Here is a 72,089-nt window from a genome sequence, read left to right as displayed (position 1 = left end):
TTTGTTGCCATCTATTATCGTTGTTACGGCCATGTTTCATCCAAATGAAGCCATCTTGCACTATTTGAATGGCCTTGAAATTTGATGTTGAATTTTGTTGCCATCTATTATCGTTGTTACGGCCATGTTTCATCAAATGAAGCCATCTTGCACTATTTGAATGGCCTTGAAATTTGATGTTGAGTTTTGTTGCCATCTATTATCGTTGTTACGGCCATGTTTCATCAAATGAAGCCATCTTGCACTATTTGAATGGCCTTGAAATTTGATGTTGAATTTTGTTGCCATCTATTATCGTTGTTAACGTACTTAACAACATGCCCGTCATGGGTTCAAGCCCCGAATAGACCGTGCTCCCATACGTAGGACTGACTATCCTGTTATGGTAACAATAAGTCACTGAAAGCCAAGCTCACTTCACTAGTGGGTACTTGGTAGGCCCTTGACCGACAGTGGTTGTTGTGCCAAAGAAAAAATTATCGTTGTTACGGCCATGTTACATCAAATAAAGGCATCTTGCACTAATTCATTGGCCTTGAAATTTGATGTGAATTTTGTTGCCATCTATTATCGTTGTTACGGCCATGTTTCATCCAAATGAAGCTATCTTGCACTATTTCAATGGCCTTGAAATTTGATGTTGAATTTTGTTGCCATCTATTATCGTTTTTACGGCCATGTTTCATCCAAATGAAGCCATCTTGCACTATTTGAATGGCCTTGAAATTTGATGTTGAGTTTTGTTGCCATCTATTATCGTTGTTACGGCCATGTTTCATCCAAATGAAGCCATCTTGCACTATTTGAATGGCCTTGAAATTTGATGTTGAATTTTGTTGCCATCTATTATCGTTGTTACGGCCATGTTTCATCCAAATGAAGCCATCTTGCACTATTTGAATGGCCTTGAAATTTGATGTTGAGTTTTGCCATCTATTATCGTTGTTACGGCCATGTTTCATCAAATGAAGCCATCTTGCACTATTTGAATGGCCTTGAAATTTGATGTTGAATTTTGTTGCCATCTATTATCGTTGTTAACGTACTTAACAACATGCCCGTCATGGGTTCAAGCCCCGAATAGACCGTGCTCCCATACGTAGGACTGACTATCCTGTTATGGTAACAATAAGTCACTGAAAGCCAGCTCACTTCACTAGTGGGTACTGGCAGGCCTTGACCGACAGTGGTTGTTGTGCCAAAGCAATTATCGTTGTTACGGCCATGTTTCATCCAAATAAAGGCATCTTGCACTATTTAATGGCCTTGAAATTTGATGTTGAATTTTGTTGCCATCTATTATCGTTGTTACGGCCATGTTTCATCAAATGAAGCCATCTTGCACTATTTGAATGGCCTTGAAATTTGATGTTAATTTTGTTGCTATCTATTATCGTTGTTACGGCCATGTTTTATCAAATGAAGCCATTTTGCACTATTTCAATGGCCTTGAAATTTGATGTTGAGTTTGTTGCCATCTATTATCGTTGTTACGGCCATGTTTCATCAAATGAAGCCATCTTGCACTATTTGAATGGCCTTGAAATTTGATGTTGAATTTTGTTGCCATCTATTATCGTTGTTAACGTAAACAACATGCCCGTCATGGGTTCAAGCCCCGAATAGACCGTGCTCCCATACGTAGGACTGACTATCCTGCTATGGTAACAATAAGTCACTGAAAGCCAAGCTCACTTCACTAGTGGGCCAGCGGCCCTTGACCGACAGTGGTTGTTGTGCCAAAGCAAAAAAATTATCGTTGTTACGGCCATGTTTCATCCAAATAAAGGCATCTTGCACTATTTGAATGGCCTTGAAATTTGATGTTGAATTTTGTTGCCATCTATAATCTTTGTTACGGCCATGTTTCATCAAAATAAAGGCATCTTGCACTAATTCAATGGCCTTGAAATTTGATGTTGAATTTTGTTGCCATCTATTATCGTTGTTACGGCCATGTTTCATCCAAATGAAGCCATCTTGCACTATTTGAATGGTCTTGAAATTTGATGTTGAATTTTGTTATCTATTATCGTTGTTACGGCCATGTTTCATCAAATGAAGCCATCTTGCATTATTTGAATGGCCTTGAAATTTGATGTTGAGTTTTGTTGCCATCTATTATCGTTGTTACGGCCATGTTTCATCAAATGAAGCCATCTTGCACTATTTGAATGGCCTTGAAATTTGATGTTGAGTTTTGTTGCCATCTATTATCGTTTTACGGCCATGTTTTATCAAATAAAGCCATCTTGCACTATTGGAATGGCCTTGAAATTTGATGTTGAATTTTGTTGCCATCTATTATCGTTGTTACGGCCATGTTTCATCAAATGAAGCCATTTTGCACTATTTCAATGGCCTTGAAATTTGATGTTGAGTTTTTTGCCATCTATTATCGTTGTTAACGTACTTAACAACATACCCGTCATGGGTTCAAGCCCCGAATAGACCGTGCTCCCATACGTTGGACTGACTATCCTGTTATGGTAACAATAAGTCACTGAAAGCCAAGCTCACTTCACTACTACTTGGTACTGGGTACTTGGTAGGCCCTTGACCGACAGTGGTTGTTGTGCCAGAAAAAATTATCGTTGTTACGGCCATGTTACATCCAAATAAAGGCATCTTGCACTAATTCAATGGCCTTGAAATTTGATGTTGAATTTTGTTGCCATCTATTATCGTTGTTACGGCCATGTTTCATCCAAATGAAGCCATCTTGCACTATTTGAATGGCCTTGAAATTTGATGTTGAATTTTGTTGCCATCTATTATCGTTGTTACGGCCATGTTTCATCAAATGAAGCCATCTTGCACTATTTGAATGGCCTTGAAATTTGATGTTGAGTTTTGTTGCCATCTATTATCGTTGTTACGGCCATGTTTCATCAAATGAAGCCATCTTGCACTATTTGAATGGCCTTGAAATTTGATGTTGAATTTTGTTGCCATCTATTATCGTTGTTAACGGCCTTAACAACATGCCCGTCATGGGTTCAAGCCCCGAATAGACCGTGCTGGTAGGACTGACTATCCTGTTATGGTAAAATAAGTCACTGAAAGCCAACTTCACTAGTGGGTACTGGTAGGCCCTTTGACCGACAGTGGTTGTTGTGCCAAAGAAAAAAATTATCGTTACGGCCATGTTTACATCCAAATAAAGGCATCTTGCACTAATTCATTGGCCTTGAAATTTGATGTTGAATTTTGTTGCCATCTATTATCGTTGTTACGGCCATGTTTCATCCAAATGAAGCCATCTTGCACTATTTCAATGGCCTTGAAATTTGATGTTGAATTTTGTTGCCATCTATTATCGTTTTACGGCCATGTTTCATCAAATGAAGCCATCTTGCACTATTTGAATGGCCTTGAAATTTGATGTTGAGTTTTGTTGCCATCTATTATCGTTGTTACGGCCATGTTTCATCAAATGAAGCCATCTTGCACTATTTGAATGGCCTTGAAATTTGATGTTGAATTTTGTTGCCATCTATTATCGATGTTACGGCCATGTTTTATCCAAATGAAGCCATCTTGCACTATTTGAATGGCCTTGAAATTTGATGTTGAGTTTTTTGCCATCTATTATCGTTGTTACGGCCATGTTTCATCAAATGAAGCCATCTTGCACTATTTGAATGGCCTTGAAATTTGATGTTGAATTTTGTTGCCATCTATTATCGTTGTTAACGTACTTCAACAACATGCCGTCATGGGTTCAATTTGAATAGACCGTGCTCCCATACGTAGGACTGACTATCTATTATGGTAACAATAAGTCACTGAAAGCCAAGCTCACTTCACTAGTGGGTGCTTGGCGGGCCCTTGACCGACAGTGGTTGTTGTGCCAAAGCAAAAAATTATCGTTGTTACGGCCATGTTTCATCAAATAAAGGCATCTTGCACTAATTCAATGGCCTTGAAATTTGATGTTGAATTTTGTTGCCATCTATTATCGTTGTTACGGCCATGTTTCATCCAAATGAAGCCATCTTGCACTATTTGAATGGCCTTGAAATTTGATGTTAATTTTGTTGCCATCTATTATCGTTGTTACGGCCATGTTTTATCCAAATGAAGCCATTTTGCACTATTTCAATGGCCTTGAAATTTGATGTTGAGTTTGTTGCCATCTATTATCGTTGTTACGGCCATGTTTTATCAAATGAAGCCATCTTGCACTATTTGAATGGCCTTGAAATTTGATGTTGAATTTTGTTGCCATCTATTATCGTTGTTAACGTGTTTAACAACATGCCCGTCATGGGTTCAAGCCCCGAATAGACCGTGCTCCCATACGTAGGACTGACTATCCTGCTATGGTAACAATAAGTCACTGAAAGCCAAGCTCTTCGCACTATGGGTACTTGGCAGGCCCTTGACCGACAGTGGTTGTTGTGCCAAAGCAATTATCGTTGTTACGGCCATGTTTCATCAAATAAAGGCATCTTGCACTAATTCAATGGCCTTGAAATTTGATGTTGAATTTTGTTGCCATCTATTATCGTTGTTACGGCCATGTTTCATCCAAATAAAGCATCTTGCACTAATTCAATGGCCTTGAAATTTGATGTTGAATTTTGTTGCCATCTATTATCGTTGTTACGGCCATGTTTCATCCAAATGAAGCCATCTTGCACTATTTGAATGGCCTTGAAATTTGATGTTAATTTTGTTGCCATCTATTATCGTTGTTACGGCCATGTTTCATCAAATGAAGCCATCTTGCACTATTTGAATGGCCTTGAAATTTGATGTTGAGTTTTGTTGCCATCTATTATCGTTGTTACGGCCATGTTTCATCAAATGAAGCCATCTTGCACTATTTGAATGGCCTTGAAATTTGATGTTTAATTTTGTTGCCATCTATTATCGTTGTTACGGCCATGTTTCATCAAATGAAGCCATCTTGCACTATTTGAATGGCCTTGAAATTTGATGTTGAGTTTTTGCCATCTATTATCGTTGTTACGGCCATGTTTCATCAAATGAAGCCATCTTGCACTATTTGAATGGCCTTGAAATTTGATGTTGAATTTTGTTGCCATCTATTATCGTTGTTAACGTACTTAACAACATGCCCGTCATGGTTCAAGCCCGAATAGACCGTGCTCCCATACGTAGGACTGACTATCCTGTTATGGTAACAATAAGTCACTGAAAGCCAAGCTCACTTCACTAGTGATTGGCGGGCCCTTGACCGACAGTGGTTGTTGTTGCCAAAAAAATTATCGTTGTTACGGCCATGTTTCATCAAATAAAGGCATCTTGCACTAATTCAATGGCCTTGAAATTTGATGTTGAATTTTGTTGCCATCTATTATCGTTGTTACGGCCATGTTTCATCAAATGAAGCCATCTTGCACTATTTGAATGGCCTTGAAATTTGATGTTAATTTTGTTGCTATCTATTATCGTTGTTACGGCCATGTTTCATCAAATGAAGCCATCTTGCACTATTTCAATGGCCTTGAAATTTGATGTTGAGTTTTGTTGCCATCTATTATCGTTGTTACGGCCATGTTTCATCAAATGAAGCCATCTTGCACTATTTGAATGGCCTTGAAATTTGATGTTGAGTTTTTTGCCATCTATTATCGTTGTTACGGCCATGTTTCATCAAATGAAGCCATCTTGCACTATTTGAATGGCCTTGAAATTTGATGTTGAATTTTGTTGCCATCTATTATCGTTGTTACGGCCATGTTTCATCAAATGAAGCCATCTTGCACTATTTGAATGGCCTTGAAATTTGATGTTGAGTTTTTTGCCATCTATTATCGTTGTTACGGCCATGTTTCATCCAAATGAAGCCATCTTGCACTATTTGAATGGCCTTGAAATTTGATGTTGAATTTTGTTGCCATCTATTATCGTTGTTAACGTACTTAACAACATGCCCGTCATGGGTTCAAGCCCTAAATAGACCGTGCTCATTTGTAGGACTGACTATCCTGTTATGGTAACAATAAGTCACTGAAAGCCAAGCTCACTTCACTAGTGGGTACTTGGCGGCCCTTGACCGACAGTGGTTGTTGTGCCAAGAAAAAATTATCGTTGTTACGGCCATGTTTCATCAAATAAAGGCATCTTGCACTAATTCATTGGCCTTGAAATTTGATGTTGAATTTTGTTGCCATCTATTATCGTTGTTACGGCCATGTTTCATCAAATGAAGCCATCTTGCACTATTTGAATGGCCTTGAAATTTGATGTTGAATTTTGTTGCCATCTATTATCGTTGTTACGGCCATGTTTCATCAAATGAAGCCATCTTGCACTATTTGAATGGCCTTGAAATTTGATGTTGAATTTTGTTGCCATCTATTATCGTTGTTAACGTACTTAACAACATGCCCGTCATGGGTTCAAGCCCCAAATAGACCGTGCTCCCATACGTAGGACTGACTATCCTGTTATGGTAACAATAAGTCACTGAAAGCCAAGCTCACTTCACTAGTGGGTACTTGGCGGGCCCTTGACCGACAGTGGTTGTTGTGCCAAAGCAATTATCGTTGTTACGGCCATGTTTCATCCAAATAAAGGCATCTTGCACTAATTCAATGGCCTTGAAATTTGATGTTGAGTTTTTTTGCCATCTATTATCGTTGTTACGGCCATGTTTCATCCAAATGAAGCCATCTTGCACTATTTGAATGGCCTTGAAATTTGATGTTGAGTTTTGTTGCCATCTAATATCGTTCTTACGGCCATGTTTCATCAAATGAAGCCATTTTGCACTATTTGAATGGATTTAAAATTTGATGTTGAGTTTTTTCGCCATCTATTATCGTTGTTACGGCCATGTTTTATCAAATAAAGGCATCTTGCACTATTTGAATGGCCTTGAAATTTGATGTTGAATTTTGTTGCCATCTATTATCGTTGTTACGGCCATGTTTCATCCAAATGAAGCCATCTTGCACTATTTCAATGGCCTTGAAATTTGATGTTGAGTGTTTTTGCCATCTATTATCGTTGTTTACGTACTTAACAACATGCCCGTCATGGGTTCAAGCCCCAAATAGACCGTGCTCCCATACGTAGGACTGACTATCCTGCTATGGTAACAATAAGTCACTGAAAGCCAAGCTCACTTCACTAGTGGGTACTTCGCAGGCCCTTGACCGACAGTGGTTGTTGTGCCAAAGAAAAAAATTATCGTTGTTACGGCCATGTTACATCAAATAAAGGCATCTTGCACTAATTCATTGGCCTTGAAATTTGATGTTGAATTTTGTTGCCATCTATTATCGTTGTTACGGCCATGTTTCATCAAATGAAGCCATCTTGCACTATTTGAATGGCCTTGAAATTTGATGTTGAATTTGTTGCCATCTATTATCGTTTTACGGCCATGTTTCATCCAAATGAAGCCATCTTGCACTATTTGAATGGCCTTGAAATTTGATGTTGAGTTTTGTTGCCATCTATTATCGTTGTTACGGCCATGTTTTATCCAAATGAAGCCATCTTGCACTATTTCAATGGCCTTGAAATTTGATGTTGAGTTTGTTGCCATCTGTCGCAACATTTCGAGAGGAGAATGAAAATAGTAATATTTTTAACATTCGTTATAAACAAAGTTCAAAATTTATTACTGCCTTTCTTGTAATCTTGCGACTGAATGCCGCTCGTTGTGCCTGTCCCTATGTATATATGTGTTAAGACAACCACGCCATGTAACGTGCCTGTCGTTGTGCCTGTCCCTATGTATATATGTGTTAAGACAAACTCACGCCATCTAACGTGAACTAACTGTAACGCTGCTGGATCGGGTTGGCTCATCATCACTAATAACGCAGTTTGCAGACAAATAATTTGACATTCTCCCCAGTTCAAATCTCGCATTTGTACTCCGTTTCAAACTGCTAGCCGCTGCACAAGCATTGCTCTTTTCCTACTACTATTTCCTATACTTTAAATGATGCATTTTAATTCTGCGCAGAACTTTTCACGTCTAACACCGCTATTTTGTTGCCGGTCTTCGTATCAAGCCTTGCGAATTTTGTACGGTCGCTTGTCTAACTTGCCCATCTTTTGCGGTAATAACTCTACAACGCGTCCCTTGGGCCAGAGTTTCTGGCCATGATCGAATCGACGATGATAACGATGCCACCTACAGCGTTAGGTTTAACCATGTGTATCATCTTCCCTCTTCGCGTTATCGCAGGCAGGTAGTCCGATATCCATTTCTTCCAAAGCATTTGGGCGAGTAGCTGGAGGTCTTCCATGTCATTTTCAGTGTCGGGGATCATCGCGAGATTCACCTATCGATAGTTCGGGGTCTATTGTTCCTAAAAGTGGTTGAGTGTTAGTGGCGGCTCTGATTCTCGGTCTGGGGAACATGTGAGCGGTCGAAAATTAGGATCATTTCAATCTCAGCAAAGATCGATAGAAGCACTTCGTCCGTAGGTAGACGTGAAAGCTTTATATCTCTTAACACCTTTTGCGTACGCTTGAGCTCCTGCATGATGCGCAGCATCTCCTCGCTGTCCTCGCTGAGCGTGTGGTCGTCGGCCGTGGGCCCACCGTCCCGCTCGCACTGCTCGATTCCATCCTCCTCGGTGCGTGGCTCACCCGCACCGGCCGACAGGTGCTGCTGGATCACTTTGCTTTGCCGCTCCAGCGGCATCGCTTTGGCCGATTGACGGGGTTCGGTTGTCTGTCGACTGGTGCTAACGCCCTCCTGCGAAGGAACGTTCGGTATGGCGTCTTTCGATGCATGGCTGGTCGAGCTGTTGATTACAATCACAGGCTGCCCGGGCAATTGCTGCTGCTGCTGACCTAGCAGCCGTTCCGTTTCTTCGTTCGCCGGTCCGCCTCCACCTGCTGCCGCGCATCCTCGAGCGATCGGGTCGGCTCCTCTACTTCGGTTTCTAAGCTCTCTATATTGCTACACAGCTGTTTGACGTGCTTCTTCTCCGCCTGGTACTCGAGCGCCAGCTTGTGCTTGTCCCGCGCCAGGTCTTGAATGCTCACCTCCCGCTGCTCGTAGATCTTCATCCGCGAGTCGTTCACCTCGCGCAGGGTCGCATTCTGTTTCGTTAAGTACTCTATCTCCTGCACGTGATCCTCGATAATGTTCTGATGGTGCTTCAGCGTCGCCTCCAGGTCTTTGTTGGGATTAAAGACAGGAAAATTAGGCAAATACCAATCTCTCTTACCTTGTGCGGAGATTTCGCCTGGCTGAAGTCGTCGGATGTAGCCTCTGTCCTCGTAATCTTGCATTTTTCGCAAATGGAGCCAGCAAGAATAGGATCTTTCCACATCTTGGTCCGTCGGTGACCATGACCATAGCCTTTTCATCATTTTTCGACAGCAGATTAGCGGGTGTCTTCAGCATGCCTAGGGATTCGGGTGAGAAAAGGTCTCTGTTCGGTGTGTCCAGAGCTGGTTCATTATTCATTTCATACATGCAGATGTGGTAATTATAGTGATTTCGAGGAACAGAAAAGTTAGCGCACGAGCCAAAACTACCCATCCTAGCTGGGTCTTTACAGCAGCCGGTTCGTGCGTTTTATCCTCCACGGATCGAAGTAGTTTCATCAGATGACAATTGTCGAGTCCGATGATCAAGCGGGGAGTTGCATTGGTGTACGAAGTAGTGCGAGATGACGAATCGAGTGTATCTTCGTGAGCATGAACGCCTTTCCATCATTTCCACTACCACTGATCTTCAACGCGAGCTGAACTGATTCCTTCTCGTTCTTCTCCGTCTCTCCAGTCCAGCGGATACACAACGGATGAGGATTTCCCTTCAACCCCAATTACGCAACTAGCTCTTCATCCACAAAGGTTCCTGACGATCCGCTATCAAAAATGCAACGGTTTCCACAGTGTTTCCATTACCGTGAATGACGATAGGGATGTACTGAAATAGTACACCATCATTCGCTGAGTTGTGCGCATTCAGCGACTCTGCCTGGGCTGTCAGTGGCGTAGTGTCTCTCAACGGTCTTTCGAGGTGTAGAAGATTATGGTGCGACAGTCCGCAACCATTTTTGCCACATAACCTTCGTTCAGGGCAAATGGTATCGTGGCTACGCAAACATTTCCGGCACAGCCTGTATTCCTTTACAATGTCCCAACGCTGGTCTAAGTTCATCATCGCAAAGTCGGAACAATGCGCCAAACTAGTACATGTCCTGGCAGACGGTGCAGTCGGCTCGTCTCGGGAATCGCACCTGTTGTGTTATCCTTCACTATCGTATGTAGCCTCGTGTAGGTGGTAGGATTACGCTTGCGATTTTCAGACGTCGTCACTTCGGTTCTGTATTCATCAAATGAAGGAACAGAGTTGTAGCTAGCTGCTTCTAATTCGGTTTCCATCCAGCGGCTAAAATCTTCGATCGTTGGGACACCCAACCGCAAGCGATGATGTGACCAGTCGCGACGTAGAATTGGGGAAGTTTTTCGACTATCTCTTGTAGTAGAGTCACGTTGTATGAGTATCCAAACAACCCTGACGATGTGATCATTGCCGCCATCTCCTGTACGGTGTTTCCAAAACTGATGAGGGTTTCGATTCGCTCTAACCTCGGTACCGGAAGCTGTCGAATCTTCCGGATGAGGCTCTGTACAATGATTTCTGGTCGCCCGAAGTGTCGCCGAAGCACATTCATAATCTGCGGAAGATTGTTAGCGGTTAATCTATGTCCCACCATTTCGCAGCCTTACCATGTAGAGCCTTCGACAAACGCTCTATATTCTCCTCGTCAGTGTACCCATACATAATCGTTGTACGTTCCAAATTAGACACGAAAGTTGACCCTCCTCGGTCTTCCAGAAAAGGGGAAGGTCCTTAAATTGCCTTGACGGGCGTAGAGTTGGCTTTGATTCAAAGCTGGGATGGTGTGACCGTCCGAAAAGTCGTACCGGCCGCTGAACACATTTCGTCTAGATGAGGTAGCGGTGAAACGGCTTGTACTGTGCATCGGTTCCGCTGGGTGATGGTACGGGGAGTGTGGTGGATGCAGCAGGGGTGGGCCCGTTGGGTGTCCCAAACGATCTGCCTAAACGCTCCGTCGCAGCCGTCCAACTTTGCAGTTTCTGGAAGTCACGTTCCACAGGATTTTCGGCCGTTTCTCTAAGAAATCTACACGCCTGCTTTGCTTGCAAACTAAGGCGCGTCTTTTCAAATCGAGCTTCTGTTGCTCGATCGCGAGTTCCGTCATTTTAAGTTCGATTTCCCTCAACCCAGTTTCATTAGAGCGCGATGGCGTTGCCTCATGGAATGAGCCTAAATTGAACAATGGCGGTGGGTTTCGCCAAAGTGGCGTCGGAACAGGATCTTCGGTTGCTGCCGGTCGAGACAAAATCACGTCACTCACCTTACCTCGTTCTAACGATGATGCTTCGCCTAGTGATAACAATCCTGATGAAGGCTCAATGTCGTTACCGTTGGGAGCCAGTTGCGATGAACCGTTCGCATGCGGTACACTTGACAAAGGGTATTGTCGTCCGATGACCACTGGTGACCTCGAGCCGGCTTCGTCTCCTCTTGTCGATGGTGGCAACACGCCTGTACCAGCAATCGGCGGCGCTGCCGATCAGGCCGCTGTTCCAGGTTTTGGGCCGCTGAATGCGGCGTTTCTCGATCACTCACGCTCGTGTTCATTCTCGCTTCCAATCACTGTTCACTTCGTCCCGTTAAAATGCTTTACAGGCGTATAGAGCTTACGCCACACTTACTACGGACGTTCCGACGGTCAATTCGCTACGAATCACTTTCTCGTTGTGCAGGGCGGCGTACCCCGTTAGGTTAGCACGTCGTTTCCTTGGATGCGTCTTTTTTGCACACCGAACTTCACTGATACGCACACTGTCTATTGTCCGTTTTCACGAGGCAACGTCCGTTATCGTAGTTTCGCACTGGCACAGTGAGCGAATGGTATGAGTTACACGTTTAATCGAGTGTGATAAAGAATTATTTTATTACGTGATGATCGTAATAAATTTTGAAAATGTCGCAAAATTTCGAGAGGAAAGTGAAATAGTAATTTTTAACATTGGTTGTAAACAAAGTTCAAAATTTATTACTGGCTTTTATGAATTCTTGCGACTGAATGCCGCTCATCTCGCCTGTCCCTATGTATATGTGTTAAGACAAGCTCACGCCATGTAACGTGCCTGTCGTTGTGCCTGTCCTTGTATCATATGTGTTTAGACCAACCCACGCCATCTAACGTGAACTATCTGTAACGCTGCTGGATCGGGTTGGCATGGATGAAAATAACGCAGTTTGCAGACAAATAATTTGACACCATCTATTATCGTTGTTACGGCCATGTTTCATCAAATGAAGCCATCTTGCACTATTTGAATGGCCTTGAAATTTGATGTTGAATTTTGTTGCCATCTATTATCGTTGTTAACGTACTTAACAACATGCCCGTCATGGGTTCAAGCCCCGAATAGACCGTGCTCCCATACGTAGGACTGACTATCCTGTTATGGTAACAATAAGTCACTGAAAGCCAAGCTCACTTCACTAGTGGGTACTTGGCAGGCCCTTGACCGACAGTGGTTGTTGTGCCAAAGCAAAAAAAATTATCGTTGTTACGGCCATGTTACATCAAATAAAGGCATCTTGCACTATTTCAATGGCCTTGAAATTTAATGTTGAATTTTATTGCCATCTATTATCGTTGTTACGGCCATGTTTCATCAAATGAAGCCATCTTGCAATATTTGAATGGCCTTGAAATTTGATGTTGAATTTTGTTGCCATCTATTATCGTTGTTACGGCCATGTTTTATCAAATGAAGCCATGTTGCACTATTTCAATGGCCTTGAAATTTGATGTTGAATTTTGTTGCCATCTATTATCGTTGTTACGGCCATGTTTCATCAAATGAAGCCATCTTGCACTATTTGAATGGCCTTGAAATTTGATGTTGAATTTTGTTGCCATCTATTATCGTTGTTACGGCCATGTTTCATCCAAATGAAGCCATTTTGCACTATTTCAATGGCCTTGAAATTTGATGTTGAGTTTGTTGCCATCTATTATCGTTATTACGGCCATGTTTCATCAAATGAAGCCATCTTGCACTATTTGAATGGCCTTGAAATTTGATGTTGAATTTTGTTGCCATCTATTATCGTTGTTACGGCCATGTTTCATCAAATGAAGCCATTTTGCACTATTTGAATGGCCTTGAAATTTGATGTTGAATTTTGTTGCCATCTATTATCGTTGTTACGGGCATGTTTCATCAAATGAAGCCATCTTGCACTATTTGAATGGCCTTGAAATTTGATGTTTAATTTTGTTGCCATCTATTATCGTTGTTAACGTACTTAACAACATGCCCGTCATGGGTTCAAGCCCTAAATAGACCGTGCTCCCATACGTAGGACTGACTATCCTGCTATGGTAACAATAAGTCACTGAAAGCCAAGCTCACTTCACTATGGGTACTTGGTAGGCCCTTGACCGACAGTGGTTGTTGTGCCAAAGAAAAAATTATCGTTGTTACGGCCATGTTACATCCAAATAAAGGCATCTTGCACTAATTCATTGGCCTTGAAATTTGATGTTGAATTTTGTTGCCATCTATTATCGTTGTTACGGCCATGTTTCATCCAAATGAAGCCATCTTGCACTATTTGAATGGCCTTGAAATTTGATGTTGAATTTTGTTGCCATCTATTATCGTTTTACGGCCATGTTACATCAAATGAAGCCATCTTGCACTATTTGAATGGCCTTGAAATTTAATGTTGATTTTTGTTGCCATCTATTATCGTTGTTACGGCCATGTTTATCCAAATAAAGGCATCTTGCACTATTTGAATGGCCTTGAAATTTGATGTTGAATTTTGTTGCCATCTATTATCGTTGTTACGGCCATGTTTTATCCAAATGAAGCCATTTTGCACTATTTCAATGGCCTTGAAATTTGATGTTGAGTTTGTTGCCATCTATTATCGTTGTTACGGCCATGTTTCATCCAAATGAAACCATCTTGCACTATTTGAATGGCCTTGAAATTTGATTTGAAACTATTTGAATGGCCTTGAAATTTGATGTTGAGTTTGTTGCCATCTATTATCGTTGTTACGGCCATGTTTCATCAAATGAAGCCATCTTGCACTATTTGAATGGCCTTGAAATTTGATGTTGAATTTTGTTGCCATCTATTATCGTTGTTAACGTACTTAACAACATGCCCGTCATGGGTTCAAGCCCCGAATAGACCGTGTTCCCATACGTAGGACTGACTATCCTGTTATGGTAACAATAAGTCACTGAAAGCCAAGCTCACTTCACTAGTGGGTACTTGGCAGGCCCTTGACCGACAGTGGTTGTTGTGCCAAAGCAAAAAAATATCGTTGTTACGGCCATGTTTCATCCAAATAAAGGCATCTTGCACTAATTCAATGGCCTTGAAATTTAATGTTGAATTTTGTTGCCATCTATTATCGTTGTTACGGCCATGTTTCATCAAATGAAGCCATCTTGCACTATTTGAATGGCCTTGAAATTTTATGTTGAATTTTGTTGCCATCTATTATCGTTGTTACGGCCATGTTTCATCCAAATGAAGAAATTTTGCACTATTTCAATGGCCTTGAAATTTGATGTTGAGTTTATTGCCATCTATTATCGTTGTTGTTGGCCGGTCTCGTAGTACAGTCGTCAACTCGTACGACTTAACAACATGCCCGTCATGGGTTCAATCCCCAAATAGACCGCGCCGCCATACGTAGGACTGACTATCCTGCTATGGGGAAATCAAATAGTCACTGAAAGCCAAGCCCGCAAGTGGGTACAGGCAGGCCTTGACCGACATCGGTTGTTGAGCCAAAAAGGAAGGAAGGATTATCGTTGTTACGGCCATGTTTCATCCAAATGAAGCCATCTTGCACTATTTGAATGGCCTTGAAATTTGATGTTGAGTTTTGTTGCCATCTATTATCGTTGTTACGGCCATGTTTTATCCAAATGAAGCCATCTTGCACTATTTGAATGGCCTTGAAATTTGATGTTGAATTTTGTTGCCATCTATTATCGTTGTTACGGCCATGTTTTATCCAAATGAAGCCATTTTGCACTATTTCAATGGCCTTGAAATTTGATGTTGAGTTTTTTTGCCATCTATTATCGTTGTTAACTTACTTAACAACATGCCCGTCATGGGTTCAAGCCCCGAATAGACCGTGCTCCCATACGTAGGACTGACTATCCTGCTATGGTAACAATAAGTCACTGAAAGCCAAGCTCACTTCACTAGTGGGTACTTGGCAGGCCTTGACCGACAGTGGTTGTTGTGCCAAAGCAAAAAATTATCGTTGTTACGGCCATGTTTCATCCAAATTAAGGCATCTTGAACTAATTCATTGGCCTTGAAATTTGATGTTGAATTTTGTTGCCATCTATTATCGTTGTTACGGCCATGTTTCATCAAATGAAGCCATCTTGCACTATTTGAATGGCCTTGAAATTTGATGTTGAATTTTGTTGCCATCTATTATCGTTGTTACGGCCATGTTTTATCCAAATGAAGCCATTTTGCACTATTTCAATGGCCTTGAAATTTGATGTTGAATTTTGTTGCCATCTATTATCGTTGTTACGGCCATGTTTCATCAAATGAAGCCATCTTGCACTATTTGAATGGCCTTGAAATTTGATGTTGAGTTTTGTTGCCATCTATTATCGTTGTTACGGCCATGTTTTATCCAAATGAAGCCATCTTGCACTATTTGAATGGCCTTGAAATTTGATGTTGAATTTTGTTGCCATCTATTATCGTTGTTACGGCCATGTTTCATCCAAATTTGGCCATATTGCACTATTTGAATGTCCTTGAAATTTGATGTTGAGTTTTGTTGCCATCTATTATCGTTGTTACGGCCATGTTTCATCAAATGAAGCCATCTTGCGCTATTTGAATGGCCTTGAAATTTGATGTTGAATTTTGTTGCCATCGTTTATCGCTGTTACGGCCATGTTTCATCAAATAAAGGCATCTTGCACTATTTGAATGGCCTTGAAATTTGATGTTGAATTTTGTTGCCATCTATTATCGTTGTTACGGCCATGTTTCATCAAATGAAGAAATTTTGCACTATTTCAATGGCCTTGAAATTTGATTTTGAGTTTGGTGCCATCTATTATCGTTGTTACGGCCATGTTTCATCCAAATGAAGCCATCTTGCACCATATGAATGGCCTTGAAATTTGATGTTGAATTTTGTTGCCATCTATTATCGTTGTTAACGTACTTAACAACATGCCCGTTATGTGTTAAAGCCCCAAAAAGACCGTGCTCCCAAACGTAGGACTGACTATCCTGTTATGGTAACAATAAGTCACTGAAAGCCAAGCTCACTTCACTAGTGGGTACTTGGCAGGCCCTTGACCGACAGTGGTTGTTGTGCCAAAAAATATCGTTGTTACGGCCATGTTTCATCAAATAAAGGCATCTTGCACTAATTCATTGGCCTTGAAATTTAATGTTGAGTTTTTTGCCATCTATTATCGTTGTTACGGCCATGTTTCATCAAATGAAACCATCTTGCACTATTTGAATGGCCTTGAAATTTGATGTTGAATTTTGTTGCCATCTATTATCGTTGTTACGTTCATGTTTCATCAAATGAAGCCATCTTGCACTATTTCAATGGCCTTGAAATTTGATGTTGAATTTGGTGCCATCTATTATCGTTGTTACGGCCATGTTTCATCCAAATGAAGCCATCTTGCACTATTTGAATGGCCTTGAAATTTGATGTTGAATTTTGTTGCCATCTATTATCGTTGTTACGGCCATGTTTTATCAAATGAAGCCATCTTGCACTATTTGAATGGACTTGAAATTTGATGTTGAATTTTGTTGCCATCTATTATCGTTGTTAACGTACTTAAATTGGACTTGAAATTTGATGTTGAATTTTGTTGCCATCTTGAAATTTGATGTTCAGTTTGTTGCCATCTATTATCGTTGTTACGGCCATGTTTCATCAAATGAAGCCATCTTGCACTATTTGAATGGCCTTGAAATTTGATGTTGTATTTTGTTGCCATCTATTATCGTTGTTAACGTACTTAACAACATGCCCGTCATGGGTTCAAGGCCCGAATAGACCGTGCTCCCATACGTAGGACTGACTATCCTGTTATGGTAACAATAAGTCACTGAAAGCCAAGCTCACTTCACTAGTGGGTACTTGGTAGGCCCTTGACCGACAGTGGTTGTTGTGCCAAAGAAAAAATTATCGTTGTTACGGCCATGTAACATCCAAATAAGGCATCTTGCACTAAATCATTGGCCTTGAAATTTGATGTTGAATTTTGTTGCCATCTATTATCGTTGTTACGGCCATGTTTTATCCAAATGAAGCCATCTTGCACTATTTGAATGGCCTTGAAATTTGATGTTGAATTTTGTTGCCATCTATTATCGTTGTTACGGCCATGTTTCATCCAAATGAAGCCATCTTGCACTATTTGAATGGCCTTGAAATTTGATGTTGAATTTTGTTGCCATCTATTATCGTTGTTACGGCCATGTTTCATCCAAATGAAGCCATTTTGCACTATTTCAATGGTCTTGAAATTTGATTTTGAGTTTGTTGCCATCTATTATCGTTGTTACGGCCATGTTTCATCCAAATGAAGCCATCTTGCACTATTTGAATGGCCTTGAAATTTGATGTTGAATTTTGTTGCCATCTATTATCGTTGTTACGGCCATGTTTCATCCAAATGAAGCCATCTTGCACTATTTCAATGGCCTTGAAATTTGATGTTGAGTTTGTTGCCATCTATTATCGTTGTTACGGCCATGTTTTATCCAAATGAAAGCCATCTTGCACTATTTGAATGGCCTTGAAATTTGATGTTGAGTTTTGCTGCCATCTATTATCGTTGTTACGGCCATGTTTATCAAATGAAGCCATCTTGCACTATTTGAATGGCCTTGAAATTTGATGTTGAATTTTGTTGCCATCTATTATCGTTGTTACGGCCATGTTTCATCCAAATAAAGGCATCTTGCACTATTTCAATGGCCTTGAAATTTGATGTTGAATTTTGTTGCCATCTATTATCGTTGTTACGGCCATGTTTTATCCAAATGAAGCCATCTTGCACTATTTGAATGGCCTTGAAATTTGATGTTGAGTTTTGTTGCCATCTATTATCGTTGTTACGGCCATGTTTCATCAAATGAAGCCATCTTGCACTATTTGAATGGCCTTGAAATTTGATGTTGAATTTTGTTGCCATCTATTATCGTTGTTACGGCCATGTTTCATCAAATGAAGCCATCTTGCACTATTTGAATGGCCTTGAAATTTGATGTTGAATTTTGTTGCCATCTATTATCGTTGTTACGGCCATGTTTCATCAAATGAAGCCATCTTGCACTATTTGAATGGCCTTGAAATTTGATGTTGAATTTTGTTGCCATCTATTATCGTTGTTAACGTGTTTAACAACATGCCCGTCATGGGTTCAAGCCTAATAGACCGTGCTCCCATACGTTGGACTGACTATCCTGCTATGGTAACAATAAGTCACTGAAAGCCAAGCTCACTTCACTAGTGGGTACTTGGCAGGCCCTTGACCGACAGTGGTTGTTGTGCCAAAGAAAAAAATTATCGTTGTTACGGCCATGTTTCATCAAATAAAGGCATCTTGCACTAATTCAATGCCCTTGAAATTTGATGTTGAATTTTGTTGCCATCTATTATCGTTGTTACGGCCATGTTTCATCCAAATGAAGCCATCTTGCACTATTTGAATGGCCTTGAAATTTGATGTTGAATTTTGTTGCCATCTATAATTTTTGTTACGGCCATGTTTCATCCAAATGAAGCCATCTTGCACTATTTGAATGGCCTTGAAATTTGATGTTGAGTTTTGTTGCCATCTATTATCGTTGTTACGGCCATGTTTCATCCAAATGAAGGCATCTTGCACTATTTGAATGGCCTTGAAATTTGATGTTGAATTTTGTTGCCATCTATTATCGTTGTTACGGCCATGTTTCATCAAATGAAGCCATCTTGCACTATTTCAATGGCCTTGAAATTTGATGTTGAGTTTTTGCCATCTATTATCGTTGTTAACGTACTTAACAACATGCCCGTCATGGGTTCAAGCCCTGAATAGACCGTGCTCCCATACGTAGGACTGACTATCCTGCTATGGTAACAATAAGTCACTGAAAGCCAAGCTCACTTCACTAGTGGGTGCGGCAGGCCCTTGACCGACAGTGGTTGTTGTGCCAAAGCAAAAAATTATCGTTGTTACGGCCATGTTTCATCAAATAAAGGCATCTTGCACTATTCAATGGCCTTGAAATTTGATGTTGAATTTTGTTGCCATCTATTATCGTTGTTACGGCCATGTATCATGCAAATGAAGCCATTTTGCACTAATTCAATGGCCTTGAAATTTGATGTTGAGTTTGTTGCCATCTATTATCGTTGTTACGGCCATGTTTCATCCAAATGAAGCCATCTTGCACTATTTGAATGGCCTTGAAATTTGATGTTGAATTTTGTTGCCATCTATTATCGTTGTTAACGTACTTAACAACATGCCCGTTATGTGTTCAAGCCCCAAAAAGACCGTGCTCCCAAACGTAGGACTGACTATCCTGTTATGGTAACAATAAGTCACTGAAAGCCAAGCTCACTTCACTATACTTGGCAGGCCCTTGACCGACAGTGGTTGTTGTGCCATCTAAAAATTATCGTTGTTACGGCCATGTTTCATCAAATAAAGGCATCTTGCACTATTTCAATGGCCTTGAAATTTGATGTTGGTTGCCATCTATTATCGTTGTTACGGCCATGTTTCATCAAATGAAGCCATCTTGCACTATTTGAATGGCCTTGAAATTTGATGTTGAATTTTGTTGCCATCTATTATCGTTGTTACGGCCATGTTTCATCAAATGAAGCCATCTTGCACTATTTGAATGGCCTTGAAATTTGATGTTGAATTTTGTGCCATCTATTATCGTTGTTACGGCCATGTTTCATCAAATGAAGCCATCTTGCACTATTTGAATGGCCTTGAAATTTGATGTTGAATTTTTGCCATCTATTATCGTTGTTACGGCCATGTTTCATCAAATGAAGCCATCTTGCACTATTTGAATGGCCTTGAAATTTGATGTTGAATTTTGTTGCCATCTATTATCGTTGTTAACGGCCTTAATAACATGCCCGTCATGGGTTCAAGCCCTGAATAGACCGTGCTCCCTTACGTAGGACTGACTATCCTGCTATGGTAACAATAAGTCACTGAAAGCCAAGCTCAGTTCACTAGTGAGTACTTGGCGGCCCTTGACCGACAGTGGTTGTTGTGTCAAAGAAAAAAATTATCGTTGTTACGGCCATGTTTCATCAAATAAGGCATCTTGCACTAATTCAATGGCCTTGAAATTTGATGTTGAATTTTGTTGCCATCTATTATCGTTGTTACGGCCATGTTTCATCAAATGAAGCCATCTTGCACTATTTGAATGGCCTTGAAATTTGATGTTGAATTTTGTTGCCATCTATTATCGTTGTTACGGCCATGTTTCATCAAATGAAGCCATCTTGCACTATTTCAATGGCCTTGAAATTTGATGTTGAATTTTGTTGCCATCTATTATCGTTGTTACGGCCATGTTTCATCAAATGAAGCCATCTTGCACTATTTGAATGGCCTTGAAATTTGATGTTGAGTTTTGCCATCTATTATCGTTGTTACGGCCATGTTTCATCAAATGAAGCCATCTTGCACTATTTGAATGGCCTTGAAATTTGATGTTGAATTTTGTTGCCATCTTGATTTTGTTGCCATCTAGTATCGTTGTTAACGTAAACAACATGCCCGTATGGGTTCAAGCCCGAATAGACCATTGCCTGACTATCCTGTTATGGTAACAATAAGTCATGAAAGCCAAGCTCACTTCACTAGTGGGTACTTGGCGGGCCCTTGACCGACAGTGGTTGTTGTGCCATCATTATCGTTGTTACGGCCATGTTTCATCAAATAAAGGCATCTTGCACTAATTCAATGGCCTTGAAATTTGATGTTGAATTTTGTTGCCATCTATTATCGTTGTTACGGCCATGTTTCATCAAATGAAGCCATCTTGCACTATTTGAATGGCCTTGAAATTTGATGTTGAATTTTGTTGCCATCTTGATGTTGAGTTTGTTGCCATCTATTATCGTTGTTATGGCCATGTTTCATCCAAAAAGCCATCTTGCACTATTTGAATGGCCTTGAAATTTGATGTTGATTTTGTTGCCATCTATTATCGTTGTTAACGTACTTAACAACATGCCCGTCATCAAGCCTTGAATAGACCGTGTCCCATACGTAGGACTGACTATCTGTTATGGTAACAATAAGTCACTGAAAGCCAAGCTCACTTCACTAGTGGGTACTTGGTAGGCCCTTGACCGACAGTGGTTGTTGTGCCAAAGAAAAAAATTATCGTTGTTACGGCCATGTTTCATCAAATAAAGGCATCTTGCACTAATTCAATGGCCTTGAAATTTGATGTTGAATTTTGTTGCCATCTATTATCGTTGTTACGGCCATGTTTCATCAAATGAAGCCATCTTGCACTATTTGAATGGCCTTGAAATTTGATGTTGAATTTTGTTGCCATCTATTATCGTTGTTACGGCCATGTTTCATCCAAATGAAGCCATCTTGCACTATTTGAATGGCCTTGAAATTTGATGTTGAGTTTTGTTGCCATCTATTATCGTTGTTACGGCCATGTTTCATCCAAATGAAGCCATCTTGCACTATTTGAATGGCCTTGAAATTTGATGTTGAATTTTGTTGCCATCTATTATCGTTGTTACGGCCATGTTTCATCAAATGAAGCCATCTTGCACTATTTGAATGGCCTTGAAATTTGATGTTGAGTTTGTTGCCATCTATTATCGTTGTTACGGCCATGTTTCATCAAATGAAGCCATCTTGCACTATTTGAATGGCCTTGAAATTTGATGTTGAATTTTGTTGCCATCTATTATCGTTGTTACGGCCATGTTTCATCCAAATGAAGCCATCTTGCACTATTTCAATGGCCTTGAAATTTGATGTTGAGTTTGTTGCCATCTATTATCGTTGTTACGGCCATGTTTCATCCAAATGAAGCCATCTTGCACTATTTGAATGGCCTTGAAATTTGATGTTGAATTTTGTTGCCATCTATTATCGTTGTTACGGCCATGTTTCATCAAATGAAGCCATCTTGCACTATTTGAATGGCCTTGAAATTTGATGTTGAATTTTGTTGCCATCTATTATCGTTGTTACGGCCATGTTTCATCAAATGAAGCCATCTTGCACTATTTGAATGGCCTTGAAATTTGATGTTGAATTTTGTTGCCATCTATTATCGTTGTTACGGCCATGTTTCATCCAAATGAAGCCATCTTGCACTATTTGAATGGCCTTGAAATTTGATGTTGAGTTTTGTTGCCATCTATTATCGTTGTTACGGCCATGTTTCAGTCAAAGAAAGCCATCTTGCACTATTTGAATGGCCTTGAAATTTGATGTTGAATTTTGTTGCCATCTATTATCGTTGTTACGGCCATGTTTCATCCAAATGAAGCCATATTGCACTATTTGAATGGCCTTGAAATTTGATTTTGAATTTTGTTGCCATCTATTATCGTTGTTACGGCCATGTTTCATCAAATGAAGCCATCTTGCACTATTTGAATGGCCTTGAAATTTGATGTTGAATTTTGTTGCCATCTATTATCGTTGTTACGGCCATGTTTCATCCAAATGAAGCCATCTTGCACTATTTCAATGGCCTTGAAATTTGATGTTGAGTTTTGTTGCCATCTATTATCGTTGTTACGGCCATGTTTCATCAAATGAAGCCATCTTGCACTATTTGAATGGCCTTGAAATTTGATGTTGAGTTTTGTTGCCATCTATTATCGTTGTTACGGCCATGTTTCATCAAATGAAGCCATCTTGCACTATTTGAATGGCCTTGAAATTTGATGTTGAGTTTTGTTGCCATCTATTATCGTTGTTACGGCCATGTTTCATCAAATGAAGCCATCTTGCACTATTTGAATGGCCTTGAAATTTGATGTTGAATTTTGTTGCCATCTATTATCGTTGTTACGGCCATGTTTCATCCAAATGAAGCCATCTTGCACTATTTGAATGGCCTTGAAATTTGATGTTGAGTTTTGTTGCCATCTATTATCGTTGTTACGGCCATGTTTCATCCAAATGAAGCCATCTTGCACTATTTGAATGGCCTTGAAATTTGATGTTGAATTTTGTTGCCATCTATTATCGTTGTTACGGCCATGTTTCATCAAATGAAGCCATCTTGCACTATTTGAATGGCCTTGAAATTTGATGTTGAATTTTGTTGCCATCTATTATCGTTGTTACGGCCATGTTTCATCAAATGAAGCCATCTTGCACTATTTGAATGGCCTTGAAATTTGATGTTGAATTTTGTTGCCATCTATTATCGTTGTTACGGCCATGTTTCATCCAAATGAAGCCATCTTGCACTATTTGAATGGCCTTGAAATTTGATGTTGAGTTTTGTTGCCATCTATTATCGTTGTTACGGCCATGTTTCATCCAAATGAAGCCATCTTGCACTATTTGAATGGCCTTGAAATTTGATGTTGAGTTTTGTTGCCATCTATTATCGTTGTTACGGCCATGTTTCATCAAATGAAGCCATCTTGCACTATTTGAATGGCCTTGAAATTTGATGTTGAGTTTTGTTGCCATCTATTATCGTTGTTACGGCCATGTTTCATCCAAATGAAGCCATCTTGCACTATTTGAATGGCCTTGAAATTTGATGTTGAATTTTGTTGCCATCTATTATCGTTGTTACGGCCATGTTTCATCCAAATGAAGCCATCTTGCACTATTTGAATGGCCTTGAAATTTGATGTTGAGTTTTGTTGCCATCTATTATCGTTGTTACGGCCATGTTTCATCAAATGAAGCCATCTTGCACTATTTGAATGGCCTTGAAATTTGATGTTGAGTTTTGTTGCCATCTATTATCGTTGTTACGGCCATGTTTCATCCAAATGAAGCCATCTTGCACTATTTGAATGGCCTTGAAATTTGATGTTGAGTTTTGTTGCCATCTATTATCGTTGTTACGGCCATGTTTCATCCAAATGAAGCCATCTTGCACTATTTGAATGGCCTTGAAATTTGATGTTGAATTTTGTTGCCATCTATTATCGTTGTTACGGCCATGTTTCATCCAAATGAAGCCATCTTGCACTATTTGAATGGCCTTGAAATTTGATGTTGAATTTTGTTGCCATCTATTATCGTTGTTACGGCCATGTTTCATCAAATGAAGCCATCTTGCACTATTTGAATGGCCTTGAAATTTGATGTTGAATTTTGTTGCCATCTATTATCGTTGTTACGGCCATGTTTCATCCAAATGAAGCCATCTTGCACTATTTGAATGGCCTTGAAATTTGATGTTGAGTTTTGTTGCCATCTATTATCGTTGTTACGGCCATGTTTCATCCAAATGAAGCCATCTTGCACTATTTGAATGGCCTTGAAATTTGATGTTGAATTTTGTTGCCATCTATTATCGTTGTTACGGCCATGTTTCATCCAAATGAAGCCATCTTGCACTATTTGAATGGCCTTGAAATTTGATGTTGAATTTTGTTGCCATCTATTATCGTTGTTACGGCCATGTTTCATCAAATGAAGCCATCTTGCACTATTTGAATGGCCTTGAAATTTGATGTTGAATTTTGTTGCCATCTATTATCGTTGTTACGGCCATGTTTCATCCAAATGAAGCCATCTTGCACTATTTCAATGGCCTTGAAATTTGATGTTGAGTTTGTTGCCATCTATTATCGTTGTTACGGCCATGTTTCATCAAATGAAGCCATCTTGCACTATTTGAATGGCCTTGAAATTTGATGTTGATTTTGTTGCCATCTATTATCGTTGTTACGGCCATGTTTCATCCAAATGAAGCCATCTTGCACTATTTGAATGGCCTTGAAATTTGATGTTGAATTTTGTTGCCATCTATTATCGTTGTTACGGCCATGTTTCATCAAATGAAGCCATCTTGCACTATTTGAATGGCCTTGAAATTTGATGTTGAATTTTGTTGCCATCTATTATCGTTGTTACGGCCATGTTTCATCCAAATGAAGCCATCTTGCACTATTTGAATGGCCTTGAAATTTGATGTTGAATTTTGTTGCCATCTATTATCGTTGTTACGGCCATGTTTCATCAAATGAAGCCATCTTGCACTATTTGAATGGCCTTGAAATTTGATGTTGAATTTTGTTGCCATCTATTATCGTTGTTACGGCCATGTTTCATCGAAATGAAGCCATCTTGCACTATTTCAATGGCCTTGAAATTTGATGTTGAATTTTGTTGCCATCTATTATCGTTGTTCCGGCCATGTTTCATCCAAATGAAGCCATCTTGCACTATTTGAATGGCCTTGAAATTTGATGTTGAGTTTGTTGCCATCTATTATCGTTGTTACGGCCATGTTTCATCAAATAAAGCCATCTTGCACTATTTCAATGGCCTTGAAATTTGATGTTGAATTTTGTTGCCATCTATTATCGTTGTTACGGCCATGTTTCATCAAATGAAGCCATCTTGCACTATTTGAATGGCCTTGAAATTTGATGTTGAATTTTGTTGCCATCTATTATCGTTGTTACGGCCATGTTTCATCAAATGAAGCCATCTTGCACTATTTGAATGGCCTTGAAATTTGATGTTGAATTTTGTTGCCATCTATTATCGTTGTTACGGCCATGTTTCATCCAAATGAAGCCATCTTGCACTATTTGAATGGCCTTGAAATTTGATGTTGAATTTTGTTGCCATCTATTATCGTTGTTACGGCCATGTTTCATCCAAATGAAGCCATCTTGCACTATTTGAATGGCCTTGAAATTTGATGTTGAATTTTTTGCCATCTATTATCGTTGTTAAATTACTTAACAACATGCCCGTCATGGGTTCAAGCCCCGAATAGACCGTGCTCCCATACGTAGGACTGACTATCCTGCTATGGTAACAATAAGTCACTGAAAGCCAAGCTCACTTCACTAGTGGGTACTTGGGGCCCTTGACCGACAGTGGTTGTTGTGCCAGCAAAAATTATCGTTGTTACGGCCATGTTTCATCAAATAAAGGCATCTTGCACTAATTCAATGGCATTGAAATTTGATGTTGAATTTTGTTGCCATCTATTATCGTTGTTACGGCCATGTTTCATCAAATGAAGCCATCTTGCACTATTTCAATGGCCTTGAAATTTGATGTTGAGTTTGTTGCCATCTATTATCGTTGTTACGGCCATGTTTCATCCAAATGAAGCCATCTTGCACTATTTGAATGGCCTTGAAATTTGATGTTGAATTTTGTTGCCATCTATTATCGTTGTTAACGTGTTTAACAACATGCCGTTGCACTGTTCAAGCCCCAAAAGACCGTGCTCCCAAACGTAGGACTGACTATCCTGTTATGGTAACAATCAGTCACTGAAAGCCAATCTTCACTATTTGAATGGCCTTGACCGACAGTGGTTGTTGTGCCATCTATTATCGTTGTTACGGCCATGTTTCATCAAATAAGGCATCTTGCACTATTTCAATGGCCTTGAAATTTGATGTTGATTTTTTGCCATCTATTATCGTTGTTACGGCCATGTTTCATCCAAATGAAGCCATCTTGCACTATTTGAATGGCCTTGAAATTTGATGTTGAATTTTGTTGCCATCTATTATCGTTGTTACGGCCATGTTTCATCAAATGAAGCCATCTTGCACTATTTGAATGGCCTTGAAATTTGATGTTGAATTTTGTGCCATCTATTATCGTTGTTACGGCCATGTTTCATCCAAATGAAGCCATCTTGCACTATTTGAATGGCCTTGAAATTTGATGTTGAGTTTTTGCCATCTATTATCGTTGTTACGGCCATGTTTCATCAAATGAAGCCATCTTGCACTATTTGAATGGCCTTGAAATTTGATGTTGAATTTTGTTGCCATCTATTATCGTTGTTACGTGTTTAATAACATGCCCGTCATATTTCAAGCCTTGAATAGATGCTCCCATACGTAGGACTGACTATCCTGCTATGGTAACAATAAGTCACTGAAATGCCAAGCTCAGTTCACTAGTGAGTACTTGGCGGGCCTTGACCGACAGTGGTTGTTGTGTCAAAAATTATCGTTGTTACGGCCATGTTACATCCAAATAAAGGCATCTTGCACTAATTCAATGGCCTTGAAATTTGATGTTGAATTTTGTTGCCATCTATTATCGTTGTTACGGCCATGTTTCATCCAAATGAAGCCATCTTGCACTATTTGAATGGCCTTGAAATTTGATGTTGAATTTTGTTGCCATCTATTATCGTTGTTACGGCCATGTTTCATCAAATGAAGCCATCTTGCACTATTTCAATGGCCTTGAAATTTGATGTTGAATTTTGTTGCCATCTATTATCGTTGTTACGGCCATGTTTCATCAAATGAAGCCATCTTGCACTATTTGAATGGCCTTGAAATTTGATGTTGAGTTTTTTGCCATCTATTATCGTTGTTACGGCCATGTTTCATCAAATGAAGCCATCTTGCACTATTTGAATGGCCTTGAAATTTGATGTTGAATTTTGTTGCCATCTGATTTTGTTGCCATCTAGTATCGTTGTTAACGTATTAACAACATGCCCGTCATTTCAATGGCCCCGAATAGACCGATGTTGAATTACGTTGGACTATTATCCTGCTATGGTAACAATGTTTCATGAAAGCCAAGCTCACTTCACTATTGGGTACTTGGCGGGCCCTTGACCGACAGTGGTTGTTGTGCCATCTATTATCGTTGTTACGGCCATGTTTCATCAAATAAAGCCATCTTGCACTAATTCAATGGCCTTGAAATTTGATGTTGAATTTTGTTGCCATCTATTATCGTTGTTACGGCCATGTTTCATCAAATGAAGCCATCTTGCACTATTTGAATGGCCTTGAAATTTGATGTTGAATTTTGTTGCCATCTAATTGATTTGATGTTCAGTTTGTTGCCATCTATTATCGTTGTTACGGCCATGTTTCATCAAATGAAGCCATCTTGCACTATTTGAATGGCCTTGAAATTTGATGTTGAATTTTGTTGCCATCTATTATCGTTGTTAACGTACTTAACAACATGCCCGTCATGGGTTCAAGCCCCGAATGACCGTGCTCCATACGTAGGACTGACTATCCTGTTATGGTAACAATAAGTCACTGAAAGCCAAGCTCACTTCACTAGTGGGTACTTGGTAGGCCTTGACCGACAGTGGTTGTTGTGCCATCTATTATCGTTGTTACGGCCATGTTTCATCAAATAAAGCCATCTTGCACTATTTCAATGGCCTTGAAATTTGATGTTGAATTTTGTTGCCATCTATTATCGTTGTTACGGCCATGTTTCATCAAATGAAGCCATCTTGCACTATTTGAATGGCCTTGAAATTTGATGTTGAATTTTGTTGCCATCTATTATCGTTGTTACGGCCATGTTTCATCCAAATGAAGCCATCTTGCACTATTTGAATGGCCTTGAAATTTGATGTTGAATTTTGTTGCCATCTATTATCGTTGTTACGGCCATGTTTCATCAAATGAAGCCATCTTGCACTATTTGAATGGCCTTGAAATTTGATGTTGAATTTTGTTGCCATCTATTATCGTTGTTACGGCCATGTTTCATCAAATGAAGCCATCTTGCACTATTTGAATGGCCTTGAAATTTGATGTTGAATTTTGTTGCCATCTATTATCGTTGTTACGGCCATGTTTCATCAAATGAAGCCATCTTGCACTATTTGAATGGCCTTGAAATTTGATGTTGAATTTTGTTGCCATCTATTATCGTTGTTACGGCCATGTTTCATCCAAATGAAGCCATCTTGCACTATTTGAATGGCCTTGAAATTTGATGTTGAGTTTGTTGCCATCTATTATCGTTGTTACGGCCATGTTTCATCAAATGAAGCCATCTTGCACTATTTGAATGGCCTTGAAATTTGATGTTGAATTTTGTTGCCATCTATTATCGTTGTTACGGCCATGTTTCATCAAATGAAGCCATCTTGCACTATTTGAATGGCCTTGAAATTTGATGTTGAATTTTGTTGCCATCTATTATCGTTGTTACGGCCATGTTTCATCAAATGAAGCCATCTTGCACTATTTGAATGGCCTTGAAATTTGATGTTGAATTTTGTTGCCATCTATTATCGTTGTTACGGCCATGTTTCATCCAAATGAAGCCATCTTGCACTATTTGAATGGCCTTGAAATTTGATGTTGAATTTTGTTGCCATCTATTATCGTTGTTACGGCCATGTTTCATCAAATGAAGCCATCTTGCACTATTTGAATGGCCTTGAAATTTGATGTTGAGTTTTGTTGCCATCTATTATCGTTGTTACGGCCATGTTTCATCCAAATGAAGCCATCTTGCACTATTTCAATGGCCTTGAAATTTGATGTTGAGTTTTTGCCATCTATTATCGTTGTTACGGCCATGTTTCATCAAATGAAGCCATCTTGCACTATTTGAATGGCCTTGAAATTTGATGTTGAATTTTGTTGCCATCTATTATCGTTGTTACGTACTTAACAACATGCCATCATGGGTTCAAAATTGATGTTGAATTTGTTGGACTATTATCCTGTTATGGTAACAATAAGTCACAAATGAAGCCATCTTGCACTATTTGAATGGCCTTGAATTTGACAGTGGTTGTTGTGCCATCTATTATCGTTGTTACGGCCATGTTTCATCAAATAAGGCATCTTGCACTAATTCAATGGCCTTGAAATTTGATGTTGAATTTTGTTGCCATCTATTATCGTTGTTACGGCCATGTTTCATCAAATGAAGCCATCTTGCACTATTTGAATGGCCTTGAAATTTGATGTTGAATTTTGTTGCCATCTATTATCGTTGTTACGGCCATGTTTCATCAAATGAAGCCATCTTGCACTATTTGAATGGCCTTGAAATTTGATGTTGAATTTTGTTGCCATCTATTATCGTTGTTACGGCCATGTTTCATCAAATGAAGCCATCTTGCACTATTTGAATGGCCTTGAAATTTGATGTTGAATTTTGTTGCCATCTATTATCGTTGTTACGGCCATGTTTCATCCAAATGAAGCCATCTTGCACTATTTGAATGGCCTTGAAATTTGATGTTGAATTTTGTTGCCATCTATTATCGTTGTTACGGCCATGTTTCATCAAATGAAGCCATCTTGCACTATTTCAATGGCCTTGAAATTTGATGTTGAATTTTGTTGCCATCTATTATCGTTGTTACGGCCATGTTTCATCCAAATGAAGCCATCTTGCACTATTTGAATGGCCTTGAAATTTGATGTTGAATTTTGTTGCCATCTATTATCGTTGTTAACGTACTTAACAACATGCCCGTCATGGGTTCAAGCCCTGAATAGACCGTGCTCCCATACGTAGGACTGACTATCCTGTTATGGTAACAATAAGTCACTGAAAGCCAAGCTCACTTCACTAGTGGGTACTTGGCAGGCCTTTGACCGACAGTGGTTGTTGTGCCAAAAATTATCGTTGTTACGGCCATGTTTCATCAAATGAAGGCATCTTGCACTAATTCAATGGCCTTGAAATTTGATGTTGAATTTTGTTGCCATCTATTATCGTTGTTACGGCCATGTTTCATCAAATGAAGCCATCTTGCACTATTTGAATGGCCTTGAAATTTGATGTTGAATTTTGTTGCCATCTATTATCGTTGTTACGGCCATGTTTCATCAAATGAAGCCATCTTGCACTATTTGAATGGCCTTGAAATTTGATGTTGAATTTTGTTGCCATCTATTATCGTTGTTACGGCCATGTTTCATCAAATGAAGCCATCTTGCACTATTTGAATGGCCTTGAAATTTGATGTTGAATTTTGTTGCCATCTATTATCGTTGTTACGGCCATGTTTCATCAAATGAAGCCATCTTGCACTATTTGAATGGCCTTGAAATTTGATGTTGAATTTTGTTGCCATCTATTATCGTTGTTACGGCCATGTTTCATCCAAATGAAGCCATCTTGCACTATTTGAATGGCCTTGAAATTTGATGTTGAATTTTGTTGCCATCTATTATCGTTGTTAACGTGTTTCAACAACATGCCCGTCATATTTCAAGCCTTGAATATGTGCTCCCATACGTTGGACTGACTATCCTGTTATGGTAACAATAAGTCACTGAAGCCAAATCTTCACTATATAGGCCCTTGACCGACAGTGGTTGTTGTGCCATCTATTATCGTTGTTACGGCCATGTTTCATCAAATGAAGCCATCTTGCACTATTTCAATGGCCTTGAAATTTGATGTTGAATTTTGTTGCCATCTATTATCGTTGTTACGGCCATGTTTCATCAAATGAAGCCATCTTGCACTATTTGAATGGCCTTGAAATTTGATGTTGAATTTTGTTGCCATCTATTATCGTTGTTACGGCCATGTTTCATCAAATGAAGCCATCATGGGTTCAATGGCCTTGAAATTTGATGTTGAATTACGTATCTATTATCGTTGTTATGGCCATGTTTCACTGAAATGAAGCCATCTTGCACTATTTGAATGGCCTTGAAATTTGATGTTGGTTTTGTTGCCATCTATTATCGTTGTTACGGCCATGTTTCATCCAAATGAAGCCATCTTGCACTATTTCAATGGCCTTGAAATTTGATGTTGAATTTTGTTGCCATCTATTATCGTTGTTACGGCCATGTTTCATCCAAATGAAGCCATCTTGCACTATTTGAATGGCCTTGAAATTTGATGTTGAATTTTGTTGCCATCTATTATCGTTGTTACGGCCATGTTTCATCAAATGAAGCCATCTTGCACTATTTCAATGGCCTTGAAATTTGATGTTGAATTTTGTTGCCATCTATTATCGTTGTTACGGCCATGTTTCATCCAAATGAAGCCATCTTGCACTATTTGAATGGCCTTGAAATTTGATGTTGAATTTTGTTGCCATCTATTATCGTTGTTACGGCCATGTTTCATCCAAATGAAGCCATCTTGCACTATTTGAATGGCCTTGAAATTTGATGTTGATTTTGTTGCCATCTATTATCGTTGTTACGGCCATGTTTCATCCAAATGAAGCCATCTTGCACTATTTGAATGGCCTTGAAATTTGATGTTGAATTTTTTGCCATCTATTATCGTTGTTACGGCCATGTTTCATCAAATGAAGCCATCTTGCACTATTTGAATGGCCTTGAAATTTGATGTTGAATTTTGTTGCCATCTATTATCGTTGTTACGGCCATGTTTCATCAAATGAAGCCATCTTGCACTATTTGAATGGCCTTGAAATTTGATGTTGAGTTTTGTTGCCATCTATTATCGTTGTTACGGCCATGTTTCATCAAATGAAGCCATCTTGCACTATTTGAATGGCCTTGAAATTTGATGTTGAATTTTGTTGCCATCTATTATCGTTGTTACGGCCATGTTTCATCAAATGAAGCCATCTTGCACTATTTCAATGGCCTTGAAATTTGATGTTGAATTTTGTTGCCATCTATTATCGTTGTTACGGCCATGTTTCATCAAATGAAGCCATCTTGCACTATTTGAATGGCCTTGAAATTTGATGTTGAATTTTGTTGCCATCTATTATCGTTGTTAACGTGTTTAACAACATGCCCGTCATATTTCAAGCCTTGAAATAGACCGTGTCCCATTTGTAGGACTGACTATCCTGTTATGGTAACAATAAGTCACTGAAAGCCATCACTTCACTAGTGGGTTTGGAAGGCCTTGACCGACAGTGGTTGTTGTGCCATCTATTATCGTTGTTACGGCCATGTTTCATCAAATGAAGCCATCTTGCACTATTTCAATGGCCTTGAAATTTGATGTTGAATTTTGTTGCCATCTATTATCGTTGTTACGGCCATGTTTCATCAAATGAAGCCATCTTGCACTATTTGAATGGCCTTGAAATTTGATGTTGAATTTTGTTGCCATCTATTATCGTTGTTACGGCCATGTTTCATCAAATGAAGCCATCTTGCACTATTTGAATGGCCTTGAAATTTGATGTTGAATTTTGTTGCCATCTATTATCGTTGTTACGGCCATGTTTCATCAAATGAAGCCATCTTGCACTATTTGAATGGCCTTGAAATTTGATGTTGAATTTTGTTGCCATCTATTATCGTTGTTATGTTTCACAATAAGCCATCTTGCACTATTTGAATGGCCTTGAAATTTGATGTTGATTTTTTGCCATCTATTATCGTTGTTACGGCCATGTTTCATCAAATGAAGCCATCTTGCACTAATTCAATGGCCTTGAAATTTGATGTTGAATTTTGTTGCCATCTATTATCGTTGTTACGGCCATGTTTCATCAAATGAATTTATTTATTTATTTATTATGAGTATTGAGCCTCCATGGCCTACATACACAATTAAAACTAATGTCTTATAAACTATGTGTTCCTAAATTAGACGTAATGCAATCTCGAATGACGCTAGTACATTTGTACACTAAAGGACAGGTCTACAAAATTTGAAAATAAATTAAAATTCTTGGACATTAATAACAACGGATCCCTAGCACAGAAAAGACGATAACGAAAGTCAGTTATTAAAATTGTCGAGTTCTTAAAGGTCTAGTAGGGACATACAAATTTACATGACTTAGCAATAGAGGTGCATCGATTCTTCCAGTTAATAGTTTGAACATAAAATTCGTTGGGCAACCATTCTTCTTTTCCAAAGTTTCAAGCCCTAACAACTGACACCTCGTATGATAAGCTGGTAGCACGTCGTTATGTCTCCACGGAAGCCGCTTAATAGCTACCGTAAAATTTCGCTGGATCCTCTCAAGCCTCTCAATTCTAGTGACTTGCTCGGAAACCAAGCAACTGAAGCGTACTCAATCAAAGGACGAACAAGGCAACAGTAAAGTGATTTTAAACAGAGGGTCATGAAACATTTTGCTACTTGAATTATGTGTCCAAGAGTCTGTTAGCCTAGCAATTACGTCGTCAAATTGTTTTGTCTAAATGAAGTTTCGTGTCTAATATAATGCCTAAGTTTAACAGTTTCAGATCGAGGCAATAAATTTCAGAAAGAATATAATTAAAACATAATGGAGTTCTCGCACGAGTAAACGAAATGACCGAGCACTACTAACATTGAGTGACAAACAGTTTGAACACCAAAGGTTAAAACAAAAAGCCTTGTAATCGGAGACAGTCAATAGAACTACGCACAGGAAGTACATTTTAAGGTCATCTGCATTACAGTAGCACCGGCATCAGGTATAGCGTAAACAATGTCATTAATAAAATTAAATAATAGAGGCCTAAAATGCTGCCTTGAGGAACACCAGAGACCCTGCTTGAAATTCACTAGAGATGCAATCTCAATCTTAATACGTACTGAACGACGCGACAGATACGAATTCAGCCATCTAACTATGCTGATATGAAAACCAAGTTTAAAGTTTGCTAGTCAAGGTATGGATATTGACGCTATCGAAGCCGTGAAAATCAATGTAAACAGTATCTACTTGGAACCCTTTGTCTAGCTGCTTGTAAGTAAAATGCAAGAACTGCACTAGGTTTGTGACGGTGGAGCGTCAGGTAGGAAGCCATGTTGCAAAGGTGTAAATATGTTAATAGCACCATGCATTATATGTTTATGGACTAATAATTCGAACAGCTTACTTGCACATAGCATCGAATAGCTTGATAATTTGAGTGGAAGTTCTGTTGCCATTTTTGTAAACGGGAAATATCCATGTTTCCATAGGTCAGGAAGAAACCAGTGCTTGAATTATTAAAATGGATGCTAGTGGTGAAGCCAATTCATCGATGCATGATACGATAACTATTCCGGAATGTTATCGGGTCCAGGCTAAGGAGGGTTTCAGCTTTGAAGCCATTGAACGAACATCATCGATAGTAAAGAAGGCAATAAAATGTCAACGGGTCTTGTGCCACGAAACGTAACGCTTCCTCTATCTTCTGGTTTTGTTCGGGAAGCTCGTGCAGCTACGCGCAAACAGCTCAGCAAAACCATTACATATTTTCGCGTGTCAGTAAACAATCGACCATCAAGTGTCATGCATGATGAAGTACTTCATCTTACGGTCCATAAAGTTCAAAATGATTTTGACATGCCCGAATGGATATCTGGACACGGCGAATGTAATTAGCATACAATTTTCGGTTATGAAACTTGAAGATTCTTGCAGCCTTGAAATTGCTTCTATCGGCTTCATTGCGTGTACGACTGAATATACGATACGCAGAACGGCCATCTTTCTAAATAAGGTATCTTGCACCATGGTTGAGAATTTGTAAATATTCGTTTAGTTACGTTGCTCATCTAATGTCTGACACTGCTGACGTAAGGTATTGAAGCAGCTTGCATCCATGTTTGAAGTCAGTAATCAGTGTCCTCAATTGCTTTATGCTAACAAAATCAGCTCTGGCAAAATTATCAGATACAGCACCAGGCACTATGCCGGAATTATCGTCTGAACTAGTGTGTTGAAAACTGCAGCTTGATTTCCAATGGTGGATGGTGGTTATCAACGGAACAATCGCGACAAGGAGACATAGACTGACTGCACAGGCACGCTATCTTCAAGATCATTTGAAACAAACACAAGATCAATTGCCTTCCTAGGTCATTTAATGTACTGATTTGTTTTAAGCAATGATAATTTATCAAATCCAAAAGCGATTTTGACCAGGCATGGATGACGCGGGTTCATTGCCTATCGATAGCACGCCGAAATCATTGGTTGGTTGAAGTCCAACAGACATCGTATCGTTGTCGTTCATAGAAACACTCACACTATCAAGGCCTCGTGAAATTTCATAGTTGCAGTATTTGTACTAAGGTCAGGGGGATGTAACACACCGACAAATATTTTACTTGAAGGCAACAGGATTTTAACCCAGCAGTGTTCGATACTCGTTATATTGGTGTGCACAGGAAGGCATTTGAGACGTTTGGAAACAGCAATCAGGACACCACCACCTATCTGTCTGGCACTGTTATTAGCATTTCTATCGCTTCTATTGATGGCGTATTTGTCACTATTACTTGCTGCGAAAGTTGGTATCATCAAGCCATCTTCTGTGAGAACAATAATATCATGATCAAGCCACTAGAAGCAATGTACACATCCTCAAGTTTAGTGCGTAGTCCATGAACGTTTTGGTAATAAATGCTAAGGCCATTATTCGTCGTTGTTCGGCCATGTTTCCAAATGAAGCCATCTTGCACTGACATGATGGCCTTGAAATTTGATGTTGAGTTTTGTTGCCATCTATTATCGTTGTTACGGCCATGTTTCATCAAATGAAGCCATCTTCGTCAAGCACTGCCTTGAAATTTGATATCGTTTGTTGCCAAGATTATTCGTTGGTAAGTGCAATTTTCATTCACTAAAGTTGTTTGCGCCATTTCCTCGATTGAAATTTGATGTTGATTATTTGTGTGACTGTTAGTGTGGCAATGCGCATGAAATGAATACCATATTAATGGTCTTGAAATTTGATGTTGCGTTTTGTTGCCATCTATTATCGTTGTTACGGTGTTTGACCGAATATTTAGCACCTAGGCAAAGTTGTGGTGTTGAGAATTGGCGGTTGTAGACAAATTTGCACCCGGTTGTTGATTTCGGTAGTCAATGAATTCATACTGACAGGCCAAGTTGCCATTATCGTTGAAGGCCTTGTCACGTTTGATAAGGCACTTGCACTTTAAATGCCAGGAAATGATGTTGCTGTATTTGTACCATCGAATAAGGTATGCAGTAGCATCATCAATCGATAAAGCTTGTTTGACCATTTTGAATTTGGCTGGTTGTATCGGGAGTTTCATCAAATGAAGCCATCTTGCACTATTTGAATGGCCTTGAAATTTTGATGATGCTATATCCTTTTTGGCCAGTTATTACAGGTCTTGCATGATTTTTGCGTTGAATATTGAAATTTGCTCCGTATTGTTGTTTTGGCTATTTCTTTGATTGCTCGTTGCACCGAATGTAAACAATGCGTGATTGTCCATGTCAGAAACAAACATTTGGATGGATTTTGCCAAATTTTTTGCGGGATGTGACTGCTACGTTTTTAGATCAAGTTGGCTCAACCGTGAAACCCAGATTTGCACTAGTCAATGGCTCCAAATTTGATGCTTTCGGCTACTGTTGTAATTGCCGCCTGAAGCCAGATTGCATGGCTGCATCTTTAAACTTGGTGCCGGATTCATAAATACGTTGTTGCAGCCAACAAAACCATGTATTTGTTTATATTGAAATCTGGAACGATCAGTAGGAACCGGTGCAGTTTCATCAAATGAAGCCACTTGCACATTTGATGATGCCTTGCAATTTGATGTTGAGGCGTTGCAAATACGGGCCATTTGGGAAATGCAGGTTGTCGTTGCACAACAAGGCGATCAATTTGATGCGCGAACTCAATGCGATCCTAAAAATTTGTATTTTGTTGAGCCATCGCACTATTGAACAATGGAACCGTGTTCCAAAATACTGTGATCTATGTTACGGAAAATGTTGATAAATAGCCGATTTTCAAAATGGCCATATATATGCGTCTTTACGTTGCGATGTTTCATCCAAATGAAGCCATCTTGCACTATTTCAATGGCCTTGAAATTTGATGTTGAATTTTGTTGCCATCTATTATCGTTGTTACGGCCATGTTTCATCAAATGAAGCCATCTTGCACTATTTCAATGGCCTTGAAATTTGATGTTGAGTTTTGTTGCCATCTATTATCGTTGTTACGGCCATGTTTCATCAAATGAAGCCATCTTGCACTATTTGAATGGCCTTGAAATTTGATGTTGAATTTTTTGCCATCTATTATCGTTGTTACGGCCATGTTTCATCAAATGAAGCCATCTTGCACTATTTGAATGGCCTTGAAATTTGATGTTGAATTTTGTTGCCATCTATTATCGTTGTTACGGCCATGTTTCATCAAATGAAGCCATCTTGCACTATTTGAATGGCCTTGAAATTTGATGTTGAATTTTGTTGCCATCTATTATCGTTGTTACGGCCATGTTTCATCAAATGAAGCCATCTTGCACTATTTCAATGGCCTTGAAATTTGATGTTGAGTTTTTTGCCATCTATTATCGTTGTTACGGCCATGTTTCATCAAATGAAGCCATCTTGCACTATTTGAATGGCCTTGAAATTTGATGTTGAGTTTTTTGCCATCTATTATCGTTGTTACGGCCATGTTTCATCAAATGAAGCCATCTTGCACTATTTGAATGGCCTTGAAATTTGATGTTGAATTTTGTTGCCATCTATTATCGTTGTTACGGCCATGTTTCATCAAATGAAGCCATCTTGCACTATTTCAATGGCCTTGAAATTTGATGTTGAATTTTTTGCCATCTATTATCGTTGTTACGGCCATGTTTCATCAAATGAAGCCATCTTGCACTATTTGAATGGCCTTGAAATTTGATGTTGAATTTTGTTGCCATCTATTATCGTTGTTACGGCCATGTTTCATCCAAATGAAGCCATCTTGCACTATTTGAATGGCCTTGAAATTTGATGTTGAATTTTGTTGCCATCTATTATCGTTGTTACGGCCATGTTTCATCCAAATGAAGCCATCTTGCACTATTTGAATGGCCTTGAAATTTGATGTTGAGTTTTGTTGCCATCTATTATCGTTGTTACGGCCATGTTTCATCAAATGAAGCCATCTTGCACTATTTGAATGGCCTTGAAATTTGATGTTGAATTTTGTTGCCATCTATTATCGTTGTTACGGCCATGTTTCATCAAATGAAGCCATCTTGCACTATTTGAATGGCCTTGAAATTTGATGTTGAATTTTGTTGCCATCTATTATCGTTGTTACGGCCATGTTTCATCAAATGAAGCCATCTTGCACTATTTGAATGGCCTTGAAATTTGATGTTGAATTTTGTTGCCATCTATTATCGTTGTTACGGCCATGTTTCATCAAATGAAGCCATCTTGCACTATTTGAATGGCCTTGAAATTTGATGTTGAATTTTGTTGCCATCTATTATCGTTGTTACGGCCATGTTTCATCAAATGAAGCCATCTTGCACTATTTGAATGGCCTTGAAATTTGATGTTGAATTTTGTTGCCATCTATTATCGTTGTTACGGCCATGTTTCATCAAATGAAGCCATCTTGCACTATTTGAATGGCCTTGAAATTTGATGTTGAATTTTGTTGCCATCTATTATCGTTGTTACGGCCATGTTTCATCAAATGAAGCCATCTTGCACTATTTGAATGGCCTTGAAATTTGATGTTGAATTTTGTTGCCATCTATTATCGTTGTTACGGCCATGTTTCATCAAATGAAGCCATCTTGCACTATTTGAATGGCCTTGAAATTTGATGTTGAATTTTGTTGCCATCTATTATCGTTGTTACGGCCATGTTTCATCAAATGAAGCCATCTTGCACTATTTGAATGGCCTTGAAATTTGATGTTGAATTTTGTTGCCATCTATTATCGTTGTTACGGCCATGTTTCATCAAATGAAGCCATCTTGCACTATTTGAATGGCCTTGAAATTTGATGTTGAATTTTGTTGCCATCTATTATCGTTGTTACGGCCATGTTTCATCAAATGAAGCCATCTTGCACTATTTGAATGGCCTTGAAATTTGATGTTGAATTTTGTTGCCATCTATTATCGTTGTTACGGCCATGTTTCATCAAATGAAGCCATCTTGCACTATTTGAATGGCCTTGAAATTTGATGTTGAATTTTGTTGCCATCTATTATCGTTGTTACGGCCATGTTTCATCAAATGAAGCCATCTTGCACTATTTGAATGGCCTTGAAATTTGATGTTGAATTTTGTTGCCATCTATTATCGTTGTTACGGCCATGTTTCATCAAATGAAGCCATCTTGCACTATTTCAATGGCCTTGAAATTTGATGTTGATTTTGTTGCCATCTATTATCGTTGTTACGGCCATGTTTCATCAAATGAAGCCATCTTGCACTATTTGAATGGCCTTGAAATTTGATGTTGAATTTTGTTGCCATCTATTATCGTTGTTACGGCCATGTTTCATCCAAATGAAGCCATCTTGCACTATTTGAATGGCCTTGAAATTTGATGTTGAATTTTGTTGCCATCTATTATCGTTGTTACGGCCATGTTTCATCAAATGAAGCCATCTTGCACTATTTGAATGGCCTTGAAATTTGATGTTGAATTTTGTTGCCATCTATTATCGTTGTTACGGCCATGTTTCATCAAATGAAGCCATCTTGCACTATTTCAATGGCCTTGAAATTTGATGTTGAATTTTGTTGCCATCTATTATCGTTGTTACGGCCATGTTTCATCAAATGAAGCCATCTTGCACTATTTGAATGGCCTTGAAATTTGATGTTGAGTTTTGTTGCCATCTATTATCGTTGTTACGGCCATGTTTCATCAAATGAAGCCATCTTGCACTATTTGAATGGCCTTGAAATTTGATGTTGAATTTTGTTGCCATCTATTATCGTTGTTACGGCCATGTTTCATCAAATGAAGCCATCTTGCACTATTTCAATGGCCTTGAAATTTGATGTTGATTTTGTTGCCATCTATTATCGTTGTTACGGCCATGTTTCATCAAATGAAGCCATCTTGCACTATTTGAATGGCCTTGAAATTTGATGTTGAATTTTGTTGCCATCTATTATCGTTGTTACGGCCATGTTTCATCAAATGAAGCCATCTTGCACTATTTGAATGGCCTTGAAATTTGATGTTGAATTTTGTTGCCATCTATTATCGTTGTTACGGCCATGTTTCATCAAATGAAGCCATCTTGCACTATTTGAATGGCCTTGAAATTTGATGTTGAATTTTGTTGCCATCTATTATCGTTGTTACGGCCATGTTTCATCCAAATGAAGCCATCTTGCACTATTTGAATGGCCTTGAAATTTGATGTTGAATTTTGTTGCCATCTATTATCGTTGTTACGGCCATGTTTCATCAAATGAAGCCATCTTGCACTATTTGAATGGCCTTGAAATTTGATGTTGAATTTTGTTGCCATCTATTATCGTTGTTACGGCCATGTTTCATCCAAATGAAGCCATCTTGCACTATTTGAATGGCCTTGAAATTTGATGTTGAATTTTGTTGCCATCTATTATCGTTGTTACGGCCATGTTTCATCAAATGAAGCCATCTTGCACTATTTGAATGGCCTTGAAATTTGATGTTGAATTTTGTTGCCATCTATTATCGTTGTTACGGCCATGTTTCATCAAATGAAGCCATCTTGCACTATTTGAATGGCCTTGAAATTTGATGTTGAATTTTGTTGCCATCTATTATCGTTGTTACGGCCATGTTTCATCCAAATGAAGCCATCTTGCACTATTTGAATGGCCTTGAAATTTGATGTTGAATTTTGTTGCCATCTATTATCGTTGTTACGGCCATGTTTCATCAAATGAAGCCATCTTGCACTATTTGAATGGCCTTGAAATTTGATGTTGAATTTTGTTGCCATCTATTATCGTTGTTACGGCCATGTTTCATCAAATGAAGCCATCTTGCACTATTTGAATGGCCTTGAAATTTGATGTTGAATTTTGTTGCCATCTATTATCGTTGTTACGGCCATGTTTCATCAAATGAAGCCATCTTGCACTATTTGAATGGCCTTGAAATTTGATGTTGAATTTTGTTGCCATCTATTATCGTTGTTACGGCCATGTTTCATCAAATGAAGCCATCTTGCACTATTTCAATGGCCTTGAAATTTGATGTTGAGTTTTGTTGCCATCTATTATCGTTGTTACGGCCATGTTTCATCAAATGAAGCCATCTTGCACTATTTGAATGGCCTTGAAATTTGATGTTGAGTTTTGTTGCCATCTATTATCGTTGTTACGGCCATGTTTCATCCAAATGAAGCCATCTTGCACTATTTGAATGGCCTTGAAATTTGATGTTGAATTTTGTTGCCATCTATTATCGTTGTTACGGCCATGTTTCATCAAATGAAGCCATCTTGCACTATTTCAATGGCCTTGAAATTTGATGTTGAATTTTGTTGCCATCTATTATCGTTGTTACGGCCATGTTTCATCAAATGAAGCCATCTTGCACTATTTGAATGGCCTTGAAATTTGATGTTGAGTTTTGTTGCCATCTATTATCGTTGTTACGGCCATGTTTCATCAAATGAAGCCATCTTGCACTATTTGAATGGCCTTGAAATTTGATGTTGAATTTTGTTGCCATCTATTATCGTTGTTACGGCCATGTTTCATCAAATGAAGCCATCTTGCACTATTTCAATGGCCTTGAAATTTGATGTTGATTTTGTTGCCATCTATTATCGTTGTTACGGCCATGTTTCATCCAAATGAAGCCATCTTGCACTATTTGAATGGCCTTGAAATTTGATGTTGAATTTTGTTGCCATCTATTATCGTTGTTACGGCCATGTTTCATCAAATGAAGCCATCTTGCACTATTTGAATGGCCTTGAAATTTGATGTTGAGTTTTGTTGCCATCTATTATCGTTGTTACGGCCATGTTTCATCAAATGAAGCCATCTTGCACTATTTGAATGGCCTTGAAATTTGATGTTGAATTTTGTTGCCATCTATTATCGTTGTTACGGCCATGTTTCATCAAATGAAGCCATCTTGCACTATTTGAATGGCCTTGAAATTTGATGTTGAATTTTGTTGCCATCTATTATCGTTGTTACGGCCATGTTTCATCAAATGAAGCCATCTTGCACTATTTGAATGGCCTTGAAATTTGATGTTGAATTTTGTTGCCATCTATTATCGTTGTTACGGCCATGTTTCATCAAATGAAGCCATCTTGCACTATTTGAATGGCCTTGAAATTTGATGTTGAATTTTGTTGCCATCTATTATCGTTGTTACGGCCATGTTTCATCAAATGAAGCCATCTTGCACTATTTGAATGGCCTTGAAATTTGATGTTGAATTTTGTTGCCATCTATTATCGTTGTTACGGCCATGTTTCATCAAATGAAGCCATCTTGCACTATTTGAATGGCCTTGAAATTTGATGTTGAATTTTGTTGCCATCTATTATCGTTGTTACGGCCATGTTTCATCAAATGAAGCCATCTTGCACTATTTGAATGGCCTTGAAATTTGATGTTGAATTTTGTTGCCATCTATTATCGTTGTTACGGCCATGTTTCATCAAATGAAGCCATCTTGCACTATTTGAATGGCCTTGAAATTTGATGTTGATTTTGTTGCCATCTATTATCGTTGTTACGGCCATGTTTCATCAAATGAAGCCATCTTGCACTATTTGAATGGCCTTGAAATTTGATGTTGAATTTTGTTGCCATCTATTATCGTTGTTACGGCCATGTTTCATCAAATGAAGCCATCTTGCACTATTTGAATGGCCTTGAAATTTGATGTTGAATTTTGTTGCCATCTATTATCGTTGTTACGGCCATGTTTCATCAAATGAAGCCATCTTGCACTATTTGAATGGCCTTGAAATTTGATGTTGAATTTTGTTGCCATCTATTATCGTTGTTACGGCCATGTTTCATCAAATGAAGCCATCTTGCACTATTTGAATGGCCTTGAAATTTGATGTTGAATTTTGTTGCCATCTATTATCGTTGTTACGGCCATGTTTCATCAAATGAAGCCATCTTGCACTATTTCAATGGCCTTGAAATTTGATGTTGAATTTTGTTGCCATCTATTATCGTTGTTACGGCCATGTTTCATCAAATGAAGCCATCTTGCACTATTTGAATGGCCTTGAAATTTGATGTTGAATTTTGTTGCCATCTATTATCGTTGTTACGGCCATGTTTCATCAAATGAAGCCATCTTGCACTATTTGAATGGCCTTGAAATTTGATGTTGAATTTTGTTGCCATCTATTATCGTTGTTACGGCCATGTTTCATCAAATGAAGCCATCTTGCACTATTTGAATGGCCTTGAAATTTGATGTTGAATTTTGTTGCCATCTATTATCGTTGTTACGGCCATGTTTCATCAAATGAAGCCATCTTGCACTATTTGAATGGCCTTGAAATTTGATGTTGATTTTGTTGCCATCTATTATCGTTGTTACGGCCATGTTTCATCAAATGAAGCCATCTTGCACTATTTGAATGGCCTTGAAATTTGATGTTGAATTTTGTTGCCATCTATTATCGTTGTTACGGCCATGTTTCATCAAATGAAGCCATCTTGCACTATTTGAATGGCCTTGAAATTTGATGTTGAATTTTGTTGCCATCTATTATCGTTGTTACGGCCATGTTTCATCAAATGAAGCCATCTTGCACTATTTGAATGGCCTTGAAATTTGATGTTGAATTTTGTTGCCATCTATTATCGTTGTTACGGCCATGTTTCATCAAATGAAGCCATCTTGCACTATTTCAATGGCCTTGAAATTTGATGTTGATTTTGTTGCCATCTATTATCGTTGTTACGGCCATGTTTCATCAAATGAAGCCATCTTGCACTATTTGAATGGCCTTGAAATTTGATGTTGAATTTTGTTGCCATCTATTATCGTTGTTACGGCCATGTTTCATCAAATGAAGCCATCTTGCACTATTTGAATGGCCTTGAAATTTGATGTTGAATTTTGTTGCCATCTATTATCGTTGTTACGGCCATGTTTCATCAAATGAAGCCATCTTGCACTATTTGAATGGCCTTGAAATTTGATGTTGAGTTTTGTTGCCATCTATTATCGTTGTTACGGCCATGTTTCATCAAATGAAGCCATCTTGCACTATTTGAATGGCCTTGAAATTTGATGTTGAATTTTGTTGCCATCTATTATCGTTGTTACGGCCATGTTTCATCAAATGAAGCCATCTTGCACTATTTGAATGGCCTTGAAATTTGATGTTGAATTTTGTTGCCATCTATTATCGTTGTTACGGCCATGTTTCATCCAAATGAAGCCATCTTGCACTATTTGAATGGCCTTGAAATTTGATGTTGAATTTTGTTGCCATCTATTATCGTTGTTACGGCCATGTTTCATCAAATGAAGCCATCTTGCACTATTTGAATGGCCTTGAAATTTGATGTTGAATTTTGTTGCCATCTATTATCGTTGTTACGGCCATGTTTCATCAAATGAAGCCATCTTGCACTATTTGAATGGCCTTGAAATTTGATGTTGAATTTTGTTGCCATCTATTATCGTTGTTACGGCCATGTTTCATCAAATGAAGCCATCTTGCACTATTTGAATGGCCTTGAAATTTGATGTTGAATTTTGTTGCCATCTATTATCGTTGTTACGGCCATGTTTCATCAAATGAAGCCATCTTGCACTATTTGAATGGCCTTGAAATTTGATGTTGAATTTTGTTGCCATCTATTATCGTTGTTACGGCCATGTTTCATCAAATGAAGCCATCTTGCACTATTTGAATGGCCTTGAAATTTGATGTTGAATTTTGTTGCCATCTATTATCGTTGTTACGGCCATGTTTCATCAAATGAAGCCATCTTGCACTATTTGAATGGCCTTGAAATTTGATGTTGAATTTTGTTGCCATCTATTATCGTTGTTACGGCCATGTTTCATCAAATGAAGCCATCTTGCACTATTTGAATGGCCTTGAAATTTGATGTTGAATTTTGTTGCCATCTATTATCGTTGTTACGGCCATGTTTCATCAAATGAAGCCATCTTGCACTATTTGAATGGCCTTGAAATTTGATGTTGAATTTTGTTGCCATCTATTATCGTTGTTACGGCCATGTTTCATCAAATGAAGCCATCTTGCACTATTTGAATGGCCTTGAAATTTGATGTTGAATTTTGTTGCCATCTATTATCGTTGTTACGGCCATGTTTCATCAAATGAAGCCATCTTGCACTATTTGAATGGCCTTGAAATTTGATGTTGAATTTTGTTGCCATCTATTATCGTTGTTACGGCCATGTTTCATCAAATGAAGCCATCTTGCACTATTTCAATGGCCTTGAAATTTGATGTTGAATTTTGTTGCCATCTATTATCGTTGTTACGGCCATGTTTCATCCAAATGAAGCCATCTTGCACTATTTGAATGGCCTTGAAATTTGATGTTGAATTTTGTTGCCATCTATTATCGTTGTTACGGCCATGTTTCATCCAAATGAAGCCATCTTGCACTATTTGAATGGCCTTGAAATTTGATGTTGAGTTTTGTTGCCATCTATTATCGTTGTTACGGCCATGTTTCATCAAATGAAGCCATCTTGCACTATTTGAATGGCCTTGAAATTTGATGTTGAATTTTGTTGCCATCTATTATCGTTGTTACGGCCATGTTTCATCAAATGAAGCCATCTTGCACTATTTGAATGGCCTTGAAATTTGATGTTGATTTTGTTGCCATCTATTATCGTTGTTACGGCCATGTTTCATCAAATGAAGCCATCTTGCACTATTTGAATGGCCTTGAAATTTGATGTTGAATTTTGTTGCCATCTATTATCGTTGTTACGGCCATGTTTCATCAAATGAAGCCATCTTGCACTATTTGAATGGCCTTGAAATTTGATGTTGAGTTTTGTTGCCATCTATTATCGTTGTTACGGCCATGTTTCATCAAATGAAGCCATCTTGCACTATTTGAATGGCCTTGAAATTTGATGTTGAATTTTGTTGCCATCTATTATCGTTGTTACGGCCATGTTTCATCAAATGAAGCCATCTTGCACTATTTGAATGGCCTTGAAATTTGATGTTGAATTTTGTTGCCATCTATTATCGTTGTTACGGCCATGTTTCATCCAAATGAAGCCATCTTGCACTATTTGAATGGCCTTGAAATTTGATGTTGAATTTTGTTGCCATCTATTATCGTTGTTACGGCCATGTTTCATCCAAATGAAGCCATCTTGCACTATTTGAATGGCCTTGAAATTTGATGTTGAATTTTGTTGCCATCTATTATCGTTGTTACGGCCATGTTTCATCAAATGAAGCCATCTTGCACTATTTGAATGGCCTTGAAATTTGATGTTGAATTTTGTTGCCATCTATTATCGTTGTTACGGCCATGTTTCATCAAATGAAGCCATCTTGCACTATTTGAATGGCCTTGAAATTTGATGTTGAATTTTGTTGCCATCTATTATCGTTGTTACGGCCATGTTTCATCCAAATGAAGCCATCTTGCACTATTTGAATGGCCTTGAAATTTGATGTTGAATTTTGTTGCCATCTATTATCGTTGTTACGGCCATGTTTCATCAAATGAAGCCATCTTGCACTATTTGAATGGCCTTGAAATTTGATGTTGAATTTTGTTGCCATCTATTATCGTTGTTACGGCCATGTTTCATCAAATGAAGCCATCTTGCACTATTTGAATGGCCTTGAAATTTGATGTTGAATTTTGTTGCCATCTATTATCGTTGTTACGGCCATGTTTCATCCAAATGAAGCCATCTTGCACTATTTGAATGGCCTTGAAATTTGATGTTGAATTTTGTTGCCATCTATTATCGTTGTTACGGCCATGTTTCATCAAATGAAGCCATCTTGCACTATTTGAATGGCCTTGAAATTTGATGTTGAATTTTGTTGCCATCTATTATCGTTGTTACGGCCATGTTTCATCAAATGAAGCCATCTTGCACTATTTGAATGGCCTTGAAATTTGATGTTGAATTTTGTTGCCATCTATTATCGTTGTTACGGCCATGTTTCATCAAATGAAGCCATCTTGCACTATTTGAATGGCCTTGAAATTTGATGTTGAATTTTGTTGCCATCTATTATCGTTGTTACGGCCATGTTTCATCCAAATGAAGCCATCTTGCACTATTTGAATGGCCTTGAAATTTGATGTTGAATTTTGTTGCCATCTATTATCGTTGTTACGGCCATGTTTCATCAAATGAAGCCATCTTGCACTATTTGAATGGCCTTGAAATTTGATGTTGAATTTTGTTGCCATCTATTATCGTTGTTACGGCCATGTTTCATCAAATGAAGCCATCTTGCACTATTTGAATGGCCTTGAAATTTGATGTTGAATTTTGTTGCCATCTATTATCGTTGTTACGGCCATGTTTCATCAAATGAAGCCATCTTGCACTATTTGAATGGCCTTGAAATTTGATGTTGAATTTTGTTGCCATCTATTATCGTTGTTACGGCCATGTTTCATCCAAATGAAGCCATCTTGCACTATTTGAATGGCCTTGAAATTTGATGTTGAATTTTGTTGCCATCTATTATCGTTGTTACGGCCATGTTTCATCAAATGAAGCCATCTTGCACTATTTGAATGGCCTTGAAATTTGATGTTGAATTTTGTTGCCATCTATTATCGTTGTTACGGCCATGTTTCATCAAATGAAGCCATCTTGCACTATTTGAATGGCCTTGAAATTTGATGTTGAATTTTGTTGCCATCTATTATCGTTGTTACGGCCATGTTTCATCAAATGAAGCCATCTTGCACTATTTGAATGGCCTTGAAATTTGATGTTGAATTTTGTTGCCATCTATTATCGTTGTTACGGCCATGTTTCATCAAATGAAGCCATCTTGCACTATTTGAATGGCCTTGAAATTTGATGTTGAATTTTGTTGCCATCTATTATCGTTGTTACGGCCATGTTTCATCCAAATGAAGCCATCTTGCACTATTTGAATGGCCTTGAAATTTGATGTTGAATTTTGTTGCCATCTATTATCGTTGTTACGGCCATGTTTCATCAAATGAAGCCATCTTGCACTATTTGAATGGCCTTGAAATTTGATGTTGAATTTTGTTGCCATCTATTATCGTTGTTACGGCCATGTTTCATCAAATGAAGCCATCTTGCACTATTTGAATGGCCTTGAAATTTGATGTTGAATTTTGTTGCCATCTATTATCGTTGTTACGGCCATGTTTCATCAAATGAAGCCATCTTGCACTATTTGAATGGCCTTGAAATTTGATGTTGAATTTTGTTGCCATCTATTATCGTTGTTACGGCCATGTTTCATCAAATGAAGCCATCTTGCACTATTTGAATGGCCTTGAAATTTGATGTTGAATTTTGTTGCCATCTATTATCGTTGTTACGGCCATGTTTCATCAAATGAAGCCATCTTGCACTATTTGAATGGCCTTGAAATTTGATGTTGAATTTTGTTGCCATCTATTATCGTTGTTACGGCCATGTTTCATCAAATGAAGCCATCTTGCACTATTTGAATGGCCTTGAAATTTGATGTTGAATTTTGTTGCCATCTATTATCGTTGTTACGGCCATGTTTCATCAAATGAAGCCATCTTGCACTATTTGAATGGCCTTGAAATTTGATGTTGAATTTTGTTGCCATCTATTATCGTTGTTACGGCCATGTTTCATCAAATGAAGCCATCTTGCACTATTTGAATGGCCTTGAAATTTGATGTTGAATTTTGTTGCCATCTATTATCGTTGTTACGGCCATGTTTCATCAAATGAAGCCATCTTGCACTATTTGAATGGCCTTGAAATTTGATGTTGATTTTGTTGCCATCTATTATCGTTGTTACGGCCATGTTTCATCAAATGAAGCCATCTTGCACTATTTGAATGGCCTTGAAATTTGATGTTGATTTTGTTGCCATCTATTATCGTTGTTACGGCCATGTTTCATCAAATGAAGCCATCTTGCACTATTTGAATGGCCTTGAAATTTGATGTTGAATTTTGTTGCCATCTATTATCGTTGTTACGGCCATGTTTCATCAAATGAAGCCATCTTGCACTATTTGAATGGCCTTGAAATTTGATGTTGAATTTTGTTGCCATCTATTATCGTTGTTACGGCCATGTTTCATCAAATGAAGCCATCTTGCACTATTTGAATGGCCTTGAAATTTGATGTTGAATTTTGTTGCCATCTATTATCGTTGTTACGGCCATGTTTCATCAAATGAAGCCATCTTGCACTATTTGAATGGCCTTGAAATTTGATGTTGAATTTTGTTGCCATCTATTATCGTTGTTACGGCCATGTTTCATCAAATGAAGCCATCTTGCACTATTTGAATGGCCTTGAAATTTGATGTTGAATTTTGTTGCCATCTATTATCGTTGTTACGGCCATGTTTCATCAAATGAAGCCATCTTGCACTATTTGAATGGCCTTGAAATTTGATGTTGATTTTGTTGCCATCTATTATCGTTGTTACGGCCATGTTTCATCAAATGAAGCCATCTTGCACTATTTGAATGGCCTTGAAATTTGATGTTGAATTTTGTTGCCATCTATTATCGTTGTTACGGCCATGTTTCATCAAATGAAGCCATCTTGCACTATTTGAATGGCCTTGAAATTTGATGTTGAATTTTGTTGCCATCTATTATCGTTGTTACGGCCATGTTTCATCAAATGAAGCCATCTTGCACTATTTGAATGGCCTTGAAATTTGATGTTGAATTTTGTTGCCATCTATTATCGTTGTTACGGCCATGTTTCATCAAATGAAGCCATCTTGCACTATTTGAATGGCCTTGAAATTTGATGTTGAATTTTGTTGCCATCTATTATCGTTGTTACGGCCATGTTTCATCAAATGAAGCCATCTTGCACTATTTGAATGGCCTTGAAATTTGATGTTGAATTTTGTTGCCATCTATTATCGTTGTTACGGCCATGTTTCATCAAATGAAGCCATCTTGCACTATTTGAATGGCCTTGAAATTTGATGTTGAATTTTGTTGCCATCTATTATCGTTGTTACGGCCATGTTTCATCAAATGAAGCCATCTTGCACTATTTGAATGGCCTTGAAATTTGATGTTGAATTTTGTTGCCATCTATTATCGTTGTTACGGCCATGTTTCATCAAATGAAGCCATCTTGCACTATTTGAATGGCCTTGAAATTTGATGTTGAATTTTGTTGCCATCTATTATCGTTGTTACGGCCATGTTTCATCAAATGAAGCCATCTTGCACTATTTGAATGGCCTTGAAATTTGATGTTGAATTTTGTTGCCATCTATTATCGTTGTTACGGCCATGTTTCATCAAATGAAGCCATCTTGCACTATTTGAATGGCCTTGAAATTTGATGTTGAATTTTGTTGCCATCTATTATCGTTGTTACGGCCATGTTTCATCAAATGAAGCCATCTTGCACTATTTGAATGGCCTTGAAATTTGATGTTGAATTTTGTTGCCATCTATTATCGTTGTTACGGCCATGTTTCATCAAATGAAGCCATCTTGCACTATTTGAATGGCCTTGAAATTTGATGTTGAATTTTGTTGCCATCTATTATCGTTGTTACGGCCATGTTTCATCAAATGAAGCCATCTTGCACTATTTGAATGGCCTTGAAATTTGATGTTGAATTTTGTTGCCATCTATTATCGTTGTTACGGCCATGTTTCATCAAATGAAGCCATCTTGCACTATTTGAATGGCCTTGAAATTTGATGTTGAATTTTGTTGCCATCTATTATCGTTGTTACGGCCATGTTTCATCAAATGAAGCCATCTTGCACTATTTGAATGGCCTTGAAATTTGATGTTGAATTTTGTTGCCATCTATTATCGTTGTTACGGCCATGTTTCATCAAATGAAGCCATCTTGCACTATTTGAATGGCCTTGAAATTTGATGTTGATTTTGTTGCCATCTATTATCGTTGTTACGGCCATGTTTCATCAAATGAAGCCATCTTGCACTATTTGAATGGCCTTGAAATTTGATGTTGAATTTTGTTGCCATCTATTATCGTTGTTACGGCCATGTTTCATCAAATGAAGCCATCTTGCACTATTTGAATGGCCTTGAAATTTGATGTTGAATTTTGTTGCCATCTATTATCGTTGTTACGGCCATGTTTCATCAAATGAAGCCATCTTGCACTATTTGAATGGCCTTGAAATTTGATGTTGAATTTTGTTGCCATCTATTATCGTTGTTACGGCCATGTTTCATCAAATGAAGCCATCTTGCACTATTTGAATGGCCTTGAAATTTGATGTTGAATTTTGTTGCCATCTATTATCGTTGTTACGGCCATGTTTCATCAAATGAAGCCATCTTGCACTATTTGAATGGCCTTGAAATTTGATGTTGAATTTTGTTGCCATCTATTATCGTTGTTACGGCCATGTTTCATCAAATGAAGCCATCTTGCACTATTTGAATGGCCTTGAAATTTGATGTTGAATTTTGTTGCCATCTATTATCGTTGTTACGGCCATGTTTCATCAAATGAAGCCATCTTGCACTATTTGAATGGCCTTGAAATTTGATGTTGAATTTTGTTGCCATCTATTATCGTTGTTACGGCCATGTTTCATCAAATGAAGCCATCTTGCACTATTTGAATGGCCTTGAAATTTGATGTTGAATTTTGTTGCCATCTATTATCGTTGTTACGGCCATGTTTCATCAAATGAAGCCATCTTGCACTATTTGAATGGCCTTGAAATTTGATGTTGAATTTTGTTGCCATCTATTATCGTTGTTACGGCCATGTTTCATCAAATGAAGCCATCTTGCACTATTTGAATGGCCTTGAAATTTGATGTTGAATTTTGTTGCCATCTATTATCGTTGTTACGGCCATGTTTCATCAAATGAAGCCATCTTGCACTATTTGAATGGCCTTGAAATTTGATGTTGAATTTTGTTGCCATCTATTATCGTTGTTACGGCCATGTTTCATCAAATGAAGCCATCTTGCACTATTTGAATGGCCTTGAAATTTGATGTTGAATTTTGTTGCCATCTATTATCGTTGTTACGGCCATGTTTCATCAAATGAAGCCATCTTGCACTATTTGAATGGCCTTGAAATTTGATGTTGAATTTTGTTGCCATCTATTATCGTTGTTACGGCCATGTTTCATCAAATGAAGCCATCTTGCACTATTTGAATGGCCTTGAAATTTGATGTTGATTTTGTTGCCATCTATTATCGTTGTTACGGCCATGTTTCATCAAATGAAGCCATCTTGCACTATTTGAATGGCCTTGAAATTTGATGTTGAATTTTGTTGCCATCTATTATCGTTGTTACGGCCATGTTTCATCAAATGAAGCCATCTTGCACTATTTGAATGGCCTTGAAATTTGATGTTGAATTTTGTTGCCATCTATTATCGTTGTTACGGCCATGTTTCATCAAATGAAGCCATCTTGCACTATTTGAATGGCCTTGAAATTTGATGTTGAATTTTGTTGCCATCTATTATCGTTGTTACGGCCATGTTTCATCAAATGAAGCCATCTTGCACTATTTGAATGGCCTTGAAATTTGATGTTGAATTTTGTTGCCATCTATTATCGTTGTTACGGCCATGTTTCATCAAATGAAGCCATCTTGCACTATTTGAATGGCCTTGAAATTTGATGTTGAATTTTGTTGCCATCTATTATCGTTGTTACGGCCATGTTTCATCAAATGAAGCCATCTTGCACTATTTGAATGGCCTTGAAATTTGATGTTGAATTTTGTTGCCATCTATTATCGTTGTTACGGCCATGTTTCATCAAATGAAGCCATCTTGCACTATTTGAATGGCCTTGAAATTTGATGTTGAATTTTGTTGCCATCTATTATCGTTGTTACGGCCATGTTTCATCAAATGAAGCCATCTTGCACTATTTGAATGGCCTTGAAATTTGATGTTGAATTTTGTTGCCATCTATTATCGTTGTTACGGCCATGTTTCATCAAATGAAGCCATCTTGCACTATTTGAATGGCCTTGAAATTTGATGTTGAATTTTGTTGCCATCTATTATCGTTGTTACGGCCATGTTTCATCAAATGAAGCCATCTTGCACTATTTGAATGGCCTTGAAATTTGATGTTGAATTTTGTTGCCATCTATTATCGTTGTTACGGCCATGTTTCATCAAATGAAGCCATCTTGCACTATTTGAATGGCCTTGAAATTTGATGTTGAATTTTGTTGCCATCTATTATCGTTGTTACGGCCATGTTTCATCAAATGAAGCCATCTTGCACTATTTGAATGGCCTTGAAATTTGATGTTGAATTTTGTTGCCATCTATTATCGTTGTTACGGCCATGTTTCATCAAATGAAGCCATCTTGCACTATTTGAATGGCCTTGAAATTTGATGTTGAATTTTGTTGCCATCTATTATCGTTGTTACGGCCATGTTTCATCAAATGAAGCCATCTTGCACTATTTGAATGGCCTTGAAATTTGATGTTGAATTTTGTTGCCATCTATTATCGTTGTTACGGCCATGTTTCATCAAATGAAGCCATCTTGCACTATTTGAATGGCCTTGAAATTTGATGTTGAATTTTGTTGCCATCTATTATCGTTGTTACGGCCATGTTTCATCAAATGAAGCCATCTTGCACTATTTGAATGGCCTTGAAATTTGATGTTGAATTTTGTTGCCATCTATTATCGTTGTTACGGCCATGTTTCATCAAATGAAGCCATCTTGCACTATTTGAATGGCCTTGAAATTTGATGTTGAATTTTGTTGCCATCTATTATCGTTGTTACGGCCATGTTTCATCAAATGAAGCCATCTTGCACTATTTGAATGGCCTTGAAATTTGATGTTGAATTTTGTTGCCATCTATTATCGTTGTTACGGCCATGTTTCATCAAATGAAGCCATCTTGCACTATTTGAATGGCCTTGAAATTTGATGTTGAATTTTGTTGCCATCTATTATCGTTGTTACGGCCATGTTTCATCAAATGAAGCCATCTTGCACTATTTGAATGGCCTTGAAATTTGATGTTGAATTTTGTTGCCATCTATTATCGTTGTTACGGCCATGTTTCATCAAATGAAGCCATCTTGCACTATTTGAATGGCCTTGAAATTTGATGTTGAATTTTGTTGCCATCTATTATCGTTGTTACGGCCATGTTTCATCAAATGAAGCCATCTTGCACTATTTGAATGGCCTTGAAATTTGATGTTGAATTTTGTTGCCATCTATTATCGTTGTTACGGCCATGTTTCATCAAATGAAGCCATCTTGCACTATTTGAATGGCCTTGAAATTTGATGTTGATTTTGTTGCCATCTATTATCGTTGTTACGGCCATGTTTCATCAAATGAAGCCATCTTGCACTATTTGAATGGCCTTGAAATTTGATGTTGAATTTTGTTGCCATCTATTATCGTTGTTACGGCCATGTTTCATCAAATGAAGCCATCTTGCACTATTTGAATGGCCTTGAAATTTGATGTTGAATTTTGTTGCCATCTATTATCGTTGTTACGGCCATGTTTCATCAAATGAAGCCATCTTGCACTATTTGAATGGCCTTGAAATTTGATGTTGAATTTTGTTGCCATCTATTATCGTTGTTACGGCCATGTTTCATCAAATGAAGCCATCTTGCACTATTTGAATGGCCTTGAAATTTGATGTTGAATTTTGTTGCCATCTATTATCGTTGTTACGGCCATGTTTCATCAAATGAAGCCATCTTGCACTATTTGAATGGCCTTGAAATTTGATGTTGAATTTTGTTGCCATCTATTATCGTTGTTACGGCCATGTTTCATCAAATGAAGCCATCTTGCACTATTTGAATGGCCTTGAAATTTGATGTTGAATTTTGTTGCCATCTATTATCGTTGTTACGGCCATGTTTCATCAAATGAAGCCATCTTGCACTATTTGAATGGCCTTGAAATTTGATGTTGAATTTTGTTGCCATCTATTATCGTTGTTACGGCCATGTTTCATCAAATGAAGCCATCTTGCACTATTTGAATGGCCTTGAAATTTGATGTTGAATTTTGTTGCCATCTATTATCGTTGTTACGGCCATGTTTCATCAAATGAAGCCATCTTGCACTATTTGAATGGCCTTGAAATTTGATGTTGAATTTTGTTGCCATCTATTATCGTTGTTACGGCCATGTTTCATCAAATGAAGCCATCTTGCACTATTTGAATGGCCTTGAAATTTGATGTTGAATTTTGTTGCCATCTATTATCGTTGTTACGGCCATGTTTCATCAAATGAAGCCATCTTGCACTATTTGAATGGCCTTGAAATTTGATGTTGAATTTTGTTGCCATCTATTATCGTTGTTACGGCCATGTTTCATCAAATGAAGCCATCTTGCACTATTTGAATGGCCTTGAAATTTGATGTTGAATTTTGTTGCCATCTATTATCGTTGTTACGGCCATGTTTCATCAAATGAAGCCATCTTGCACTATTTGAATGGCCTTGAAATTTGATGTTGAATTTTGTTGCCATCTATTATCGTTGTTACGGCCATGTTTCATCAAATGAAGCCATCTTGCACTATTTGAATGGCCTTGAAATTTGATGTTGAATTTTGTTGCCATCTATTATCGTTGTTACGGCCATGTTTCATCAAATGAAGCCATCTTGCACTATTTGAATGGCCTTGAAATTTGATGTTGAATTTTGTTGCCATCTATTATCGTTGTTACGGCCATGTTTCATCAAATGAAGCCATCTTGCACTATTTGAATGGCCTTGAAATTTGATGTTGAATTTTGTTGCCATCTATTATCGTTGTTACGGCCATGTTTCATCAAATGAAGCCATCTTGCACTATTTGAATGGCCTTGAAATTTGATGTTGAATTTTGTTGCCATCTATTATCGTTGTTACGGCCATGTTTCATCAAATGAAGCCATCTTGCACTATTTGAATGGCCTTGAAATTTGATGTTGAATTTTGTTGCCATCTATTATCGTTGTTACGGCCATGTTTCATCAAATGAAGCCATCTTGCACTATTTGAATGGCCTTGAAATTTGATGTTGAATTTTGTTGCCATCTATTATCGTTGTTACGGCCATGTTTCATCAAATGAAGCCATCTTGCACTATTTGAATGGCCTTGAAATTTGATGTTGAATTTTGTTGCCATCTATTATCGTTGTTACGGCCATGTTTCATCAAATGAAGCCATCTTGCACTATTTGAATGGCCTTGAAATTTGATGTTGAATTTTGTTGCCATCTATTATCGTTGTTACGGCCATGTTTCATCAAATGAAGCCATCTTGCACTATTTGAATGGCCTTGAAATTTGATGTTGATTTTGTTGCCATCTATTATCGTTGTTACGGCCATGTTTCATCAAATGAAGCCATCTTGCACTATTTGAATGGCCTTGAAATTTGATGTTGAATTTTGTTGCCATCTATTATCGTTGTTACGGCCATGTTTCATCAAATGAAGCCATCTTGCACTATTTGAATGGCCTTGAAATTTGATGTTGAATTTTGTTGCCATCTATTATCGTTGTTACGGCCATGTTTCATCAAATGAAGCCATCTTGCACTATTTGAATGGCCTTGAAATTTGATGTTGAATTTTGTTGCCATCTATTATCGTTGTTACGGCCATGTTTCATCAAATGAAGCCATCTTGCACTATTTGAATGGCCTTGAAATTTGATGTTGAATTTTGTTGCCATCTATTATCGTTGTTACGGCCATGTTTCATCAAATGAAGCCATCTTGCACTATTTGAATGGCCTTGAAATTTGATGTTGAATTTTGTTGCCATCTATTATCGTTGTTACGGCCATGTTTCATCAAATGAAGCCATCTTGCACTATTTGAATGGCCTTGAAATTTGATGTTGAATTTTGTTGCCATCTATTATCGTTGTTACGGCCATGTTTCATCAAATGAAGCCATCTTGCACTATTTGAATGGCCTTGAAATTTGATGTTGAATTTTGTTGCCATCTATTATCGTTGTTACGGCCATGTTTCATCAAATGAAGCCATCTTGCACTATTTGAATGGCCTTGAAATTTGATGTTGAATTTTGTTGCCATCTATTATCGTTGTTACGGCCATGTTTCATCAAATGAAGCCATCTTGCACTATTTGAATGGCCTTGAAATTTGATGTTGAATTTTGTTGCCATCTATTATCGTTGTTACGGCCATGTTTCATCAAATGAAGCCATCTTGCACTATTTGAATGGCCTTGAAATTTGATGTTGAATTTTGTTGCCATCTATTATCGTTGTTACGGCCATGTTTCATCCAAATGAAGCCATCTTGCACTATTTGAATGGCCTTGAAATTTGATGTTGAATTTTGTTGCCATCTATTATCGTTGTTACGGCCATGTTTCATCAAATGAAGCCATCTTGCACTATTTGAATGGCCTTGAAATTTGATGTTGAATTTTGTTGCCATCTATTATCGTTGTTACGGCCATGTTTCATCAAATGAAGCCATCTTGCACTATTTGAATGGCCTTGAAATTTGATGTTGAATTTTGTTGCCATCTATTATCGTTGTTACGGCCATGTTTCATCAAATGAAGCCATCTTGCACTATTTGAATGGCCTTGAAATTTGATGTTGAATTTTGTTGCCATCTATTATCGTTGTTACGGCCATGTTTCATCAAATGAAGCCATCTTGCACTATTTGAATGGCCTTGAAATTTGATGTTGAATTTTGTTGCCATCTATTATCGTTGTTACGGCCATGTTTCATCAAATGAAGCCATCTTGCACTATTTGAATGGCCTTGAAATTTGATGTTGAATTTTGTTGCCATCTATTATCGTTGTTACGGCCATGTTTCATCAAATGAAGCCATCTTGCACTATTTGAATGGCCTTGAAATTTGATGTTGAATTTTGTTGCCATCTATTATCGTTGTTACGGCCATGTTTCATCAAATGAAGCCATCTTGCACTATTTGAATGGCCTTGAAATTTGATGTTGATTTTGTTGCCATCTATTATCGTTGTTACGGCCATGTTTCATCAAATGAAGCCATCTTGCACTATTTGAATGGCCTTGAAATTTGATGTTGAATTTTGTTGCCATCTATTATCGTTGTTACGGCCATGTTTCATCAAATGAAGCCATCTTGCACTATTTGAATGGCCTTGAAATTTGATGTTGAATTTTGTTGCCATCTATTATCGTTGTTACGGCCATGTTTCATCAAATGAAGCCATCTTGCACTATTTGAATGGCCTTGAAATTTGATGTTGAATTTTGTTGCCATCTATTATCGTTGTTACGGCCATGTTTCATCAAATGAAGCCATCTTGCACTATTTGAATGGCCTTGAAATTTGATGTTGAATTTTGTTGCCATCTATTATCGTTGTTACGGCCATGTTTCATCAAATGAAGCCATCTTGCACTATTTGAATGGCCTTGAAATTTGATGTTGAATTTTGTTGCCATCTATTATCGTTGTTACGGCCATGTTTCATCAAATGAAGCCATCTTGCACTATTTGAATGGCCTTGAAATTTGATGTTGAATTTTGTTGCCATCTATTATCGTTGTTACGGCCATGTTTCATCAAATGAAGCCATCTTGCACTATTTGAATGGCCTTGAAATTTGATGTTGAATTTTGTTGCCATCTATTATCGTTGTTACGGCCATGTTTCATCAAATGAAGCCATCTTGCACTATTTGAATGGCCTTGAAATTTGATGTTGAATTTTGTTGCCATCTATTATCGTTGTTACGGCCATGTTTCATCAAATGAAGCCATCTTGCACTATTTGAATGGCCTTGAAATTTGATGTTGAATTTTGTTGCCATCTATTATCGTTGTTACGGCCATGTTTCATCAAATGAAGCCATCTTGCACTATTTGAATGGCCTTGAAATTTGATGTTGAATTTTGTTGCCATCTATTATCGTTGTTACGGCCATGTTTCATCAAATGAAGCCATCTTGCACTATTTGAATGGCCTTGAAATTTGATGTTGAATTTTGTTGCCATCTATTATCGTTGTTACGGCCATGTTTCATCAAATGAAGCCATCTTGCACTATTTGAATGGCCTTGAAATTTGATGTTGAATTTTGTTGCCATCTATTATCGTTGTTACGGCCATGTTTCATCAAATGAAGCCATCTTGCACTATTTGAATGGCCTTGAAATTTGATGTTGAATTTTGTTGCCATCTATTATCGTTGTTACGGCCATGTTTCATCAAATGAAGCCATCTTGCACTATTTGAATGGCCTTGAAATTTGATGTTGAATTTTGTTGCCATCTATTATCGTTGTTACGGCCATGTTTCATCAAATGAAGCCATCTTGCACTATTTGAATGGCCTTGAAATTTGATGTTGATTTTGTTGCCATCTATTATCGTTGTTACGGCCATGTTTCATCAAATGAAGCCATCTTGCACTATTTGAATGGCCTTGAAATTTGATGTTGAATTTTGTTGCCATCTATTATCGTTGTTACGGCCATGTTTCATCAAATGAAGCCATCTTGCACTATTTGAATGGCCTTGAAATTTGATGTTGATTTTGTTGCCATCTATTATCGTTGTTACGGCCATGTTTCATCAAATGAAGCCATCTTGCACTATTTGAATGGCCTTGAAATTTGATGTTGAATTTTGTTGCCATCTATTATCGTTGTTACGGCCATGTTTCATCAAATGAAGCCATCTTGCACTATTTGAATGGCCTTGAAATTTGATGTTGATTTTGTTGCCATCTATTATCGTTGTTACGGCCATGTTTCATCAAATGAAGCCATCTTGCACTATTTGAATGGCCTTGAAATTTGATGTTGAATTTTGTTGCCATCTATTATCGTTGTTACGGCCATGTTTCATCAAATGAAGCCATCTTGCACTATTTGAATGGCCTTGAAATTTGATGTTGAATTTTGTTGCCATCTATTATCGTTGTTACGGCCATGTTTCATCAAATGAAGCCATCTTGCACTATTTGAATGGCCTTGAAATTTGATGTTGATTTTGTTGCCATCTATTATCGTTGTTACGGCCATGTTTCATCAAATGAAGCCATCTTGCACTATTTGAATGGCCTTGAAATTTGATGTTGAATTTTGTTGCCATCTATTATCGTTGTTACGGCCATGTTTCATCAAATGAAGCCATCTTGCACTATTTGAATGGCCTTGAAATTTGATGTTGAATTTTGTTGCCATCTATTATCGTTGTTACGGCCATGTTTCATCAAATGAAGCCATCTTGCACTATTTGAATGGCCTTGAAATTTGATGTTGAATTTTGTTGCCATCTATTATCGTTGTTACGGCCATGTTTCATCAAATGAAGCCATCTTGCACTATTTGAATGGCCTTGAAATTTGATGTTGAATTTTGTTGCCATCTATTATCGTTGTTACGGCCATGTTTCATCAAATGAAGCCATCTTGCACTATTTGAATGGCCTTGAAATTTGATGTTGAATTTTGTTGCCATCTATTATCGTTGTTACGGCCATGTTTCATCAAATGAAGCCATCTTGCACTATTTGAATGGCCTTGAAATTTGATGTTGAATTTTGTTGCCATCTATTATCGTTGTTACGGCCATGTTTCATCAAATGAAGCCATCTTGCACTATTTGAATGGCCTTGAAATTTGATGTTGAATTTTGTTGCCATCTATTATCGTTGTTACGGCCATGTTTCATCAAATGAAGCCATCTTGCACTATTTGAATGGCCTTGAAATTTGATGTTGAATTTTGTTGCCATCTATTATCGTTGTTACGGCCATGTTTCATCAAATGAAGCCATCTTGCACTATTTGAATGGCCTTGAAATTTGATGTTGAATTTTGTTGCCATCTATTATCGTTGTTACGGCCATGTTTCATCAAATGAAGCCATCTTGCACTATTTGAATGGCCTTGAAATTTGATGTTGAATTTTGTTGCCATCTATTATCGTTGTTACGGCCATGTTTCATCAAATGAAGCCATCTTGCACTATTTGAATGGCCTTGAAATTTGATGTTGAATTTTGTTGCCATCTATTATCGTTGTTACGGCCATGTTTCATCAAATGAAGCCATCTTGCACTATTTGAATGGCCTTGAAATTTGATGTTGAATTTTGTTGCCATCTATTATCGTTGTTACGGCCATGTTTCATCAAATGAAGCCATCTTGCACTATTTGAATGGCCTTGAAATTTGATGTTGAATTTTGTTGCCATCTATTATCGTTGTTACGGCCATGTTTCATCAAATGAAGCCATCTTGCACTATTTGAATGGCCTTGAAATTTGATGTTGAATTTTGTTGCCATCTATTATCGTTGTTACGGCCATGTTTCATCAAATGAAGCCATCTTGCACTATTTGAATGGCCTTGAAATTTGATGTTGAATTTTGTTGCCATCTATTATCGTTGTTACGGCCATGTTTCATCAAATGAAGCCATCTTGCACTATTTGAATGGCCTTGAAATTTGATGTTGAATTTTGTTGCCATCTATTATCGTTGTTACGGCCATGTTTCATCAAATGAAGCCATCTTGCACTATTTGAATGGCCTTGAAATTTGATGTTGAATTTTGTTGCCATCTATTATCGTTGTTACGGCCATGTTTCATCAAATGAAGCCATCTTGCACTATTTGAATGGCCTTGAAATTTGATGTTGAATTTTGTTGCCATCTATTATCGTTGTTACGGCCATGTTTCATCAAATGAAGCCATCTTGCACTATTTGAATGGCCTTGAAATTTGATGTTGATTTTGTTGCCATCTATTATCGTTGTTACGGCCATGTTTCATCAAATGAAGCCATCTTGCACTATTTGAATGGCCTTGAAATTTGATGTTGAATTTTGTTGCCATCTATTATCGTTGTTACGGCCATGTTTCATCAAATGAAGCCATCTTGCACTATTTGAATGGCCTTGAAATTTGATGTTGAATTTTGTTGCCATCTATTATCGTTGTTACGGCCATGTTTCATCAAATGAAGCCATCTTGCACTATTTGAATGGCCTTGAAATTTGATGTTGAATTTTGTTGCCATCTATTATCGTTGTTACGGCCATGTTTCATCAAATGAAGCCATCTTGCACTATTTGAATGGCCTTGAAATTTGATGTTGAATTTTGTTGCCATCTATTATCGTTGTTACGGCCATGTTTCATCAAATGAAGCCATCTTGCACTATTTGAATGGCCTTGAAATTTGATGTTGAATTTTGTTGCCATCTATTATCGTTGTTACGGCCATGTTTCATCAAATGAAGCCATCTTGCACTATTTGAATGGCCTTGAAATTTGATGTTGATTTTGTTGCCATCTATTATCGTTGTTACGGCCATGTTTCATCAAATGAAGCCATCTTGCACTATTTGAATGGCCTTGAAATTTGATGTTGAATTTTGTTGCCATCTATTATCGTTGTTACGGCCATGTTTCATCAAATGAAGCCATCTTGCACTATTTGAATGGCCTTGAAATTTGATGTTGAATTTTGTTGCCATCTATTATCGTTGTTACGGCCATGTTTCATCAAATGAAGCCATCTTGCACTATTTGAATGGCCTTGAAATTTGATGTTGAATTTTGTTGCCATCTATTATCGTTGTTACGGCCATGTTTCATCAAATGAAGCCATCTTGCACTATTTGAATGGCCTTGAAATTTGATGTTGAATTTTGTTGCCATCTATTATCGTTGTTACGGCCATGTTTCATCAAATGAAGCCATCTTGCACTATTTGAATGGCCTTGAAATTTGATGTTGAATTTTGTTGCCATCTATTATCGTTGTTACGGCCATGTTTCATCCAAATGAAGCCATCTTGCACTATTTGAATGGCCTTGAAATTTGATGTTGAATTTTGTTGCCATCTATTATCGTTGTTACGGCCATGTTTCATCAAATGAAGCCATCTTGCACTATTTGAATGGCCTTGAAATTTGATGTTGAATTTTGTTGCCATCTATTATCGTTGTTACGGCCATGTTTCATCAAATGAAGCCATCTTGCACTATTTGAATGGCCTTGAAATTTGATGTTGAATTTTGTTGCCATCTATTATCGTTGTTACGGCCATGTTTCATCAAATGAAGCCATCTTGCACTATTTGAATGGCCTTGAAATTTGATGTTGAATTTTGTTGCCATCTATTATCGTTGTTACGGCCATGTTTCATCAAATGAAGCCATCTTGCACTATTTGAATGGCCTTGAAATTTGATGTTGAATTTTGTTGCCATCTATTATCGTTGTTACGGCCATGTTTCATCAAATGAAGCCATCTTGCACTATTTGAATGGCCTTGAAATTTGATGTTGAATTTTGTTGCCATCTATTATCGTTGTTACGGCCATGTTTCATCAAATGAAGCCATCTTGCACTATTTGAATGGCCTTGAAATTTGATGTTGATTTTGTTGCCATCTATTATCGTTGTTACGGCCATGTTTCATCAAATGAAGCCATCTTGCACTATTTGAATGGCCTTGAAATTTGATGTTGAATTTTGTTGCCATCTATTATCGTTGTTACGGCCATGTTTCATCAAATGAAGCCATCTTGCACTATTTGAATGGCCTTGAAATTTGATGTTGAATTTTGTTGCCATCTATTATCGTTGTTACGGCCATGTTTCATCAAATGAAGCCATCTTGCACTATTTGAATGGCCTTGAAATTTGATGTTGAATTTTGTTGCCATCTATTATCGTTGTTACGGCCATGTTTCATCAAATGAAGCCATCTTGCACTATTTGAATGGCCTTGAAATTTGATGTTGAATTTTGTTGCCATCTATTATCGTTGTTACGGCCATGTTTCATCAAATGAAGCCATCTTGCACTATTTGAATGGCCTTGAAATTTGATGTTGAATTTTGTTGCCATCTATTATCGTTGTTACGGCCATGTTTCATCAAATGAAGCCATCTTGCACTATTTGAATGGCCTTGAAATTTGATGTTGAATTTTGTTGCCATCTATTATCGTTGTTACGGCCATGTTTCATCAAATGAAGCCATCTTGCACTATTTGAATGGCCTTGAAATTTGATGTTGAATTTTGTTGCCATCTATTATCGTTGTTACGGCCATGTTTCATCAAATGAAGCCATCTTGCACTATTTGAATGGCCTTGAAATTTGATGTTGAATTTTGTTGCCATCTATTATCGTTGTTACGGCCATGTTTCATCAAATGAAGCCATCTTGCACTATTTGAATGGCCTTGAAATTTGATGTTGAATTTTGTTGCCATCTATTATCGTTGTTACGGCCATGTTTCATCAAATGAAGCCATCTTGCACTATTTGAATGGCCTTGAAATTTGATGTTGAATTTTGTTGCCATCTATTATCGTTGTTACGGCCATGTTTCATCAAATGAAGCCATCTTGCACTATTTGAATGGCCTTGAAATTTGATGTTGAATTTTGTTGCCATCTATTATCGTTGTTACGGCCATGTTTCATCAAATGAAGCCATCTTGCACTATTTGAATGGCCTTGAAATTTGATGTTGATTTTGTTGCCATCTATTATCGTTGTTACGGCCATGTTTCATCAAATGAAGCCATCTTGCACTATTTGAATGGCCTTGAAATTTGATGTTGAATTTTGTTGCCATCTATTATCGTTGTTACGGCCATGTTTCATCAAATGAAGCCATCTTGCACTATTTGAATGGCCTTGAAATTTGATGTTGAATTTTGTTGCCATCTATTATCGTTGTTACGGCCATGTTTCATCAAATGAAGCCATCTTGCACTATTTGAATGGCCTTGAAATTTGATGTTGAATTTTGTTGCCATCTATTATCGTTGTTACGGCCATGTTTCATCAAATGAAGCCATCTTGCACTATTTGAATGGCCTTGAAATTTGATGTTGAATTTTGTTGCCATCTATTATCGTTGTTACGGCCATGTTTCATCAAATGAAGCCATCTTGCACTATTTGAATGGCCTTGAAATTTGATGTTGAATTTTGTTGCCATCTATTATCGTTGTTACGGCCATGTTTCATCAAATGAAGCCATCTTGCACTATTTGAATGGCCTTGAAATTTGATGTTGAATTTTGTTGCCATCTATTATCGTTGTTACGGCCATGTTTCATCAAATGAAGCCATCTTGCACTATTTGAATGGCCTTGAAATTTGATGTTGAATTTTGTTGCCATCTATTATCGTTGTTACGGCCATGTTTCATCAAATGAAGCCATCTTGCACTATTTGAATGGCCTTGAAATTTGATGTTGAATTTTGTTGCCATCTATTATCGTTGTTACGGCCATGTTTCATCAAATGAAGCCATCTTGCACTATTTGAATGGCCTTGAAATTTGATGTTGAATTTTGTTGCCATCTATTATCGTTGTTACGGCCATGTTTCATCAAATGAAGCCATCTTGCACTATTTGAATGGCCTTGAAATTTGATGTTGAATTTTGTTGCCATCTATTATCGTTGTTACGGCCATGTTTCATCAAATGAAGCCATCTTGCACTATTTGAATGGCCTTGAAATTTGATGTTGAATTTTGTTGCCATCTATTATCGTTGTTACGGCCATGTTTCATCAAATGAAGCCATCTTGCACTATTTGAATGGCCTTGAAATTTGATGTTGATTTTGTTGCCATCTATTATCGTTGTTACGGCCATGTTTCATCAAATGAAGCCATCTTGCACTATTTGAATGGCCTTGAAATTTGATGTTGAATTTTGTTGCCATCTATTATCGTTGTTACGGCCATGTTTCATCAAATGAAGCCATCTTGCACTATTTGAATGGCCTTGAAATTTGATGTTGAATTTTGTTGCCATCTATTATCGTTGTTACGGCCATGTTTCATCAAATGAAGCCATCTTGCACTATTTGAATGGCCTTGAAATTTGATGTTGAATTTTGTTGCCATCTATTATCGTTGTTACGGCCATGTTTCATCAAATGAAGCCATCTTGCACTATTTGAATGGCCTTGAAATTTGATGTTGAATTTTGTTGCCATCTATTATCGTTGTTACGGCCATGTTTCATCAAATGAAGCCATCTTGCACTATTTGAATGGCCTTGAAATTTGATGTTGAATTTTGTTGCCATCTATTATCGTTGTTACGGCCATGTTTCATCAAATGAAGCCATCTTGCACTATTTGAATGGCCTTGAAATTTGATGTTGAATTTTGTTGCCATCTATTATCGTTGTTACGGCCATGTTTCATCAAATGAAGCCATCTTGCACTATTTGAATGGCCTTGAAATTTGATGTTGAATTTTGTTGCCATCTATTATCGTTGTTACGGCCATGTTTCATCAAATGAAGCCATCTTGCACTATTTGAATGGCCTTGAAATTTGATGTTGAATTTTGTTGCCATCTATTATCGTTGTTACGGCCATGTTTCATCAAATGAAGCCATCTTGCACTATTTGAATGGCCTTGAAATTTGATGTTGAATTTTGTTGCCATCTATTATCGTTGTTACGGCCATGTTTCATCAAATGAAGCCATCTTGCACTATTTGAATGGCCTTGAAATTTGATGTTGAATTTTGTTGCCATCTATTATCGTTGTTACGGCCATGTTTCATCAAATGAAGCCATCTTGCACTATTTGAATGGCCTTGAAATTTGATGTTGAATTTTGTTGCCATCTATTATCGTTGTTACGGCCATGTTTCATCAAATGAAGCCATCTTGCACTATTTGAATGGCCTTGAAATTTGATGTTGAATTTTGTTGCCATCTATTATCGTTGTTACGGCCATGTTTCATCAAATGAAGCCATCTTGCACTATTTGAATGGCCTTGAAATTTGATGTTGATTTTGTTGCCATCTATTATCGTTGTTACGGCCATGTTTCATCAAATGAAGCCATCTTGCACTATTTGAATGGCCTTGAAATTTGATGTTGAATTTTGTTGCCATCTATTATCGTTGTTACGGCCATGTTTCATCAAATGAAGCCATCTTGCACTATTTGAATGGCCTTGAAATTTGATGTTGAATTTTGTTGCCATCTATTATCGTTGTTACGGCCATGTTTCATCAAATGAAGCCATCTTGCACTATTTGAATGGCCTTGAAATTTGATGTTGAATTTTGTTGCCATCTATTATCGTTGTTACGGCCATGTTTCATCAAATGAAGCCATCTTGCACTATTTGAATGGCCTTGAAATTTGATGTTGAATTTTGTTGCCATCTATTATCGTTGTTACGGCCATGTTTCATCAAATGAAGCCATCTTGCACTATTTGAATGGCCTTGAAATTTGATGTTGAATTTTGTTGCCATCTATTATCGTTGTTACGGCCATGTTTCATCAAATGAAGCCATCTTGCACTATTTGAATGGCCTTGAAATTTGATGTTGAATTTTGTTGCCATCTATTATCGTTGTTACGGCCATGTTTCATCAAATGAAGCCATCTTGCACTATTTGAATGGCCTTGAAATTTGATGTTGAATTTTGTTGCCATCTATTATCGTTGTTACGGCCATGTTTCATCAAATGAAGCCATCTTGCACTATTTGAATGGCCTTGAAATTTGATGTTGAATTTTGTTGCCATCTATTATCGTTGTTACGGCCATGTTTCATCAAATGAAGCCATCTTGCACTATTTGAATGGCCTTGAAATTTGATGTTGAATTTTGTTGCCATCTATTATCGTTGTTACGGCCATGTTTCATCAAATGAAGCCATCTTGCACTATTTGAATGGCCTTGAAATTTGATGTTGAATTTTGTTGCCATCTATTATCGTTGTTACGGCCATGTTTCATCAAATGAAGCCATCTTGCACTATTTGAATGGCCTTGAAATTTGATGTTGAATTTTGTTGCCATCTATTATCGTTGTTACGGCCATGTTTCATCAAATGAAGCCATCTTGCACTATTTGAATGGCCTTGAAATTTGATGTTGAATTTTGTTGCCATCTATTATCGTTGTTACGGCCATGTTTCATCAAATGAAGCCATCTTGCACTATTTGAATGGCCTTGAAATTTGATGTTGAATTTTGTTGCCATCTATTATCGTTGTTACGGCCATGTTTCATCAAATGAAGCCATCTTGCACTATTTGAATGGCCTTGAAATTTGATGTTGAATTTTGTTGCCATCTATTATCGTTGTTACGGCCATGTTTCATCAAATGAAGCCATCTTGCACTATTTGAATGGCCTTGAAATTTGATGTTGAATTTTGTTGCCATCTATTATCGTTGTTACGGCCATGTTTCATCAAATGAAGCCATCTTGCACTATTTGAATGGCCTTGAAATTTGATGTTGAATTTTGTTGCCATCTATTATCGTTGTTACGGCCATGTTTCATCAAATGAAGCCATCTTGCACTATTTGAATGGCCTTGAAATTTGATGTTGATTTTGTTGCCATCTATTATCGTTGTTACGGCCATGTTTCATCAAATGAAGCCATCTTGCACTATTTGAATGGCCTTGAAATTTGATGTTGAATTTTGTTGCCATCTATTATCGTTGTTACGGCCATGTTTCATCAAATGAAGCCATCTTGCACTATTTGAATGGCCTTGAAATTTGATGTTGAATTTTGTTGCCATCTATTATCGTTGTTACGGCCATGTTTCATCAAATGAAGCCATCTTGCACTATTTGAATGGCCTTGAAATTTGATGTTGAATTTTGTTGCCATCTATTATCGTTGTTACGGCCATGTTTCATCAAATGAAGCCATCTTGCACTATTTGAATGGCCTTGAAATTTGATGTTGAATTTTGTTGCCATCTATTATCGTTGTTACGGCCATGTTTCATCAAATGAAGCCATCTTGCACTATTTGAATGGCCTTGAAATTTGATGTTGAATTTTGTTGCCATCTATTATCGTTGTTACGGCCATGTTTCATCAAATGAAGCCATCTTGCACTATTTGAATGGCCTTGAAATTTGATGTTGAATTTTGTTGCCATCTATTATCGTTGTTACGGCCATGTTTCATCAAATGAAGCCATCTTGCACTATTTGAATGGCCTTGAAATTTGATGTTGAATTTTGTTGCCATCTATTATCGTTGTTACGGCCATGTTTCATCAAATGAAGCCATCTTGCACTATTTGAATGGCCTTGAAATTTGATGTTGAATTTTGTTGCCATCTATTATCGTTGTTACGGCCATGTTTCATCAAATGAAGCCATCTTGCACTATTTGAATGGCCTTGAAATTTGATGTTGAATTTTGTTGCCATCTATTATCGTTGTTACGGCCATGTTTCATCAAATGAAGCCATCTTGCACTATTTGAATGGCCTTGAAATTTGATGTTGAATTTTGTTGCCATCTATTATCGTTGTTACGGCCATGTTTCATCAAATGAAGCCATCTTGCACTATTTGAATGGCCTTGAAATTTGATGTTGAATTTTGTTGCCATCTATTATCGTTGTTACGGCCATGTTTCATCAAATGAAGCCATCTTGCACTATTTGAATGGCCTTGAAATTTGATGTTGAATTTTGTTGCCATCTATTATCGTTGTTACGGCCATGTTTCATCAAATGAAGCCATCTTGCACTATTTGAATGGCCTTGAAATTTGATGTTGAATTTTGTTGCCATCTATTATCGTTGTTACGGCCATGTTTCATCAAATGAAGCCATCTTGCACTATTTGAATGGCCTTGAAATTTGATGTTGAATTTTGTTGCCATCTATTATCGTTGTTACGGCCATGTTTCATCAAATGAAGCCATCTTGCACTATTTGAATGGCCTTGAAATTTGATGTTGAATTTTGTTGCCATCTATTATCGTTGTTACGGCCATGTTTCATCAAATGAAGCCATCTTGCACTATTTGAATGGCCTTGAAATTTGATGTTGAATTTTGTTGCCATCTATTATCGTTGTTACGGCCATGTTTCATCCAAATGAAGCCATCTTTCATTATTTGAATGGCCTTGAAATTTGATGTTGAATTTTGTTGCCATCTATTATCGTTGTTACGGCCATGTTTCATCAAATGAAGCCATCTTGCACTATTTGAATGGCCTTGAAATTTGATGTTGAATTTTGTTGCCATCTATTATCGTTGTTACGGCCATGTTTCATCAAATGAAGCCATCTTGCACTATTTGAATGGCCTTGAAATTTGATGTTGAATTTTGTTGCCATCTATTATCGTTGTTACGGCCATGTTTCATCAAATGAAGCCATCTTGCACTATTTGAATGGCCTTGAAATTTGATGTTGAATTTTGTTGCCATCTATTATCGTTGTTACGGCCATGTTTCATCAAATGAAGCCATCTTGCACTATTTGAATGGCCTTGAAATTTGATGTTGAATTTTGTTGCCATCTATTATCGTTGTTACGGCCATGTTTCATCAAATGAAGCCATCTTGCACTATTTGAATGGCCTTGAAATTTGATGTTGAATTTTGTTGCCATCTATTATCGTTGTTACGGCCATGTTTCATCAAATGAAGCCATCTTGCACTATTTGAATGGCCTTGAAATTTGATGTTGAATTTTGTTGCCATCTATTATCGTTGTTACGGCCATGTTTCATCAAATGAAGCCATCTTGCACTATTTGAATGGCCTTGAAATTTGATGTTGAATTTTGTTGCCATCTATTATCGTTGTTACGGCCATGTTTCATCAAATGAAGCCATCTTGCACTATTTGAATGGCCTTGAAATTTGATGTTGATTTTGTTGCCATCTATTATCGTTGTTACGGCCATGTTTCATCAAATGAAGCCATCTTGCACTATTTGAATGGCCTTGAAATTTGATGTTGAATTTTGTTGCCATCTATTATCGTTGTTACGGCCATGTTTCATCAAATGAAGCCATCTTGCACTATTTGAATGGCCTTGAAATTTGATGTTGAATTTTGTTGCCATCTATTATCGTTGTTACGGCCATGTTTCATCAAATGAAGCCATCTTGCACTATTTGAATGGCCTTGAAATTTGATGTTGAATTTTGTTGCCATCTATTATCGTTGTTACGGCCATGTTTCATCAAATGAAGCCATCTTGCACTATTTGAATGGCCTTGAAATTTGATGTTGAATTTTGTTGCCATCTATTATCGTTGTTACGGCCATGTTTCATCAAATGAAGCCATCTTGCACTATTTGAATGGCCTTGAAATTTGATGTTGAATTTTGTTGCCATCTATTATCGTTGTTACGGCCATGTTTCATCAAATGAAGCCATCTTGCACTATTTGAATGGCCTTGAAAT

Source organism: Anopheles arabiensis, unplaced genomic scaffold (genome assembly GCF_016920715.1).
Source record: "Anopheles arabiensis isolate DONGOLA unplaced genomic scaffold, AaraD3 Autosomal_pericentromeric_contig0018, whole genome shotgun sequence".
Taxonomy (NCBI): Eukaryota; Metazoa; Arthropoda; class Insecta; order Diptera; family Culicidae; genus Anopheles; species Anopheles arabiensis.
Note: the sequence above shows the minus strand (reverse complement) of the source record.